The sequence below is a fragment of the Zingiber officinale genome, chromosome 10A (genome assembly GCF_018446385.1).
Source record: "Zingiber officinale cultivar Zhangliang chromosome 10A, Zo_v1.1, whole genome shotgun sequence".
Taxonomy (NCBI): domain Eukaryota; kingdom Viridiplantae; phylum Streptophyta; class Magnoliopsida; order Zingiberales; family Zingiberaceae; genus Zingiber; species Zingiber officinale.
Window position 1 is genome coordinate 22879236 of NC_056004.1, and position 72089 is coordinate 22951324.

At 34.8% G+C, this 72089-nt stretch overlaps 2 protein-coding genes across 3 annotated transcripts in view; both read right to left on the reverse strand.

The window, feature by feature from the left end:
• Window positions 1–20638: 20638 nt before the first annotated feature.
• LOC122026515 (phosphatidylinositol 3-kinase, root isoform-like) lies at window positions 20639–45379 on the reverse strand. The gene is made up of 18 exons (XM_042585254.1): window positions 45370–45379; window positions 42563–42659; window positions 42312–42408; window positions 40949–41107; window positions 40645–40854; window positions 39696–39874; window positions 36492–36639; window positions 35819–35914; window positions 35027–35162; window positions 30158–30279; window positions 28412–28606; window positions 28152–28322; window positions 27023–27160; window positions 25721–25875; window positions 25214–25357; window positions 21709–21856; window positions 21420–21621; window positions 20639–20829 (listed from the first exon to the last, which is right to left on the reverse strand). Exons 1-17 carry the CDS (start codon window positions 45377–45379, stop codon window positions 21484–21486), a joined length of 2343 nt encoding a protein of 780 aa, XP_042441188.1. The 3' UTR covers window positions 20639–20829; window positions 21420–21483.
• Window positions 45380–50710: 5331 nt separating this feature from the next.
• The window catches only part of LOC122026960 (phosphatidylinositol 3-kinase, root isoform-like), a 28174-nt gene continuing 6795 nt past the window's right edge, over window positions 50711–72089 (reverse strand). The window contains exons 5-19 of one of the 2 annotated variants that reach the window (XM_042585730.1): window positions 71014–71172; window positions 70710–70919; window positions 69761–69939; window positions 66559–66706; window positions 65886–65981; window positions 65094–65229; window positions 60226–60347; window positions 58477–58671; window positions 58217–58387; window positions 57088–57225; window positions 55786–55940; window positions 55279–55422; window positions 51781–51928; window positions 51492–51693; window positions 50711–50872 (exon numbers count right to left, since the gene is read on the reverse strand). In XM_042585730.1, coding sequence (XP_042441664.1) covers window positions 51556–51693; window positions 51781–51928; window positions 55279–55422; window positions 55786–55940; window positions 57088–57225; window positions 58217–58387; window positions 58477–58671; window positions 60226–60347; window positions 65094–65229; window positions 65886–65981; window positions 66559–66706; window positions 69761–69939; window positions 70710–70919; window positions 71014–71172 — 2139 coding nt within the window. In that variant the 3' untranslated portion in view covers window positions 50711–50872; window positions 51492–51555. Of the gene's footprint in view, window positions 50902–51491; window positions 51694–51780; window positions 51929–55278; window positions 55423–55785; window positions 55941–57087; window positions 57226–58216; window positions 58388–58476; window positions 58672–60225; window positions 60348–65093; window positions 65230–65885; window positions 65982–66558; window positions 66707–69760; window positions 69940–70709; window positions 70920–71013; window positions 71173–72089 lie in introns of both variants that reach the window. The other variant, XM_042585729.1, reaches the window with a different exon arrangement.

Below are 72089 nucleotides of genomic sequence, written 5' to 3' on the forward strand. Positions count from 1 at the left end.
CGAATTCTAGCTAGCTTAAGTTGATTCTTTAAAATTTAGCACCAATAAAAAAAAATTATAATATACAGAGGTAATTTGATAAGGGCATTCATATTTATGGATATTGTCCACCATTGTATAAAAAGTATGAGGTCCATATCATATATTAAAATGAATATGAGAAATATATATATATATATATATATATATATATATATATATATATATATAATTTTATTTATTAGCTTTTAATTTTAAAATTTTAAATTTTTAACTTTTAATTTTTAATTATTTTTAATAAAAGGAATGGTCCTCTCGTATTCTCTCACATGGTGCGTGCAGACGTGCGTGGTGACAAATTTTTTTTTTTAATATATAATGAACTCTTCGAACGCGTTCAAAGAGTTAACGCATTTACTACCGTTCAATGCCATGTCGGACTTAAATGTTATAACATCAATATTGAACAATTCGGTCATGACCTATCCTTGCAGTACCTGATTTCCTACCTTTTGGCTGTGCAAGCGTCGATGTTGATAGTATGATTACTAGCACTAGACAAGGAGGAAACAGAAGGTGGGGCGAGGAGAGCATAGGTGTGTCGGTGCTGATAGGAGGTGGAAATGGAGTGAGCAAAGGGTGATAGTTGTTATAAAATCTAAGTCGCATAGATTATAAGAACCGTATAAGAATTTGTATATAGGAAATATAAAAATATATGAACATAAATCTTCATTTCATCAAGAATATGATATAATATAAGAAAATATAATAGACAAAGAATCTGATTGAAGAGTCACGTCTTTGTCTTTAGCATCGTCGGCTTGATTCCTATGAAAAAAAGAAGCGGAAGCAAATGAGGAGGATCTTCCAAGGGACTTAGAGGATAACGACGCTGAAAATTTTTTTGTCAATGGAAACAAGTAACTAGGTCAAGATTCTTCCCTAAACCCTTGGAGACCTCCCCTTATATAGGCAACCAATCTGTTATCAGATCATAGATAATAACGAATCGAACTCAAGGGTTCTACACATTCAACTCACATCCAATTACCCAAAATCTACTAAACATAAGTTAAATCACTTTAAAGGGTTCGGATTGTATTCACATGTACAACTTACAAATAAGTCCACCTAATAAAGATAATTATATCCCACAAGAGGGACAACTAAAAGGAGGGTTTGAGATGCATTCTTAACCCTCCTTATTGCCCTCCATTGTTGAGAACCAATTACGTGATGTTCAATAGAATTGGTAGTGTACAGATGTTTCCATAGTTGGCACAGTTGATATTTACATAAATATTTATTCAAATAGATCTTAGGATTCATTTTCAATAAGTGTAAAATATTTCATTAGGTGCCTAATTTCTCCTATGCGAAAAATCATTATGTTAGGACAAAATATCTTCCGTGATTTACTTATTTATTTTTTACCATGGGTCAGTGATACTGAGCCGTTTGAAATAAGCGAAATCATATTTTGCTCAAATAACAAATAAGCAGAATATATATCAACGTTTCCTTCTAGGGATGTAGCTTCATAACTTTACGATTCAAGTTGGAGTGCTAGACATGCTTGAGGGTGTGGTTAATTATTGCCATGAGTGGCCTAGGCTTAACTTATAATTGTTAAAAGGGATGATCGATCACTTGGAGTAGATGAATTAATTCCTAGGTGATATGGGGAGTATAAGAAGCCTCCACGTATATTAAGAAGGTTAATAGTCACGTTGAAATAGGGTGAAGTCAAGATCGATCAACAGAGAACCACCTCTACTCGAACAATGATGATCTCGAGACTAGAAGCTCCCCCATTTTGCTCGGCTGACCCAAGACGAGAAGCCTTGCCGACTCGACGCCTCTAGCTCAGTCATCTCAGCCCTGCCTAATCGACACCTCTCGCTCTCTCTACTCTATCGTTCCGACTCTCTCACACACCTCTGGCCTAGTCGTCTCGGCCATGTCGAGCCGACACCTCCTACTTTCTTGGCTCCATCGATCCGACGCTCCCACACACATCCGGCCTAGTCATCTCTGCCTTGGCAAGCCAACACCTCCTGTTCTCTCGACTCCGTCGATCCGATGCTCGGGCACACATTTGGCCTAGACATCTCAGCCCAGCAAATCTAACACCTCCCGTTCAATCCTCCAACCCAACTGTCTTGACTTGGTCAATAGCATATAGGATAGCACATGGGTTGACATAGCATGTAGGATAGCACATGGGTTGACATAGCATGTAGGATAGCTTGATTACCATAGCGTGGGACAACATGATCTAGCACAATCCTTCACACTACATAATGTGGATGACATGACCCCTAGAGGCGACAATGTGATACTTTTCCTACCGAGATATTGCGTCCCATCAATGAGGAGAGGGATATCATTTCCTTATGTAGAAGTGATATATAAAATGAGTCGGCTCTCATGAGTAAAGGTACGTGTGCACACACACACATAAATCTCCACTTAATTGTATTTCTTGTCTACTATTCTTCTTCTCAATCCTCCCCTGCTGAAGATCTGACTTGGGCATCGGAATAGCTGAGTCAGGGCCACCCTCTCTCTGGCCTCCATTCTAATCCTTTATTGAGCTTTGTAGGCAGTAGGACAACCCTACCTTTCCCCTACCGTCGACGACTTTATCAATCCGGAAGACAATTCACCGATGGTTCGCCCTTCAACGGTCTCAATAAGGACACTATGAAATCAATCTCCTCTTGTTAAAAAAAAACTCTTTTAACTCATAATAAATTAATTTATTGATTTTTTTTTCCAAATTGGTACGTGTTTATTTTTAGATACCAATAATTATAAAAAAAAATTCTAATAATTATCTTTTATTCGAAAAAATAGAATAATTTATATATTCTAATTAAATAACTTCTTCTAGGGATAATAAATGATAATAATTAATTATAAATTGAGAGAGTAATTTGATTTTTTTTAGATATTATCATTATATTGTATGGTTATGTAAAATAATCTTGTCCTCGAAGTCCATTCATTCTTATGTTTTATTATTTATTGTATACGAATTGACAATGGGGAAGCTAAAAATTATAATTTAGCCGAACTGAAAAATTTTTAACGGGAAAAAAAAATCTCCGGGTTGATTAGGAAATTTGATTTGAATTTAAGGGTAAAAACAAAATCCCCAAGTTGATAACGAAATTTGATTTGAATTCAAGGGCAAAAACAATCCCAAGTTGATAACGAAATTTGATTTGAATTTAAGGGTAAAAAAAAATACTCAAACTAATAATGAAATTTAATTTGTTATTAAGGATGAACCGTTATATAATCGTGTACACATTGTGAGTACCATATGTATTTTTTAAAATTTTTTTAAATTTCGATAACTTTAATACTATAACCCAATACCTAAACTCTAAAAACTAAATCCTAAATTCTAAATCATAAGCTCTAAAAAATAAATAAAAAATAAAATATACTTGGAGCTCACAAGGTGTGCATCATTGGATGTGTAGGCTATATATATATATATATATATATATATATATATAAAGTCCAGGCATGTTGAAATATGACTCTTCCCTTACTAATTGAAACCTCTTTTTAATAAAATTATAATAGACAAGTACCATTTATGATTTTTTTTGATTGGATCGAGAAAGCACTCGAGGGGGTGAATAGTGCCCTTCATGCGCATTCAAAATTCGTTAGAAAAACCAAATTCGTTGCAGTGGAAATTAAATAAAAGTAACGATGACGTTTTTAGTTCTACTTGGTTCGTAGCTCGTTGCTACTACTCTAATGTCCACAGTCAATTTGATTACTTTAGTTGGACAATCACTATCAATTCGCTTCTTTTATAAAAGATCGGGTTTGGTAACAATCTTACTAACTCTTAACTTAAAGCGTACAAAGAAACTGAAAGAATAACAACTTGCGTTATCAAAGGCTAGGATTGTTTGAGCTCATAGCGGCGTCACAGTATTGTTGTGTCGTTGCAGCTTGAACATTGTAGCATTTTGCAGTTGGAGAAGTGTAGTAGAGCGTCTTAATCAGTTGTCCAAAGTCTCTATTTGTGACCTTTTATAGCCCTATCTGGGCACCTGGATTGGCATAAGGCGCCGCCAGGCTCCAGCAACCTCTATCCGATCCTACATCGATGTTGATTCGGTTAATACAAGCACCTGGATCCCTTCTAGGCGCCTAACCAGCTAATGCGGTAACACCTGATTGAACCTCTATTCGACCTCTTCCTTTGAAGCTTTATCCATTCCTGGGCGCCTGAATCCCTCCTAGGCGCCTGGAAGCTGACAGGCGCCAACCAACCAAGGTGTGCCACCTTATCTAGTCGCGAACTGAGCTTCAAACTGTTCAGGCGAAGCGCCAGGGCCTCCGGGTACCCGAAGTCCCCTTTTTCGGTCAGCTCCTTTTTACTTTCTACATCATAGTGTTAGCACAAATATAATAATAATTATGATTGATAACTCTCCGAGCTTTCCGATCTCAACTTCAATTCTTCCATGAAATCTTAGGTTGAACCAACGCCTACTGCTCTCTTTCCGATAGCACGTCCTCACCACTCCACTTAGGAAAGTTTACCTAGTGTCAAGCCTTTGTCCACTCAACATATTTGGACTTTTGCTCCAATATTGACCCTTGGGACTTTCCGCTAGATCTCCGATCCTCGACCCTTCTAAATGTTGGGACCTTGACGTCCGCTAGAGGGGGGGGTGAATAGCGTCTCACCCAAAACTTTACTTCCTATAATGTTAGTGCACAGCGGAATACAAAAGCAAACTAACAAATACGAAAGTTAACCTAAAACAAGAACGAAGAAGACAACAAACCAAACACAAACCCTAACACAAGGCGTGTACGTGGTTCGGAGATAACTTGCTCCTACTCCACGGCGTGTCCGTAAGGTGGACGATCTCTCAATCCGTCGGTGGATTAGTCCCCGGCAAACTCCGGCTAGCTCAACCTCCTTGTGGGTGGAGAAACCTCACCACAACTCCAACCAAGACCTCTTGGCACACAAAGATCTCTTGAGCACTTTGGTGACTACTAATTAGGCTTTAACCAAGTCTAATTTCGTCACCTTGGCCGGCCATACCAAGCTCCTTCTTATAGAGCTTGAAACAAATCAGAACTTGATTTGCCCGTTACCAGTCGACTGGTCAATGCACCAGTCGACTGGTGCCAACGGCTATCTCAACGGCTCTCTGCTACAGTGCATCAGTCGACTGCTACAATCATCAGTCGACTGCTACAGTACTGCTACAGTAACGCTGCAGTGCTACTACATTAACGCTACAGTAAACCCTAATTTTAGGATTTTGCCTCGAGTACATTCACTCAGCACTCGTTCTCTCCCGACCAACCTAGACCTAGCCTTCTAGCCTCCTCCATCAGCCTCGCGTCCCTCGGATGTCTCCCCATCCTTCACGTCTTGCCTTCTGGAGCTTCCTTCGGCCTTGTCCATATTGTCGGGTCTTCCTTTGCCAAGAGGCTCCTCACCTCCGGGGCTTCATCCATTGCCAAGTCACACTTGGACTTACGTTGCCAAGACTACATGCTTGGACTTACACCGCCAAGACTCATTCTTGGACTTTCCTCCTTTGCCAAGATCACACTTGGACTTTTCTTGTTGTACTTGTATCCTGCACACTCACAATGCATATCAAATACAATAATAAACCTAACTTAAACCTTTGCCCAAACATCAAAACCTAGGGCACCTAGATTGCTCCAACACTAAACTCCCACTCCAGGGCTTCCTGCCCAATGTCCTCAATCTGTTAAAACTTTCTACCTAGTCCTACCGACCAGGACTTCCTTGCCTAGTTTCATAGACCAGGACTGCTTTACTTAGCCTCAACTAGGGCTTCCCTACACATTTGATAAGCACATCAAAACCTCAAACATGTTTAACTTTTAACTCTCTGTCAACATTAAAACTTAGGTTTGATCGTATAGTGCATCTCACACTAATATTTTTTTTCTTTAAGTTTGGATGAATACAACAACTACTACTACTAAGTCTTATCCCATTAAGTGGGATTGACTATATAGATCATTTTACGTCATTAGGTTCTATCCCCTATTATATCATCATCTATATTTAAATAAATTTTATCTTATTTTATTATTGCTAACTAAAATTTCTTTATCTTCCACTTCCTCGTTTAATGTATGTATTTGTCATAATTTCACATCACCTAACTTAACCATTTATTGGTCATTTAAGTACATGTCCATACTATCTTAAATGTGTCTATCGAGGTTTTCCCTCAATAAATACAACTCTGACTTTCTCTCTAATACTCTTATTTCTTATTTTCTCCATCCCCTTAATATTCTCATCTCTACATCTCTCATCTTCTGCTCATATGCTTAAGTCATAGCCCAACAATCAATACCATATAATATAGTAGATTTAACCATCATTTTGTAGAACTTTTCTTTAAGTTTTAGAGGTACTTTACAATCACATAAAATATTCAACTATCCTACTTGTATTCTATATAAGACGTCTCTCTCAATCCCTCAATTATTTTGCAAAAATGATCATAAATACTTAAAGCTCTCAGTCTCAGATAACTCATCATTTCCTATCTTAACAATTATCTTATTATATCTAATATTGTTAAACTTAAATTCTATATATTTTAACTTTACTTTATTAAGCCTAAAACCTTTCACTTCTAGTATTTTTCATCAAGATTCTAGTTTAGCATTTACTCCTTCATGTGTCTTATCTAACAAAATAATATCATATGCAAACATCATACACTATAGTACTGTATCTTGAATGTATTAAGTGAGTTTGTCTATAATTAGTATAAACATATAGGGATTTAGAGTTGATTCTTAATGTAATCCAATTTTTATTGGAAATTGTTTAATTATTCGCCAAAAGTTTGTTGGTCCCTTGCGACCGAAAAAAGGGAGTGAATTGCCCTGCACAATAAAAATAATGAATACCTTTCTCAAACAATCGGGCTTAACATAATTACATGCTTAATTAAAAAAGAATAATATAATTACAATAAGTACAAGACAAACAGATTTTTACTTGGTTGGCAATCAGAGAATTGCTACTCCAAGAAAAATAAGTTCACTATGAAGATCTCCTTCTTGAACAAAACGTTGGAGGTAGAGAAGCCTCATACACAAAAATATAGCTCATAAATGAAAAGTAGGAAGAAGTTCGAAGTACAAAGTGTGTTGTTCGAAAAGGAGAAGACCAGGGCTCTATTTATAGCCCACTGGTCGAAATTGACCGTTTGCTGACGTGGCATAGTCCGGACGCCTAGACCATCTCCGGGGCGCCCCTAGCGTGGTAAATATTATCCTCTCACAAATGGCTACGCAACGTCAAAAGGATAAAATTTTATCCTACTCCGAGCGCCATGACCCACTCCTAGCACCCAGACCATCTCAGACGCTAATCGGACACTAGGCAAAAATAGTCCCGAAGCCTAGAGTAGCTCCAAGCGCCCAGACACCAGCCAACTCAAAGTTGAATTTTTATCCGAGAAATTCACTCCAACTTCGCTCACTTGGATGATCTCGACCATCCGAAATAGGGATCACCCGAACCCATTTTTTTGTCTTCTCGAGCAATCTTTTGCTCCAGCTTATCGTCCCTCGGAAATGTCGTGTGCTTTCTTCTCGCCCTTCGACGTACTCTTCCGCAACACCTCGTCCCTCAGACCCACTGAGCCCGTCGACTCCTTTCAATGTCATCCTTCTCGTTAGCTGCATCTCGCTCGACTTCTTGTGCTTCTAAGTTCCTGCATACTTAGACATAAGGATCAAACCACAACATGACCTAATTTGACTTGGTTGATCACATCAAAACTACCACGGATATTTACAATCTCTCTCTCTTTTATATGAGCAACCTAAGTTAAGTTAAAGTAAAATAAAAAATAAATAGCAGTCAAATTGCAAGTATACAATTTGCAATTAATAACATGTAATGCAGAAAAATGTACCCTCCCCTATACTTATGCTATGTTTACTCCGAAGGGTGCATAGAGAAAGGAAAGGATTCTTTGCGGAAGCGGGGTCCTTTGTGCGAAAGAAGAGAAAGGATAGGGAAGAGAAATTAATCCTGGTAGAAAAGGAGGGAAAAGAGAGAAACTCATGGAGGAAAAAACAAAAAACAACGTTAGTGCAGTACCTCAATTCCTTTCATGAGTTATTGTGCAAAGCCTCCTTTGCGAGCAGCCAACAACCACAAGTGGTCACTTTTCCTCCCTCTTTTAGAACTCATAGCCCTGCCCAAGCAGTCTCCTATGGCTACTTTTCCTTGTCGCACTTCATCCTTCTCTGGTGACGGTGATGAAATGAATCCTGCCAGAAAAGGACGAGTGAAAAGAGAGAAACTCATGGAAGAAAAAAAGAAAAAAAAATAGCGTTAGCACAGGACCTCCCTGCCCTTCGCGAGCTGCCGTGCAAGGCCTTCCTTCACGAGCGGGCGGCAACAACAAGCAGCTGCTTTCCCTCCCTCTTTTAAAACTCATAGCTCTGCCTAAGTAGTCTCTCGTGGCTGGTTTTCCTTTTCCCTCTTCATCCTCCTCCTCCGGCGACGATGATGCTTTTCCCGCTGTTAGAGAGGCAAGAAATGGCATTCCCTTCTTTCTTTTCCCTCTTCGTCCTCCTCCTTTGTCGATCATTTCTGATACCTCAAAGATGGCAGCGGTGGTGCTGTTAGGATGTATACTAAAAGCCTAGCTTTTGGTATAAACAATTTATCTAGAAATAAGAATCACATTGGTCAAATGTCTACATTTATGATAAATGTAGTTGTTCAATTAATTTATATTGTAGATAACATGGTGTGTGGTGTCACACACAGAGGATCATGTTATCAGTACCTTATAAATTATAAACAGTAGCTCACGATCAATATGGAAAGAAACAAATCATTGGAAGATCGTAGTGTAATTAGGTATTAGTTTATCTTAACTATATAATTACACTAGTACACTTAGAGTGTATTGAGTAGGACCATTAAAGGTTGTTTCTTTTATACTGACTTTATAAAGGAACAAAAGACCACAGTTATTATGGAAGTGTGTGCTCTTAATCCTAATATAATAACAAGCACATATATTTGATATTTATTTCTTTAATTTATCAATGGGTGAGATTTAGTTCGATAAATCAATAAGCCCGATAAGTTGGGAAATGATATCACTTATAGTGTGTGTTGTTGATTATAGAAGGAAACTGTGTCCTAGTAATCTAGGTTGAGAATGTCCCCAAGAGGAGCTCATAAGGATTGTCATGTTAAACCCTGCAGGTGGACCTAGTCCAACATGACAATAAAGTTGAGTGGTACTACTCTTGGAGCTAGATATTAATTAAATGAGTTGTCAGTAACTCACTTAATTAGTGGACATTCGTAATCTTAAACACAGGGAGACTAACACACTCATGATAAGAAGGAGCCCATAATGTAATTTGGGATTGGTGCGGTAGTGCGGTAATAACTCTCTAGTGGAATGAGTTATTATCGATGAACTTGAGTTGTGTGTTCGGGGAGAGCACGGGATACTCAAGCTCATCGGAAGGCCAAAACCAATTTCTCCTCTAGGTCCCTGTTGTAGCCTCAATAAAGCCTCAAGTCCATCCAAAGAAAAGTCTATCTTGGTGTCCAAGAAGGGGCCGGTTCATTGCTTGGTGACCAAGCAATGGCCGGCCACATATTCTCTAGAAGTGGTCGGCCCTTGCCTTGGGCAAGAGGGTCGGCCGCAATATTTAAATTAGGAAGGGTGTTTTTGAATTTTTAAATTTCCTCAGATATTTACAATTTGTAAAAAGAGAGATTTTAAAAATTTATAAAATTTTCCTAATTTAAATTAGGCCACAAAGTTTTAAAAGAGAGTTGTAAAATTTATAAAACTTTCTTTTAAAAAGAAATATTATTAGAGATGTTTTAAATTTTAAAACTTGGTTTTAAATTTTAAAACTTTCCTTTTAATATCCACATTAGAAAAAAAGAGAGAGTTTGTAAAATTTTATTAGAAGTTTTCTTCTTTTAAAATTTTATAAAAAAAAGTTTTCTTTCTTTCCCCTTTAATAAGTGGCCGGCCACCTTGCTTGGTGCCCAAGCAAGGGGTCGGTCAAATAATTAAACATCAACAAATAGTTGTTTAATTAATAAATCAATCTAGGATTGATTAATTAAAAGGAAAGAAAAAGGAAAAATTAAAAGGAAATAAGAATGAGTCTAATTTTTATAAAACTCTTTCCATAATTTTCTGTTGGGAAACTAATATAAAAGGGGGGGAAGGGGAGGCCTTAAAAAACATAACAATTGATATTGTGTTGTTGGAGATCATCAAGTGGCCGGCCCCTCTCCCTCTCTTCCCTTTGCTCTCTTTTGCTCCTTTGTGGTGGTGGTGGTGGCCGAATTCTAGAGAAGGAGGAGAAGCTTTCCGGGTGGTGTTCGTCTTGGAGGATCTTCGCCCACACGACGTCTAAGAGGAGGCGAGGGATACAGCAGAAGATCTCGAGGTTTTTAACATACAAGGAAGAGGTATAACTAGTATTTAATTTTCGCATCATACTAGTTAATTTTTTCTTTGTATAAATACCAAATACAAGAGGCATTCGATTCTTGTTTTTCGAATTTAATTTCGATGTTGTGTTCTCTTTCTTTTTCTCTTATGATTTGATTGTTCCTTTTGGTTAACCTAGAGTTATATAAGGAAATTAAATATTAACTTTCCTTAAAAGGTTTTGTCTAGTCGGTGGTGGTTGCTCCCATATCCAAGAAGGCCAAGTGCCTCGTCATGTAGTACTGGAAGCCAATTTTGGAAACTAATATTTAATTGAATTTATAACCTAGGTGATTTGGATCAAACGTGTTAAGTTCCGCAGGAGATCCAAATCTAAACCTAAAAGAACATATAAGTTAAACTTGGAATCAAACGTGTTAAGTTCCGCAGAAGATAAAAGTTTAACTTAAAAGAACACATGGTAGCTAGGAAAGGTTCAGATCACGTACAAAATTTTTGTACAGTGGAGCCATTGGGTTTTCCGAGTAGCAACCAACAATTGGTATCAGAGCTAAGGTTTTGCCTCTGTGTATTTGGTATTAGTTTAATTATGCACATGTCATACATAATTTAGCCAGGTTAATAGTAGGATGTGCTAACTTTGTAGATGCAGGATCCAACTATTATGGCTTATAGTTATTTGTGTGTGATTGGACCCTTGGACATGTCAAGGGCATTTATTATGTGTACATGATTGTATTATAAAATACAGCAGGAGCTGTATTTAGTTTAATTAGGATTTTATTTTTTTTTTATCTAGATACATGTACATTCCTTTTATGGAATATAGGATCGATGGATGTAAATTTTATTTTATGTTCGATCTAGTTTACATGTACATTCCTTCGAGGAATATAGGATCGAAAAATGTAAAATTCTATTTATGTCGCGGATCGAATCTTGCAAGGCGTGGAACCTTTTGAGAATCAGAGGCGCAGCAGAACAAGGCGCAAGATGGATGTGACAACTAGACCCGGTCGCGGTGGCCAAGGATGGCAGCAGCTAGGGTTGGCGACACACGGAGGATAGCAATAGATAAAAGTCATAATAGTTGAAAATTAAATTTTCTATTTATTGCTTTTTATGATGTGTTGTGTGTGCTTGTTAGTATGCATGTTAAGTAGGCTAGCATAGTCAAAATTCCTCACTTTAAATAACTAAGTGGGAGAGGGATTTATTTTTAAATAAATTCCACGGTCTCCATTACTGGTTTATAAGTGATGCAACAAGCTTGCGCATTGGCTCTGAGTGCCTTCCTCCATATCAGATGAGCTTGTTTGCGGATCACTAGATTAAACTTTCATTTTGGATGACTATAGGAAGTTAATTAAGAGCGTGTGATCTTCCCCAACGGAAGGGACACAATCTTATTAATGGACTTAGTGTCAAGTAATGGTATACACTTAGGCACGTCTAATAGTATCCTCCCCATCGGAGTCACTGCTATTATTTGTGTGACCGAAGAAAACCAACTATTAATTTGTCAAATAAATAGGTTGACAAGATAATAAAATTAAAAACTCCTCTTACAAATGTTTGATTTTGTATACGTCCACACTATCGTGGCATACGAAATTCACGGTGTTTGAGGTAATTTTATTTTGTCATAAAGATTTATTGACAAGATAATTAATGGGTAAAACCCTCCTCTTACAAATGTTTAAATTTTGTATACGTCCACACTATCGTGGCATGCAAAATTCACGGTGTTTGAGGTGTTGGTGAATTTAAATAATATTGTTTGAGGAATCAATGTTATTTTAAATTCAAAAAGTTTTTGACCAAATATTTGATCAAATACAGATCAACTATTAATTTTATTCGTCATAAAGTAAAGTTGATAAGATAATAAAATTAATAGATAAAATCTCCTTTTTGATTTTGTATACGTCCACACTATCGTGACATACAAAATTCATGGGGATTTTAAAGAATTGATCTTGACCAAATATTTTTGTGATTCTTAGAATTTAAAATGTTTGTCAATTCCCTAGTTGTTATACTATAGAAAAGACTTAGTAGTCTCAATTGTAATGATTGGAAATAGGACTTGGACATTAAGGTAGACTGTCTTCTTAGAACTAAGAACAATATAGGTGTATTTAATTCATTAGTTGAAACATGTTTAGTGGTGTTATCTACTAGAACTTGGAGTGTAGATACAGATGTCATTAATCATGTCCGCAATTCATTGCAGGGTTCCAGGAAACCCGACAACTAAATGAAAATAAAATCACCGTCCACATGGGAACTGCTGTAAAAGTGGCAGCTGTTGTAGTGGGAGATGTTTATCCTATGATAAGAATAAAATATGGATTTTAAATAATTGTCTTTACATACCAAGTTTAGAAAGAACTAGTTTTCAATTTCTACTAATAAGTAATGAACTCCTCTTACTCAAAAAAATTAAGATCAAATTAGTTTCAAATAGAAATTATACAAAACAATTTATTTAGATAATTCTAAGCAAAAAAAAATGAATATTAAATTAATTTAAAAGTAAGACATGTATAAAAATTTAATCTAAGCGTGATTTTGAAATCTAATATAGGTTCCTATCTACTGGATTAATTAGAAAATAAAAATAAAAATTTGGTGATAATTTTTTGATTTAGCCCTTAAGATATCTAAAATATCAATTAAGTCTGTGATAATTTCTAAAATGTGAAGTAATAAAATTCGAATATGCAGAATTCTTTAAATTTTTTATTTGTTCTTTTAATTTTTCATTTTCTATTTTAATTTTATCGAAATTTTCTAGTAGATAAGATTTTGCTAAAGTTCCTTTTAGCTCTTTATTTTCCACTACTAATTTTTTATTATTCTCTAATTGACAGGAATTTTTTTATAATATTTTAATAAATTTAAATAATTGGTCAGGAGGTAGAGACTGTACCTAACTTACCTTGTCGATCTCATTATCTGAAACTCCCCCTGTAGTGTTGCTTCCTTCTAACATTGCTCCTTTTTCATCGATGCTCTCGATACTCATCTCGGATGTGCTTGCTTCATCATCTTCTTCGTAACTTGCCATCAACGCAAGTCCGGCATAGGCTTCAATCTCCGATTCTGATGACATTTCATCCCATGTTACTTTTAGGTTCTTGTGTTTTTTCTGAGTCAGTCTTTTGTTCTTGTCTTTGTCCTTGTTCTTCAATTTTGAGCAACTAGTTGCCTGTGACATGGCCTTCTTCATTGAAATGATAGCACTTCACTTTCCTTTTTCTTCTTTTAGCCTACACTTGATTGAACTTATTAGCTTTAAAAAATCTTTTAAACTTTCTTACCATGAATGTCGTTTCGTCATCATTGAGAAATATTTCAGAATCTAGTTCGTCCATTTTCGCCTTTAATGAAATTTTTTTCTTCAACTCCTTTAGATCTGCACATTTAGAGTCATGAATTTCAAATGTAGAAAATAGTTCTTCTAAATTACTTACCTCTAAGTCTCTATAGATGTAATATGCATCTACTAGAGTTGATCATTCAGGTGTTCTAGGAAAAGCATTAAGCACATACCTTAGCGAATCTCGGTTGGTTACCTTTTCTCCAAGATTCGTGAGTTCGGTGATCAGCTCCTTTAGCTTAACGTGCAGATGAGGAACTATTTCACCTTCCTTTAGTCGTAGATTCGTCAGTTGATTCTAAAGAAGATCTCTTTTTACAAACTTGGCTTAGGAGGATCCTTCGTGAAGCTCCAAGAATTTTTTTCCAAAGGTCTTTTGCAGACTTGTAGACTCCGATTATATTTACCTCTTATGGTGGCAGTGCACTTAGCAGATGGAATTCTATTTTCCCTTTGGCCACAAACTTAGCTTGTTCCTTCTTTGTCCAGCTTTCTTCTTTCTTTAACTCACCGTTACTATCGGTAGGTACTGTAAAGCCATTTTTTAAGATAAGAAATATATCAAAATTAGTTTTGAAATAAAGCTCCATTTTCTTCTTCCAGTATATGAAGTCTCTATCAAATTTTCGTGAGTGGATGTTTGTTCTGGTCATCGTCTTTTGTGCTTCGGTTGGCAGTTAGTCTTTCTGAAGCGGTTGAACTCTGATACCAATTGTTGGTCCGTTGTGGCTGACAAGAGGGGGTGAATTGCCCTGCACAATAAAAATAACGAATACCTTTCTCAAACAATCAGGCTTAACATAATTACACACTTAATTAAAAAAAGAATAATATAATTAAAATAAGTACAAGACAAACAGATGTTTACTTGGTTGGCAATCAGAGAATTGCTACTCCAAGGAAGATAAGCTCACTATGAAGATCTCCTTCTCAAACAAAATGTCGGAGGCAAAGAAGCCTCATACACTAAAATGAAGCTCGTAAATGAAAAATAGGAAGGAGTTCAAAGTACAAAATGTGTTGTTCGAAAAGGAGAAGATCAGGGCTTTATTTATAGCCCACTGGTCAAAATTGACCGTTTGCTGACATGGCACAGTCCGAGTGCCCCGACCCTCTCTAGGCGCCCCCAGCAAGGCAAATCTTATTTTCTCACAAATGGCTACGCAATGGCAAAAGAATAAAATTTTATTTTGCTCCGGGTGCCCGGACTGTCATAGACACTAATCCACAGCGTCGAGGCTGCGAGCTGCCCTAGCTGGGTAAAAATGGTCCGAGTGCCCGGACACTAGTCAACTCAAAGTTGACTTTTTGTCCAAGAATTCCGCTCCAGATTTGCTCACTTTAGTGATCTCGATCATCTAGAATAGAGCTCACCTGAACCCATTTTCAGGTCTTCTCGAGCAATATTTTGCTCCGGCTTCTCGTCCCTTGGAAACGTCGCGTGCTTCCTTCTCATCCGCAAGCATACTCTTCCATAGCACCTCGTCCCTCGGACGCACTGAGCCTGTCGACTCCTTCCCATGCCATCCTTTTCGTTAGCTGTGTCTCTCACTCGACTTCTTGTGCTCCTAAGTTCCTGCACACTTAGACACAATGATCAAACCACAACAGAACCTAACTTGACTTGGTTGATCACATTAAAACTACCACGGGGTACTTACAAAGTCTTTACTCTAGTGATTACATCATCATATATATCCTTAATTAGTTCAATATATAGTATGCTAACACCTCTTTTTTCTAGAATTCTTCATATAATTTCTCTTGGGATTCTATCATAAAATTTTTCTAAGTCAATGAATATCATGTGTAGATCATGTTTTTACTTTCGATACTTTTTAATTAGTTACCTGAGAAGATGTATTACTTCTATTTTTAACCTTCCAAGTATGAATTCAAATTAATTTTTTGTCACCATGATCTCCTTAATCATTTTTGTATTACTCTTTTTCAAAGTTTCATAGTATGACTCCCTTATTCTTATATAAGGGAACTAGAGTATTTACCCGCCATTGATCATGTATTTTTTTTATCATTTTCAATATCATGTTAAATAATTTTATAAGTCATTCAATACTTTGTTTCTCTAGGCACTTTCATACCTCTATCGGAATATCTTCTAATCTAATGATTTTTTCATTGTGCATCTCATTTAAAGCTTATTTTACTTTTGAAATTTGAATTCTACGATAAAATTTAAATTTCTATACATATTTCACCTACTTAAATTACCTAAGTTAAATTGGTTATATAAACCTTCATTAAAAAGTTGATGAAAATATTCTTTCCACCGCTCATTTATTTCTCCATCGTTTACTAGTATCCAATTGTGTTCATCTTTAATATATGTTATTTGGATAAGATCTCTTGTTTTCCAATATATCACTTTAGTTATTCTATAAATGTCTTTTTCTCCTTTTTTTTTATCCAGTTTTTTATATAACCATTCAAAAGTTTCAATCTTTGCTTCATTACTACGTTCTTAGCATCTTGTTGGCTATTGTATATTTTTTTTTAAGTTTTTCTAATTTTTACAAATATATAATTTCCTATAAACTATTTATTTTTTCTTCATTTTCTTTTGTACTTTATTATTCCACCACTAAGATTTCTTACTTGGTGGTACATGCCCCTTTGACTCACCGAGTACATTATTTTTAACTTTGATATCATCTTATCTCATATCATATTAGACTCACCATATATTTTACTTAATACTTGTAATCTTATCTTCTCCTTAAATATATTTTATTTTTCATCATTTAACTTCCAGCACTTAATTGTAAGAGTTGTATATATTTTTCTTCTATTGATTCTATGTTTGAGGCGTATTTCCAACACTACTAACTTATGTTAGGTAGTTAAGCTTTCTCAAAGGATGACTTTGTAATTTTTACAAATCTTTCTAACTCTCTTTCTAATTATGATAAAGTCAATTTGTGATTTATTAATCTCACTTTTGAACATGATCAAGTGTGTTTCTCTTTTCTTAAAAATATATTAACTAAGATAAAGTCATATGTTATCATAAAATCTAATATAGTTTTCCCTTCTTCATTTCTTCTTCCAAACTCTTAACCCCATGGATGGATATGATTAAAAAAAATTATAGGGGAGTGTATTGTTGGGTCATCTTCATTAAAAGTTCATAAACATGCTAGTACTTAAGTTTGTAAGAGCAATTTTTACATTGTGTCTTCTTTCGCATAGCATTATATGATGATGTCGGCAATCAAGACAGAGCTAAATAGGTGGTGTCGGGATCTGAGACTGAGCCAGATGGTGTTGACGACTGAGACCGAGATATAGGCATTATCGGCAACTAAGGCCGAAGCATGTAGATGATACCAGGATCTAAGACTGAACCGAAAGCGGTATTCGAAGATGTCTAGATTTGAAGCCAAGACTAGGTGCATCAAGGCTGGGTAAGATAGGAATTGGAGGATGTTTGAGTCAAAAGTCGAGACATGAGCGTTGTTGGTGACTAAGATCAAAATGCGTGTCAGGATCAAGAGTTGAGATAGAAGTCATTGTAGTTGACTTACACTTAACCAAACTTGAATCTCAATGAGTTTACTGAGCCAGTTTAATCAAATCCGAGTCTCAATTGAAAAGAGTCTAAATTTTTTTTAGGTCATTCTTGACTTTGACTAGCAAATCATCATATCTTTTGCCCTACGGAACATGTGGGTTTACATAAAACTACCACATCAATAGTGATGCTCCAAGTTACTTGATGTTATTGATGAGGACAAAGTATTATTATTTGGTTGTTTTGGATGATGAACGTAGAGATTGTTATAAATGGTAGAGACTCAAAAAAACATTTAAATATAGTAACTTCAATGTTGTGTAAATATTTTTTTTAACATTATCAAGGTTTAGATTCTTATATAGATTGTCACTACAACTATTATTTATTCCTTTATTCTATCTCTTTTACTAGTATTTTTTTTCCAATTATAAACTTCTTTCTATCATCACAAAGCATCTCAAGTTTTTACTGTATACAGAAACTCCTTGTATTTCCATCCTCGATTTGCATATGTGAGAAGGAGATCGATTCGTGCTAGAGGAACTAGTTATGAATCAAGTTGGCATGCACACACGTTATAAGCTTGTTTCTGGGTTCAAGTTGGACTCGCCAAAGGATTCCTTGACATGTTCAATATAAGAAAACTGAAAGCTTAATTATTCAACTCAGCCCATTTTGATTTATTATGTTCGGTTCTTTAATTGTTTAACGTGTTTTTCTATGATGTCTGTTAATAGTCTTCGATTTTGTGCATCTGTCGCATCTGTCAATTATATGGGCGAATGCACTTGAAGAACATTTTATGGAGTAAGACCAAGGCAATTCCCTGGTGGTCTTGGAGGAATATGAGGAACGGGGACAAGTTCACTGATTTGGCGTATAATGGGGCCCTGGAAATATTAGAAGGTCAATAATTAAGGTGAGATGATAGTCAAAAGTCAAGGAAAAATGACAGTTAAGATCAGGAAGTTCCTAGCTTGGTCCAAAATGGAGAGCAACAATCAAGGCCAGGAAATTCCTTTGGTACGTGGCTCTCCCACCTTATAAGAACGGCTCTCAATATATTCCCAGTCGGCTTCTTAGCTGGTCGGACCCAGGGCTCAATCCTCTCATTTCTCCTGAGCACGGTCCCAATCTACTCCTGGTCGGCTTCTTAGCTGGTCAGATCCCGAGCTTAGTCTCCTTATTTCTCCTAGGCATGTCCCAATCTACTCTCGGTCTATTTCTTAGCTAGTCAGACTCAGGGCTCAGTCCCTTCATTTCTCTTAAGTACCATCCCAGTCTACTCCCGATCGACTTCTTAGTTGGTCGGACCCCAGGACTTAGTTCCCACTTCTCATGAGCATGGTTCCAGTATACTCCCGGACGACCCCAGAGCTACTCGGACTATTGTCAGGAGACAAACACTGTCATCGCAAGTCCTTATCAGAGAACTACTTGTCAAATAATAATGACTATTCGTCAGTGAATATTCTAATACTCTGCCATATGCATAATGTGAAACCTTCCTCTACCTAATGAGAGTCCATCGTACTTCATCTACCACCCGACATACCCTAACACCTGGCATTCATTGATTTCTCGTAATTACGAAGGTTACGAGAGACGGTATAAAAAGGGAGGTACTCTCCGTTAGCCAAGTATACACTTACACCCATCTACTATAGTACTACTGTTCATCTTCTTTCCTTTTCATTTTATGCTGCTCCTAACTTGAGCGTCGGAGAGCCTCCGCTAGAGACCTCGTCCTTGGTTCTCGCTCTAACACTCACGTGTGCTTGGTATGTGTATGTGTGTAGGCCCATGGGTACCCTCTCCGGTCGTCTCCCTCTACTCCGAGGGAAGGTGAAAAACCTGCAACGGTTCTACAAAACCTAGATCTCAGTCCTCTCTCTGTCAACGTTTTTGCCCTCGTCGCCAACTCCCGTCTAACTCAGCTTCCGCACAGGATCATTCACCACAATCAACAACCCGTCTGGGACATTTTATGGAGTAAGACCAACAAAACATAATTGAAGATCCTATCTTATATTTATGATGAATCGAGATTAATAAATGGCGCAAGATAGAGCTTATTCCTAGTTGAGTTGATGATAATTGTTAGAATTAACAAGACTTTTGAAGATTATTTTTGGTAGACTTACTAACATAGGAATTAAGTCTAGTAAAAAGTTGGTCTTAAAATTAGACATCAGTGAATGTTAATTTGATTGATACCAAAGGTAGAAGTTAGCCTGTACCAAAGGTTATAAGAAGCTTGAGTTCGATCAATGCTCAAAGTTAGCCTCGTACATTGGGCACTAAGGTAAAAGAGTTTGGAAATGAAGTTGTGCACTCCGTTTTTATAAGTCAAGAGAAATGAAATCATATGTTCATAATTGAAAGTAGCAGATCTTAATTTCTTTTATAGAAACTTTGAGATACGAAGTAAATTTGATTTATTTTTAATAATTTAGCTAAAGAAATTACTTTTATATATAAACATGTAAAAGTTGAATTAATTTACTAGTGTTAAAATTGTGGCTGAAAGCTTGCAAGCAGCTGGCTGCGAGCTTATGGTTTGGCTCTAAATACATTCAACCATACCCATTTACAGTATATCTATCAAAAATTTTAATATACCATATTTTATTCTAAACTATATAAAATTTAACTATACTAAAAATTCAGTATATTAAATATTCAATATATCAAAATTCTAACTTTATAAATTTTAATATACCACCCGAAGCTGAAACATCACAAGCCTAAATTTTGATATACCACCCCTAGCTGCAACATCACAAGCCACCACGAGGATTATAGAGCCAAGTGGCTGCCAAATTGCAGCTGTGTTTTTCACGGTTACAGTTTTTTCTGGCAAGAAAGGATTCAATTCGATTTTCTAATTATCGATGCGATAGATAAAAGAATATTTTTGATCGATCAAATTTAAATGTGTTCACATTTCAGACCAATCAATCGATATGTATGTTATTTGGTAAAAAAAAATCAATTTAGATATGCATTTTAAATATTTTCTTTTAAAACAAACTGAGTCTAATATGAACCCATTATCAAAATCTTGGACTTTGTCATCAGGGACTCTCATAGGAGAAATTAGCGCAGCATTAGGAGATACACAACGGCATTGTGCACGGATGTTTGTGTGTACATCCACACCAAGCAATACAAAATTAATACATCTTTTACTCAGAAATAAATACTAAAACAAGATTCCCATAAAGAAATGTTTTAGATTGAAAACAGAAGATGCAAACTGTACAAAACGAATTCTAACTAATGATCGCTAATACTATAATCATATCGTTAATTTACAAGATAGTTATTCCAAGCATTAAAGAGAACCTACCTAAATACAGCAGGCGAATTCCGGAACCAGAGCTGAGAAAACAGTGAAACCCTTCAACTTGCTGAATACAAATTGACAACTTATTAATGTGTAAATAGAATAAGTCATTTGTCAGACACCAGAAATAGCATGATTCATATCTTACCGAGAATCTACCATTCAACTAGAATCATTAAACTCATGGTTCATTTATGGTGTGCTCGGTTACAAAACTAATTTAAGGAATGAAATTGACAAGGAATAAATAGGAATACCTATTCTTTAATTTTGGTCATGGAGTGAAATAAACATCATACCCAATTAGAAAATAGTCATTCAGCGAGCAAGGAAAAACAAATAATACGATGCACAAAGAAACACAAGGGCTTTCCAACAGGAAATACGGAGCAGAATATAGGGGAGTATAAGTGTACAAGAATGAATCTATAAGTATAATTATTGCAGATTGGATGGGAACTATGGAGTAGAATTGAAGGCTTATATGTGTACAAGAAAGAATCTATAAGCATAATTCTTGCAGATCGCATGGGAATTATGAAGTAGACTTGAAGGTTTATAAGTGTACAGGAATGAGTCGATATGCATAATTCTTTCAGATTGCAAACTCAAGAATGACTAGAATTAACATGGGGGGTAGGGGGTGGGGGATACCTGGCAGCAAGGTTAACTTTGATACAGGCCCACAAAAGCTGGGAAAACCCACCATGGAGAATAATTAACGCCAGTATTGGGCCCATCGATGGATGGTTTCAACCATTTGAGGGAACAGGGCACTAACACTCTCAGTAATGAGATCCTGGAAGAAGTGTATGGCATCTTCATCATCCAGATCCAAACGGAACTTTTCTTGAACCTAAACACAGATGATCAGATAGTGAACTTGTATATTATTTGATATTCTTATCTGAAATACAAACCATGAAATGAACCATAAGCGCACCTTCAGAATGCCTTTTTCAGGATCAGAAGCAATGTCAGGGATGTTAGAACCAGCTATCAGATGAAAAAGGTTCAATATAAGGTTGCTGGATTTCCGCAAAATGTTGTAGGCTTCACAACAATAAGATTTAAATCTTGTGTAATATTGGCTGCAATGGAAGAACAAACTAAATTATGACATCTATAATGGTTTTTTAAAGGTCTAGCATCTAAACTTAGAGGTCAATCCAACATGCACATGCAAACATTAAACAATAGACAATTTCCAAGAGAAACATTAAAAAGATTTTGAAGATTAACCTTCATCATATATCAGTGAATTTATATAGCTCACAGAAGATTAACCTCGATCATAAGGACTCGGAGTAGACAACTGGTAAGTATGCCTCAACAATTTTCATTTACATATTCTATTGAAGATCTCAAAGCTACTCTTCAGCCTACTTGATATAAGATAGCGAGGTTACAAGGTTATTCTATTCAAGATCACAACACTACTCTTCAGCCTATTTATCGATATAAGATAGATAGGTTAGAAAGACAAAAACCTTCTCCCATAATACCCATCCAGCATTAAAGTTGTCCTTTCTTCCTCAATTTAACCTTCATAAGGGTTCTATTTGTAGTAAATACAAACCATAATGTTTTTCGGTAAGATAGGTCACATTGCCATTAGATCCAGAAATCTAATCATAATTAAACATCCTAACATAAAGGCAACTGATACTTCAACTGTCATGGATATTCGATAAACATTAGGTTGCATCTTAACAAATTTCCTTTTGAGGATGATTAGATGTATAGACAAAATTTCCAAATATGCAATCTTAAAACTATTGTATTACTGACCATAAAACATGCCCATCAGTTGACACATCAGATTTAGAAAGATGAATGTAGAGATGGTAAAGCTACACCCTAAGGACAAACTACTATGAAATCTGGATCCCATATAACTTACACTTTAATTAACAACACCTCTGAATGATATTTTCTCTTAACTAAGTGGTGCAACATTAGATTCCAACCACAAATCTAGTGTGTCTACCAGTGTTCAAAATTTCGTTCTGTGACGGATGGAAGGGGCGAAACTTACTGTTCCGCCAGCACACCGAAACCGGCACCGGACAAGCGATGATTTCGCAGTGCGTCATCGGGAGTGTCACGCGACAGAAGGAATTGCATGCTCGTCGTTCCAAATGCCTCGCACGCCTAGGAAGCCTCGTACGCATAGGACGCCTCGTAGGCAAAGTCGCGAGACTCCTCCGGCGGTGACGGAGGAGGCGCGGGACTCATCTACCGGCTTAAAAAAAATTAAAAATAATAAATCAGATTAATAATCTGATTTTTTTTATTTTTTTTACTGTAAATATATTTTAAATTTTAAAAATAATAATAAAATTTATTAATTAATATTTTAAAAATTAATTTTACTAATTTAAATTTTATTTAAAAATTCTCAAAAAAAATAAAAAAGTCTAATATATGATATTAATAATCTGATTTTTTAAATTATTTTATATTTTTTCACTGTAAATATATTTAAAATTTAAAAAAAAATTATAAATTAATATTTTGAAAATTAATTTTACTGATTTAAATTTTATTTAGAAATTCTAAAAAAATAAAAACAATTCTAATAAATCAAATTAAAATCAATATATAACTTATTTTTAAATTATACACAATCAACATATTTATCTAATAATTACTATATATAAATAAAAAAATACTAAAATCATATCGGCATGGCACGATACGATACCGAAACTATATCGTTCCAGTCTATGACTGACATCTCGGCACGAGACGAGATTTTAAACTTTGGTGTCTATTCTATTACATTTTTGAACCCTAGGAAAGGATATATCACTAGAAAAATTATTTAAATATCTACTAATTATGCTAAATATAATTTTCTCAAGTCATGTTAGTATCTAAGAGTAAATAAGTGTAACTATAAAAATGATAAAATGAGAGGAAAAGAATGTTAAGATGATATGGCTCTTCCAAAAAACACAGAAGTTAAAATGGATCAGAATTGAAGGTGTGAAAAATAGAGGGAAATAGAAAAAACTATGTTTTAATGTAATAAGTGATCTAAAAGATCTAAATATTACTAAAAATATAACCTTAAATATAGTTCAATTCCAGAATAAGACACATGTAGCAAACCCCAAATAGTTAAACGCCTAACTTGTTATTTGTTTGTTTGCAATTTCCACTCATCTTTCTTTATCCTCACTCTTCCAAGTCATCTTCATATCTCATTTTCTTTAAGGATGTCTATACCATTTTAACCTATTTTCTCTCTTGTGAATATTCCTAATTTATTTTTTTACTATTAATTTCACACATCCATCTAAGTATTCTCAACATTTATACACAAACTTTTTACATGTATTATTTCCTAAGTACCCCAAACACTACCATGTAAAACACGACTAGCTATACCATAGTATTACATTAATCTAAGAAAAGAATTAAAGACAAAATATATGATCTTTTTGTCCAAACTTTATAATGAAAATATCCTTCTCCCAAAAACTACATGTATTTTTCAATTAAAAACAATTGGTCCTAATAAATTCCAAGTATGAAAGTTCAAAATCAAATTAAGTACTACGGTTTGAAGGGATTCAAAGAATCCATTCTTTTTACTAGGAACAAAGAATCGTTATGTCTTGGCAAATCAATAGCTAGCTTGTTTTTAGGCCACCCAATACTAGCATTATAAACCAAGAACTGCAATTTCATGCAGTGACGTGCTGAAGTTTTGAAGGGTTAGTTACAGATTGATTGTTATGAAATTGAATAAATTAGGACACAGTTTGTTAAAGTAAAAAAATCAGAATAGACAAGATATTTTTAGCCATTAATCTGTTTTAAAAAATTGTGGTGAGCTGTTAGTTGAAAGGCCATTTAGCACACTGGAACTTTAATCTAGCAATGTGCACATAATTCAAGTATGAGATAATGATACGTGTTGTTGCCTAGTATTGCATTGAATAGTTGTGTGCCATTTGGCATTGCAGCCGTTAGTAAGGCCTGTGACTCAACCATCTACTTCTAAGGAAGCATGTTAAGGTAATTTTCTAGCAAAACCAATATTCAACAAGAAACAAAGAAGCTATCAGTCTGCTATTACTGTCTCTAATGTCATGATTTGCCAAACATTTCACGAATCAATAGAAAGATTAATCATATTTATGTTGATTTAGCAAAGCTATCATCAGATTCTATACAAGTGGTTACTATCTTTTGCTCCGTAAATGTTTGTAGTACATAATTTGGTCAAACAAGAATTCTAATAAATGACCCAAGCCAGTGAAATGGTGATTCAAATGCCAAAAAAACCTAAGAGTGACAAGATAACCATGGAAAATTACAGAAACATAGAATCATATGCATCATTTCAAAGCTGGACATTTTGTTGTGTCTATATTACATTTGCAGGCATTTCACAAATATAAAGAATACATACTATCTTAGATGTCTCAATATACCTTTCAGCTCCACCCATGGCCTCAACCATTTCCTTGCAGAGTTTCATGGGTGGTGGAAATGGCTTGGGATCTCTACCTAATATATAGCCAAAGTCAACATGAAAGAGGCGACCATCATCTCGGAGGAGGAGGTTGTCCAAATGCCTGAAAGTCACATTAGAAAAATGAAAAGTAGGAAAATTGAAAAGTATACAATAAAAATCAGTATATTTACATTCTTCTAGAAATCAAAGAAAGAATTGATCAAATAGTTGAAACAAAGTGCTAAGGTCATGTAAAATGTTTAGCCATAAGGTTGATCCTCATTTCAACTCAAAGAAAGCACGAGACACATTGAGGGATGTTCATCCTATTCTATTGAGCTTGTAGCAAAATATATAGCAGGAAAATTACTCAAACGAAACATGTGGGCAACAAAGTCACTATATTATGCAGTCAAATGCAAATTTCTCATAATATGCATTTTGAAATAATTAATTACAACAAAGAAAAAAGAAGTAGACAGACCTGTCTCCTATCCCCAGTATGTATGTAATAACTGAGTAGCCAGCGCAACTCTTGATAAATGTTTCAAGACATTGAGCTGTTATGCCAAATGGTCCATCTTCATCAGGGTGAAACCGTTGTAAATAACTCACAATACTACGGTCTTCTGATAGAATCTAAGATGATACTATAATATCAGTATTTTCATAATATGTAAAGATACAATGAACCATCAACAAGAAACAATTACTATATTCTTAAGGGCTAAACATTTTCAAGTATAAAACCTGCTCCTTGAGAAACAAATAAAAGCATAATCTAAGCAATGCTTACTCAGTTAAAGGACAAGTGTTAAGTGTAAACTTAATCCTCTCCGCATCACTACAACTCTAAACTCAGTCCGTACTGGTCCAAGTAAAATATCTCTCATATTTGGTTATAAAGTAATTGAAGAAGCAATGTTGATTCATGTACATTAAGCAGTTACTGAATGTACTCTAATTTGGTAATATACTAACTAATCAAGGTTCTAGATACTAGATAACTAAATGATCCTAACTGATTCATTAACTTATAAATTTGCTTTAGTTGATTGTTTCTTCTAACCCAACTTAATGATAGTCTTTATACATGACCTAGTGTAATAATATAAAAGTGTAAAACAAGTCTAAAAAACAAATTATGTTGGCTAGAGAAAGATCATAAAAGATCACGGATAACCCCTCTTTTGAGATATTAATTTTTCATGTTCTCTATTATTTATCTTTAACTATTAATGCAAACAAAATTAAAAAATCACCCTTCAACTACCTACACAGCTCACTATATTTAGATTATTTTCTAGTATTAACAACATTAAATGAAGCTCAGGACCTCATAAGATGTATCATTACCTTATTTCATGTATTTTCTTCTGAAATATAAAGATTCCGTTAATTGTAGCCATGTGTTATCCGGCTAATATTGATGTATCAACCAATTATAATCTATAATAATTATTTTGATCATGACACATTTGAAGACGGGGACAATTATCGAGTTATTCCAACTATAGGTAACCCTCTCTACTTATATGTATATTATTTTATTATTATTTCACACGAAACCCTTGTGAATTTATAAGATCTCAATCAGCTTCTCAAGGCCTTGTACTTTACACAAGACATTATGACACAAAATTTCCAATCATGTGAGTGGAACACAAAACTAATATGTTCAAGAAAACAAGTACTGATCATAGCATGAAAACATGCCAGCAAAATAGTAGTGCACATTTATTTATTCACAAGTGACTAATTCAGTATTGTCAGAACATCAAGATACCTGTGCAAGAGAGCTGGATGGGACAAATTCTAGCATCCCTTCATCTTGCCCAGTTGCAAGAACTCTATATGGAGTTAACTGCAAGTCCAGATTCTCCAATTTTAGCAATCGATCCATTAGAGACACCATTTGGATAACCTGTGTTTAACACAACCCATCAAACTCTTTAAGCCATTAGAGATACACTAAGCTGGCACCATGAACATACACGAAGCAAAAACAGGAAACAAATGAATATAATTTTTCAATAACAAATATTCACCATTGAGAATAATATATTTACACGTTTACTGTGTTCCTTGAACCTTTTTTCCTAGCCCTACCTGTTTGTCTTGGACACCAGACATCAGGATTGACTCTCATAGTCACATTAACCACATGTAAAAAAATTTTAGAAAATGAATTCCCATACATCTAAATTCATATCCATGTGAAAACTCGTCACAAGTGAGTCCAATTAGCGTAGCTTATTTAACAGTTTTATGATTTAGAAGATGTTTCGAATCTTCAATTTACTAACCAGCAACCAAGAACGAACATCAGATGAAACCTCCTAGTTACATTGATCACATGTAAGAGTTGTTAGAATATGAAATGATGCACACCAAAATGGATATGCACGTTTGAATGATTTGGGCAATTCATTCAGAAAAACCTCCTAGTTCAGAAGAACTCTTGTCTGAATGAGTCCAATAATTAACATAGCCTATTGAACAATTCAATGATTTGGGCAAAGTCTATCCCACATCTTCCATTTACCAACAATATGATCTCTAAAAAGAAAAACTTATGTTTACATAACTGAGCAGACTGGGCTCAATTATTCCATAAGAGAGATTTGTAGAACAGAAATTATTGCTTAGAATGTCAAAACTTTATTGTGACTAAAGGTTGAAATTCTCACATGATTTACTTTAGCAAAATAGGAAAGAGGGCATGATCAGAAAATTTTGTATCCAAATCTAGTGGATACATGATATAACTATCTTTTGTTATATGTTTGCTAGGTTATTGCATCTAAAACAACATGCATCGGATTGCCAAAGGAGGATAAGAATAATGTCATAGAAAACTAATCAATAAGAGATACAAAATTCAAATTTAATAGAACCAAAAAAAGGAAACCAACCAGCTGATCTTGACGAAGATCATCCCCCTTTTTAAAGATCACCTTGCAAGTTTCACCACTAAGGGTACTAAATGTAAGACGTAGAGGATGCAGTGCACTTTTGAAAATAGACGACTCTGCTGGGACAATTCCAGTTATCAATGTCCCAGGAGCCAGAGGTGATCGAATGGGCTAACACAAGACAAATAAGAAAAGCATGTGTTAGACATAAAGACACCATAGATATGCAGCTAACCAAATTCAGCTAATGGTAATAATACCTCGTCAAAATAGGTAAGCTCACTAAGAATTCCAGTAAGAAGATGTCGTAACTTCTCTATTTTCTTTTGAGTTCCACCACGTACATTTCTAACGTCCTTTGTAATTGAACACAGCTGAGCTATTAGGTCTGTTTGGCGAACCAAACTCTGCCATAACTTGTATCCATTTTCTTCTCGACTTGTACCAACTTGCAACTGCTCACAACAAAAGAAAGTGTGAGCATTGAGATTCAGAAGCAAGAGAAGATAATTAAATTTTAAAAATTTCAAATCTTTCTTGAACTTTCCAAAACTAAATAAAATTCTAAGATGGATGATCCATCACTATGTAGTCCACAGATAACCAATGTTTGATCATTTCTTTTTTAAATTTTCAACAATAACCTAATAATCTCTCAGGTATCTTAGGTGATAATCCTAGAGGGAAAGTAAAAGTGACAACTAGAAGCAAATAACCCTGGTTTTAATCTTGTTCAGATAGAGGTACAGAATTTACTTTATAATTAATTAGCATAAACCCTAATAGAATTGTGCATGTTAAACACAAAAGGTCATGTACTTGTGTCGTTCCCAGCATAGATATTCTAGTATAGCTTCATGAGGTTCTGCACTCATTCCACAACAGATGCATAATCAAATTTAAGCATTACAAATGTACCTAGGAGTTGAGACCACCACTGTAGTTGTTGACCTGTATGATGCAATTAAAGCTCAAACAACGAGACGGAAAAAAATAAAGGCGAGATTTCTGATTATAACCTAATCGCATTCCGCTGCATCCATTTGTTCTTCTTAAAGATAAATGCCGTCAAAGAAGTGACAAGTCTCTGACACAAATCAGAACATTATCTACCCACCACCCTATAGGTAAAAAAAAGGGCAGCCCGGTGCACGAAGCTCCCGCCATGCGGGGTCCCAGGGAAGGATCCATTGTACGGAGTCTTACCCTGCTTTTTGCAAGAGGCTGTTTCCAGACCACCCTATAGGTAAAGAAATAACTAAATTAAAACTTCATAGAACTCTTCCACAATGTGTGACTATTTAACAACTAACCACTGGTGATTTAATCTGTGCAATATCTGGCATGTTGTTCCTCATTTGGCATGCATAACGTTACTATCTACCTGGACAAGGTTCTTGTCATCAAGTACCAAAGGGGAAAACATTTTAAAGCATACTTTTCTCTCTTTTAACAAAAGAAGCAGACCATCTAGAAATACATAGTTGCAAATCTGGAACCATATTAGGAACATGCCACCGGAAAAACTCAAGGTAGAGCAACAATCACAGATAAAGAATAGCTCAGTGCATGAAGCTCCTGCCAGTGCAGGTCCAGGAAAGGGTCAGACCATATTAGGTCTATTGTATACAACCTTACCTTGCATTGCAATAGACTGTTTCCGCGACTCAAACCCGTGACATCTAAGTCACATTGCAGATTCAACAATCAAATGACATGAGATTGACAGATGTTGCACGAGGCTGTTTCAACAATCACAGATGTTGAAAAAAATATACAGATTCATAGCCTTATACAAGATTGGGATGAAAAATCAATGACAATAATTCATTGCTCCCTGAATATGCAACTGGTGGCATTCCTTCTAGGGATACCAAATAATTATGTGATCTCAACCTACAGAATGACATAAGACAACCTATACGATCTAAAAATTGCAGTACATAAACAAAGAAGTAACTTCTGGCAATTAAGGAATAACAATGAAATGAAATTTAAAATCTGACCTTCATCATGTTGTCCTCCAGCATATCATAAGTACAGTAATAGCGCTTAGCATAGGCAGGATCATGAAGCTCAACTGCTACATACCAACGAAGGAAGCTAGCTAGCTCAATATTTGATAAAGCTGCAATGTTTTAAATGGAAAAGTTTTAAAAGTAAAGACAGAAAAAATCATAGTGAACTGAATAGTATGAAAATCTTGATAGATGAAATTTGAAACTTCAAGATAATATAACTACCATGAAAATGGGATCTGACCTAACAAAAAAAAAGTTGCATTATCATCAAGTCCATAGACAAGTAACAATATTCATTTACTAGCAACAGTTGCAGAAAAGAATGCCAATAGTCATTCAGCAAGCACAATAAATTGATGGCTGTTGAGCAAAGGGTATCTTAGTCAAGGTTTGAAATATCAATCTGTACTAAAGTTTTGATCTTTGACTGAAATGGTACCATTTTAGCAATGTGCCGAGCATTAGTATACTTCAATGTGTCAAGATCAACTCATGAGTTTTAAGCATATAATATTCTTTTACTGACTTTGTCTAGTTCCAAATACAAATCTATAGTATTAGAAAGTTAATTGAGATTAAAATTTTAAAGCACTAAGAGATAGAATATAACTAAGCATTAAAATGAGGGTCATGCATAAGATAATGATATTGATTTTTGTAGCATCCTAGTGAGATTGTACTTATAGTTTTTAATGTAGATTAAATAAAGCTTATAGGACATTTGGCACTGGAGCTAACTTATCCACGTTGATAAATATATCTCAGTTAACAACAATTGGAATTGGAGATGACATAAGTGTAATATATGGATAGTTTCTTTGACTCTGGCATGCCCTCCCTTTACTATTGTTGTACTTTCTCTCCCCATTCTTTTTTTTGGGTTTTTCGTCTCCTTGCCGTCAACAAAGAAAATTGAAAGATAAATGATGGAAAGAAATTCTTCCTTTCTCAGTAGACTCTAAGCGGTATCAATTAAGGTAAGTCCTGTAAGATGTAAACACAGGTGATACAATATCATTCAACTATCTGACATAATATCACTATCAGTCAATGATTAGAGCAATACATTTCTACTCTGCCTACTGTGCTGACAATACCCTTTGGCACTTGAAACCAAAGGTAAGAATAAGTAATAATAATGTAATCATGTCTAATGATTCCATGGATGTATTCTCATTGTTTAGAGAAGTTATAGGTAGTAAAGAAACATGGTTTCAAATTGAATTTCTCACAACTAACAAGAAATCAAACGCCAAGAATTGTAACAATATGTGCATCAGGAATCAGTAGGCATCTTAATGCTATTACTGAAAAATATCTCCTGGGAATGAAAGGACTGATTATCTAAAATTTTAATTCTATGCAGGTCGCCATTGGTTTTTCGATATATGTGCAGTCCTGAAGAAAAAGCTAAAAGACAATATTGGAGGACTACACAATGTTTTAGTGCGATGGACAAAAGTGTCATTCTCTATTCTTGGTGAGATGCAACAGAAAAATTTTGTTTGCCAAGCAGGGTTACAGAATTACTATACCTACACAATTATATGTTGTAACACGCAATTTACACTTTAAGGTAAATGTAGCTCAATATTAACACAGGATGGTAAGAAACAACAATAAAAAATAAAATAAAATAAAAATAAAAAACAGTAGCTTAACAAGGAGAATATATTCCATCTATATTATAGATATATATCTACATTCCCAAATCTATTATTTTGAATGCTGACTTCATTTGTCAATTGACCAATTCATCGTCAACACAAACAATTTGCCAGCAATTGATACATGTCAAGCACAATAAATACCAGAACCAATATGCCCAACCCCCTATTTAAAACTCCGACTAAAATGCCCCAACAGTCAAAAAAGCTAGTTTGAGGTATTTAAGTCAAGTGCTTGCTGCTTCTTTACTAAAAAAGTGGTTGTTATTTGTGTTGTTCTTTGGGATAAGGATCAGTTCACGTGAGTCTGTGCTTGCTCTCGACCACAAATTTGAGGTTGGTTAGGGCTTCAACATGAGCTTGGATTTGATGACAATAAGAATTCCAAGTTCTACATATGCAGCCATTGTTGATCAAGGATATAAACTTGACATGCACACATAGTCTAATCACATTGGGTATGTTATATTCTTCAATGAAGGATTTGATGAGAACTTCATTCTATCATCCCTTTTTATTTTATTTAACTGGCATCTTTGTGATACTATAATGTTAAGATATGTTAAAATTAAATCATCACTTCTCTAATCATGTTTTCAATTAATGGCTAGTAGCGATCCGTGATTTACCTCCTTTGTATTGGCCTAGGGACGGGTTGGCGGGGGCGCTGAGGCGAGCGCCTTCTGCCACATGCCACATGTTTTCAATTAATATAGGTGACAGACTTGCTACAATGGAACAAGGGGTCAATTCCAGATAGGCACATGCCCTCGGGGAAAAAAAACCTTCCCACCCCCTAGCCAACTTGGCAGTTGGCTATAAGCTGACCCCGTGATTTATCTCCCTTCACATAACCTGCAGATGGGCTGTGAGGAGCGCCTGGGGTGAGTGTAATCACCTTTTGCTACCATGTTTTTAATTAATAGAAGTTTGAGAAATAAATATGGATAAAACTTTACAAGGGTTCTAGACTAAATATTGATTTTATTCCACCTCAAGTATAAATCCAAATTGAAATATAAATCATATTTTGGAAGTTGTCTCGTTATTGATTTTACTTCACTTAAATTGCACTTATTCTTTTAAAAAGAAAAATAATTATTTTCAATTTAATATTATTTACCTTTTGATATTTTTTTATTCATATATTCAATCAAGTGTACGTGATCCGACCCTTCCCCGATACCCGCAATAGCAAGACCTTTATGCACCGGACTACCCGTTTATATTCAATCAAGTGTATTAAATGTGTACTCAATTGCACAACATGTAGACATACAAACTAGGGATGACAATGGATAGGATTTAGGTCGGATTTCAAATCCTCCGTACCCATCCCCATTTATTAAATCTATCCTCATACCCAACTCCATATCCATCGGGTATTTAACTTTCATCTCCAACCTCATACCCGTCGAAAGATCGGGTAATCATATCCTACCCATCATCCTATTACTACTTACAATTCTTTTTTAAAAAAAAATATTTCAATGAACCTATAAATATTTATTAAATTCTTAAATTCTTGTACTCCACGCCAACGTTTAAAATCTCAACTTGTGTCGAGGTTTCGATCCCAGACCGGAACGATACGGTTTCAGTATCATATCACGTTGTGCCGATACGATTTCGGCATTTTTTTATTTAAACTTGAAATAATCTTCTAATAATAATAATTCAACTATCTTAATTTAGAATGATCCAAGGTTTATAAGATTATAAGTATTGTATTAGAAATCATATACTTGACAGACCTTTATCAAAATTTCTTAAATAAAAGATATATAATATTTCCTAAGCAGATTAGTAGAGACATTCTAAGATAAAAATATATGTTTCATATGTCAGAAAATAAGAATTCTAAAAGTAAAAAAGCTAAATGTCTTAATATTCATGGATCTAAATTTTAAATTAATTCTATATTTTTTCTATAATAAGTATATAAATTAATTAAAAAATGCTACGTTATATATAATAATTATATTAATTAACTATTTATTTATTTAAATTAATTATTATTTTAAATAATATATATTTAAAATGATAAAAAAACAGAATATTAATTAAATAGTAAACCAGAAAAAAATATAAAATAATTAAAAAATATCAGAATATTAATCTTATTTATTAGAATTCTTTAAATTTTTCAATTTTTTAGAATTTTTAAATAAAATTTAAATTAGTAAAATTAATTTTCAAAATATTAATTAATAAAATTTATTATTTTTTAAAAAAATTTAAATATATTTATATTTTATTGGGATAATTTAATTAGGCTTTATAAAAGCCTCTTCGAAATATCACACTTAAGTTAGCAAATGTTTGAATTAATTAAATCAAAATATTTAATTTTTAATAGTAAAACCTTGAATTCCCGATCTTCTCTTGTCGCGGCGCCGAAGAGTCGCGGGATACGCCTCTGGCGCCACCAGAGGAGTCGCAGGACTCCTCCAGTGCCGCTAGAGGAGTCCTGCGACTCCTCCAGCCGCAATCACGATGGAATCGCGGCACGCCTTCCGTCGCGTGAAGACGAGCGCGTGCGATTGTCGCGTGCTCAATTCCTCTGTCGCGTGCACAAAATTGTTGCTAAATTGGTGTCGGTTTCAGTGTGCGGGTGGAACGGTAAATTTCGCCCGTTCCGCTCAGCACATAACAAAATTTTCAACCATGCTCCTCGCACTCCTTCGATCGGGTGAGGAGTTCTCTTGGAAAAAAAGATAAGATATGTGTTGATAATCGAGTAAAGAGACAAACTATGTTTTTTTTTTTCGAAGCGGAAAGTGGACTATATATATATATATATATATATATATATATATATATGTCAGGTAGGGTATTGGTAGGATTTTACCACATCCGCCTTCATACCCGAACCAAAAAATACTCATACTCGAATACTCGATTATTTAATCGAATCTAAAAATTCCCTCCTCCATTCGGGTCGGATATCGGATTCCCCTTCGGATTCAGAGAACCTATCATCCCTATACAAACTATATCCAGTAAATCTAATTGGGCAAATAATGAACATCTCTAGAAATTCCAATTTGATATTCAAAGGAAGCATAGTCCCAAAATCAAAAAATATAAAATATCCTAAACAAGGACTATTTAGCAAAAATGAAGGCAAAGCAAAACTGTTGATCCAATAATGACAATTAAAAGTTGAAATGAAGAAAAGACATACAACGTTGCACAAGAAATTGTGCCAAGCGAGACTTATCACTTCTCTCAAAGCGAAGAGCCTGGACCAACTGAAGTAAATAACATTTGAGTTCCTCATCATCAGCCCTCTCAAGGACACTAACTGCATAAGCGCGAACCTGTATGGATATTTTGCAAGAAAATTTATCTAAATTTATCATCAATTGAAGTGTCATATCACAAGGAAATGCATGAAATTACTCATTATTAAGTTTTTTTAAAGAAAAAACCCAGCTATTTCTTGTAGTTACTCTTTTCAGAGGCACAACATTGATTACTTGAAACAAAGGATAAACTCTAAACACAATAATAATAGGAAGATAGTCAGTTCTGTCACCAACATCAGTGCTGCGTATTTAATATTCCATTGAATCTTTACCAGTCACTTAGATAAAGTAAAGCTGGTTGCTTTCAGTTAACAACTAGTCCTATCATAAATCTGAACACAGAGGACATGTCACCACATAGGAATGCACTAGTTGGATAGTCATTTAAGCACACATCTCGAATAAGGCAACAATGTTATACATCCATAAGACCTTTTTCAGTTATAGGAGGCCCAGCAAGAAAGAAATAATGTCGAGACAAGGGACGCATACTGACTAGCAGATTTTTTAAGAACACATGTGATACCAAGGTTAAACTAATTATCATTAATTTAGACTTCTAGTCCCCCAAACTAATATGGGTTAGTTTTACATTGGCATTTCAACAGTGAGTTGGCAGTATATTGAACACATTGAACATGCAGAAAACCAACATCTTGAATACTCACTTCTTCACTTTCAAAAACAGGAGACAGAAGCTCCAATGCATCAGTAACATCAATGCTTTCCCACCTTCCCATCAAATCAATTGCTTGTTTTGCTTCCTGTTGAACATATTCACATCAAATGCCAGGCAAGTAAATAATCGTAGAATTTATATATCAGAAACATTTAAATGGTATCTTAGTGTAAAATATATAAACTGATATTGTTTGATAAGTGAGTAGATAAACAGGATTTTTAATTGTGCTTGGAAGGAAAAGTAGATTAATTTTCAAGGACAAGAACAGCCATAATTGCCAATACCACAAGATCCATACAAATAGGGGGAAAAAAAAGAGAAATGGGGCTTACAGCAGTAAAATTACATTTATTCCCTCTACAACCCCCCCTCCCAAAAAAAAAAAAAAATGAACCCATTACCTCCATCTTGGAAATAAAAAGGAATTGAATCTGATTTAGATTTCAGGGCTGGGGTTTTGCTTCATGAGAAACAACAAAATTCCAATGGTCCAAGGGAGATATCAGGTTTTAAAAAAAAAAAAGGCATAACTTCCAAAGTACTTCAAATTCTAGTTAAGGATAGCAATCAGATACTATAGTAATTACTATCAGATGTGTAAATGTGTAAGGATAGAATGCTCAAAATCTAGATGCTAGATCAATTCACAAGATAATAACCTGAATATCACTCCATTCAACACAACGTAGAAATTTAGTAAGAGCTCTCTTCTCCAACATCAAAGAGAAACGAAATTTCCATAACAATTGTCTTTCATCACCCGTCAGTGTGCGTGTTGGAGGATACTTCAAGATTCCCTGTATCAGCCTACACGCCAAATTGCACAATTATTAGTTAAAAAATGGTAGTATCAGGTTCAGCGAATAGAATGCTTTCATAGAGAAGTAGCAAGGCATTGTTGTCAACAAATGTTGCACATAAAACAATATATGTTCTTTTTTTGAATTGCTGGAAGACCAACAAATTGTTAAAGAAACTTTATTAACCAGAGTACATTCAGTGATGTGTATGTATGTGCACAGGAAGAAGGATAAAAGAAAGGCGACCATAAGTTATCTAAGGTTCTTAGCAACACGAATTGCATCCTCAAAGACTATATCATATCATTAGCAAGGTATTAATTTCGTTCCATGTTGGTATGGGTAAAACTTATTGTTTCACCTGCCACTCAGATCATGAAACTTACTCAATATTCAAGATGATGCAAGTGAATTGAGTTGAGGACCAATGATTGGCAATAGGGCTTCTATGAGAAGCTTTTGTGAATTGTGATGAGGTGACTTACAAGATGCAGAGCTTCTTCAGCAATAGTTTCCGGCCTCCTCAAACCAAAACCAGTTTGAGCCACAACAGGATGTGAGGGCTAAGCTTACACGATGGGATGACTCATGAGGTGAACACGAGGGTTTGTGCTAACTGCACCACTGTTCTACAACCCAAGCCATTACCTCCTGCTCTTCTTCTTATTCATCTGTTATGGCTCTACATAAGTTTGAACTTGATTCTACATCACATCTCCTTCCTCTTTTTCTTCAATGCCTTTGGCACGTGTGTCAACAAGCCCAGCACAGCACCAACACCAGGACCATCTCACTTCAACTAAGGTCGGAAACCCCAACTTGGAACAATATTTCAAACATTGATCACTGGTGCCATTTATAAATATGAATAATCTTTTTATGAAATTACCATCTTGATCTTTTTTTCTCAGGGATAATTAGTAATTGAGGGTGTATTACGGCTTCAGCCAAATGATCTAAAGCAGAAGCAGGATGTCTAAAGGGGGATTTACAGGAATTTGGTCTGATATGAGTTCAATTTGTGTTTATTTTGGCTGATTGAGGATAAGAGAAGGTGGGAATCATCTTGAATTCGCTTTTGGGCTTGAATCAGGCTTAAATTAGGTTTGGATTGGACATTTTAGAGTTATGAAATGGTAAAGTTGTTGCCGTGTGACCTAATGATGGTCACGGGTTCGAGTTGTAAAAATGTAGAGTCAGGTTACGTACAATAGACCCTTCCCCGAACCCATATTGGCAGGAGCTTCATGCCATGGGCTCCCCTTTTTTGTTGGACATTTTAGATCTGAACCAATGTTGAACTAGTTAAACTGGTCTGTCTCAGATTGGATAAATTTGCAAGTTAGGTTTGTACTATCGATCACTTTTTCCCAACTCTTGTACAACCCTCTCCCTCTCCACTCATGGTACCAATCCAAAGTCCAAACCCTCCACTTCTCTCACAATCTCACACATATATCTGCCATCGATAGTCAACTGAGCCTCGCTGCACGCAATGCACTCTCCACTAGCTTCATTGTCTCACAGCCCATCATCACTTGCTGTCTTTTGTTGCAACAGCCTGATGTCGTCACCTAGCAGCTGAGATCCTTTTTTTATTCTGCTGCTTAAGCAGAAGCCCTAGCCAATCCCCTTTTCAAGGTGCACCAAGCAGTGACCCTACTGCCCCCTTGCACCTCGTGCCTTTTTCTTTGATGTTTATCTTTGTTCATAATTGTTGTTGACTTTTTTCTATAATTTTCCTATATGTGAGATCTTATAATGTATGTTCATAGTTTCATATAGCTGTGTAGTGACAAGTGACAACATGGTGTTATATGTTATATCATGCTAGACTATTACTTGCATAACTATTCATGTAAGTTATTATGCAATATATATATATATATATATATGAAGTTTTATATGATTGCATGATATTAATAAATGTGGTCTAGCAAGCGGTAATGTAAAATGTTATTTTGGAATGAATAGTATTTATTCTTGCTAGTGTTGGTATACATTTATGATGGTAAGTAGTTAGACTGAGACACATTATAGTAGGTTAGGATATGATAGTTATGTGACAAAACCTAATACAACAATAGAAAATTTACTTATGGATGATGAGAGTTTATGGGTGAATTGCAAATGAGACATGATGCTCTATTGGCAAAAAATCACACATGCTTCGAGAAGGGTGTCCCTATTTCAAACATCCTCTCTTATCCTATCGGTAATATCTTCACCAATATCTTCATATTGAATAAAAGATGCAAGATATCAAAAACTTACTTAAAGCTTAAAAAAATTATATAATATGTTTAATTACTATGGTATATTTATGAAAAAAAAAACACATTCCGAAGCACTTTGAATCAAGAACTCATCAAATTAGAACATGGAAGTATTTTCAGATGATCGAGGATGATCTTTTGACTAATGGTTTCCATGACCTAGCTTAGAAAAGAGTGTTTTGTGATAATGGTACGTGAAAAAAAATGCATTTCCAATAAATTGAAAGTAACTCAGGCAGGAAGAGTGCATCCATCATAACAAAAGAAATAAAGATTAGTATGATAAATGCCATATAGTAATTGCAGTATTCTCGAGGAATCTACTGGGCAGAGGCAGACCCATGATAAAAGATTAAAAGTAATGAATTTGAATGCAACTGGCAACTGCCCCAGCTGTCAGCTGTGGTCACGACCCCCTAGAGCTGCTAATGAAGACAGGATGATGAGAAACTTAGAAGGCTAGAAACAATATAGAGTCCAATTATCTCCCTAATATGATACTGATTTCTATTATTCAAGTAGCAAACACAAATATTCCTTGGCAAACTACATGCTCCCTGGGACACAATGTCGGTATACTTAATCCAAAGTTCAATGTTCCAACCATCAGGTTCAAATTACCATGAAAATGCAATTGTTGACTAAACTTTGTGGGCCTATTTTTAATCAAGAAATCTAGAATGACTTAAAGAAAGTTAAGCTTTGTTAAATAATGGACAATGATAAACAATTAAACATAGAAAAAGCATGGAAAAGCAGAAAATTGCAGCTATAAGAATGAATTTACTTTCTCTCGTTAGAGCTTGGTTTGAGATCCCTATCTATAATCCCACGTGTCAAGCTTCTAGCAAGTTTTAATTGCTTGTGCTCAGAAGGATTTGTCCTTCCAACTTCAGGATCCCATACAGTAACAAGCTCATTTGTGGATGATACAGGGGATGGTGCAAAAAAGTTTGCCCCAGATTCCTGCACGTCAAGTATGAGAAATAAGATCAACATTATTGACAGAGTTATTCTTCGTTTTGAGTTGGTCATGACAGATAGAAAGATTTCACAATAAAACCAAATGCATACTAAAACATTGTACCGAAAGGATAATCTAATAGCAAATTTAAATCTTGTGTGGTCCAAGTGAAATTCCACAAAGATTGAAAAGGCAACAAAGTCAAGTTTCAGTTGTAGCCAGTAGCTTAGAGAAACACTATGCAACCAGCCTGAAGTTGCTCCTCACCGCCCAATATAATGGATTGAAAGATGTACAAACATAGATGAATTCTACACATTTGATCTCATAAATTATGTAATCTAAGCGTCTAAGTTATCCATGAGTCCATGACTAAGATCTCTAACGACAAAGCATGGAAAAAAAGTCAATGCTCCTCTCTATAAAACTCAGTTAATATCATTAACCATCACCAAAATAATTTGAGATTTTACTTTGGCAATCTTCCTGTTACATGAAAAATGGTTCTCGAGGTAATACTCATTTCCAAAATTACTGAAAAGGTAATTGTGTAATAATCAAATGATGATAACTTAGGACCTCAACTGTCACAGAATTACAGTTCTAGCAGCCAACCCTTTTTTAACCAATTAGCAATGACATAACAAAATCAATGAAAGTGTTTTATATGTGGCTACTATATATGTATGAGATTGGAAGCATGAAGAGTCCACATTTTAGCAAACAAAAAGATGCCGTGAAATCATGAAAGCCTTGTGAAGGTACAGCTAACCTGGAAAGCAACTCTGTGTTCAAAAGTGCAGAAGCTGACAACCACGCTAAGGTGAGAATTGTCACTATTAAGGTTTTCTCTGTCCTTAATTTTATCCATAGCTTTAAAAGTAAGACGATCCAGCCAATCAATTTGTTGTATTTGGCCCCTTTCATACTTGTTTACAAGCCTCTCCAGACGTTCTATCTCCCCACGCTCATGTTTAGCAACCTGCTAATTTGTAGGCATTTAAAAAGGTGGATGACTATTGATGCAAAGTCTATGTGAATAAAAAAAAATATCCAACTTATAACCTAATAATAACCTTTCCTGGTGTAGAAGTCGGAATTGCTCCATCTGCTTCTTTTCCAGGCCAAAGTCGAAGCTTTTGCCTCCCTGATTTTAGTTGTTTTTTATTATTAAACAGATAAATTGTTGCTCCACCAACTAAACCATTATCATTACCACATGAGACATCCCAAACCTACAGGGAAATTAAACACAGAAACATATCTTAAAACAACAAGGTACTGATGAATATGCACAGAAAGATAACGGAGGTACTATATATTGAAACAAAAACAGATCCACGAGATTCAAGAAAACAAAAGCAATTTATACAGATAAAACAAACATCTATAAATTGTTGTATGTTTAAACTTGGTATTCCTTGTTGTTGATCTGATATTCCAGATCCAACTAAATTACTAGGAAAGATTACTTCAACACTTGTGGGGAAAAAAGTATATGTGTCTACTACCATTGAAGAAGATTATAAGAATTGAAGCACAACCAGCTCTCTTAATTTTCTCAATAGATTCTTGTCATCTTATCTTATGAAGATATCTGTCAATGTTTTGTCATAATTTTGTGGGATATAAAAATAATAATATCTTCTCTGAGTGTACAGTACCATTCTGGTCTCAGTTCCCTAGGTATCTCATAAGCATAACAAACATGATTATAAGTTAAATGTTATAGCACAAATCATTACCCTACTTAAAAAATAAGTTGCAGATATCGTCCAAATATGAAATCTAAAAATGCTCTCTCACCAGCCCTACTTACTGCACCTCATCCATAGATGCACGACATAGATAATTATGATACATGTAACATCAGCAGAGGCCATAGAGACAGCAACAAATCTTTTCATACTTATTAACTGATATGTTAAGTTTAATAGCAACATATAGTGATTGTTATAAAGCCATATATATGTTAATTCTGAGCTAATAATAAACAGACAAGAACTAGGAGTTTTAGCATAATACTTCATAGAAAGGAATCTAATTCAGAAATTAGAATCATGTTCAAATGGAAATAAAGAACATAAATCACATCTATCAGCAAGACAATTAAACAAATTTTTACAAATTAGCATAGCGTTAGGCCATTTTATGTCAATCTATAAGAATCAAGGAGAAAAAAAAAATCATGGCTATTGCTAGAGTCAGAGTATGTGCAAACTTACAGTAAAACCAAGTATACTTCATAGAAAGGAATCAAATTCAGCAATTAGAATCATGTTCAAATGGAAATAAAGAGCATAAATTGCATTTATCAGCAAGACAATTACGCAATTTTTTACAAGGTAGTATATCTTAAAGCCATTTTATGTCAATGTATATGAAGCATGGAAAGAAGAAAAAGATCTATTGCTAGAGACGCAATATGTGTAGACTTACAGTAAAACCAAGCTGAGCCCGTGAAGTTAAGTCCCGGTACTTTGTGCTCAATGTGATGAGCTCATTCCAGCAATATGGATGTCCTGATGATTCTAGCCTGGGCATATGAAACTTTTTCACTTAGATAATATACAAATAAATAAAAGGTTAAAAAGGTATAAAAATAGAAGGAACTCAGAGCTCTATGTAGCTTTTATGGTTACAAATAGAGTTGAAATAAGCACATGCAGGGTGAAAAGAATAGAGAAAACCTTGTCCTTGTGGGCAGCCCAAAGGGGACACCATCAATATACAAGGTACACTCAACAAATAGTTCTGCATTTTTGTTCCCACTTGATGAATTGCTTTCTGAACAAGATTAAAAAAAACAATGGAATATAGTATCTAACAACACAATGATAGGAAAGAAAAATGTAGACAACAGTCAGTATTATAATTAGTATACAAAGTTCAAAAAGAAAAGCCCAAAATTTTGTGCTAATGTAGGCATTACATATATCTTATAATCTTGATATGGCTTTTTTACCATTCTAGTAAAAAAATCATTGTAAAATAAAATTTCCAAATACTTGTTCACAGGACTGACTCCGAACTAAAATCACTTACAATAACCCAAAATACAACTAAAACTAAATATAGCTATCTATTCTTTTTTTATTACTGATGTGGAGCTTGTTGGCATAGCTAATGAACACATAAAGTTACCCCTCTTTTGGAAATTGTGTTTTCCCTCGAGGACAAAGTTAAAGGTGAATGTGTGTTCTTGGAGGAGACGAAGGAGGTTGTGATCTAGAACTCAAGAGTTGCAAGCAATGACAATCTAGAGGAAGATGAAAGAACGAAGCTATACATTGGCTTGAGGCTACTCCACAAGAACTAAGTTTGAAGATTTCACTAGTTTGCCAAGGTTGTCAACCGTAACGCAATAGGTGTTGGAACTTCTGTCCCCTTCTACAGTTAGCCAATTAAGTGTTTTGATGAATTGGACAAGGGATTTAAGTTAGGTATGTTGTTATATCTAAAACTCCGCCCATGGCGACCAGTCATGGCCGGTCCCAAGCCCGGATAAAGGAAGAGGGTTGTGTTAGGTTGCTAGCCAGCGTCAAAACTATGGCAAATATTCAATAAATGGATTCATTAAACTATTGTACTAATGCTAGGTTGTTCTCCGGAAGGAACGCGTTACAGGGTCCGACTGTAACGTCTCGGCAAAGACCGTTACATCTCCAGAACTCGGGTGTAATGCTAAATATGCAAGAGTTCGCGTTACAGGGTCCGACTGTAACGTCTCAGCAAGGACCGTTACATTTCCATGAGAACTTGGGTATAGTGTTAAATAGATAAGAGTTCTTACATCATAGGTTGGATAAGAACAAATATGATAGGAAAACTAATAATCTAAGATTTGAAACATGGAACATAGGAACTCTCACTGGTAAATCAATGGAGGTAATAGATATGATGATTAGGAGAAGAATTAGTATTTTGTGTGTACAAGAGATGAAATGGACAGGCGAGAAGGCAAAGATGATAGAGAACTCGGGTTTTAAATTATGGTACACTAGGAAAGAGTAAGCAAGAAACGGAGTTGACAAGAGATACTACAGCTACCTAAGTTTCAGAGGAGAAGTTAAAAGTGGACAGACTATAAATTTTAAAATAATAAATGAAAGAACTATGAATATAATTAGCTGATACGCACTAAGGGTGTGAGGATTTAGATTTAAGTTACCAATTCCAGTCATGTGTGGTTGATATATATTTTTGTATGTAGAAATGCTTTAGATTATCACGTGTACAGGGGAGATATTGCCGGATTTTTCCTCTGACTGGGACTCCCCCGAGGCGTGACAATTCAGGTGTTCTAGGAAAAGCGTTAAGCGCATACCTTAGCTAATCTCAGTTGGTTACTTTTTCTCCAAAATTCGTGAGTTCGGTGACCAACTCCTTTAGCTTAACGTGCAGATGAGGAACCATTTCACCTTCCTTTAGTCGTAGATTCGTCAGTTGATTCCGAAGAAGATCTCTTCTTACAAACTTGGCTTCGGAGGATCCTTCGTGAAACTCTAAGAATTTTTTCCAAAGGTCTTTTGTAAACTTGTAGACTTTGATTCTATTTACCTCTTGTGGTGGCAGTGCACTTAGCATATGGAATTCTATTTTTCCATTGGCCACAAATTCAGCTTGTTCCTTCTTTGTTCAACTTTCTTCTTTCTTTAACTCACCGTTGCTGTAAGTAGGTACTACAAACCATTTTTTAAGATAAGAAATATATCAAAATTAGTTTTGAAATAAACCTCCATTTTCTTCTTCCAGTATACGAAGTCTCCATCAAATTTTGGCGAGTGGATGTTTGTTCTAGCCATCGTCTTTTGTTCTTCGGTTGGCAGTTAGTCTTTCTGAAAAGGTTGAGCTCTGATACCAATTGTTGGTCCCTTGCGGCCACCTGCACAATAAAAATAACGAATACCTTTCTCAAACAATCAGGCTTAACATAATTACGCCAGTGAGAATAATATAATTAAAATAAGTACAAGATAAATAGATTTTTACTTGGTTGGCAATCAGAGAATTGCTACTCCAAGGAAGATAAGCTCACTATGAAGATCTCCTTCTCGAACAAAATGTCGGAGGCGGAGAAGCCTCATACACTAAAATGAAGCTCGTAAATGAAAAGTAGGAAGAAGTTTGAAGTACATAGTGTGCTGTTCAAAAAGGAGAAGACTAAGGCTCTATTTATAGCCCACTAGTTGAAATTGACCGATTACTGATGTGGCACAGTCCGGGTGCCCCGACCCTCTCTGGGTGCCCCCAGCGAGACAAATCTTATCTTCTTGTAAACAGCTACGCAATGGCAAAATAATAAAATTTTATTTTGCTCCGGGTGTTCGGACTGTCGTAGACGCTAATCCACAGCGTCGAGGCTGCGAGGTGCCCTGGTTGGGTAAAAATGGTCCGGGTGCCCGGACACTAGTCAACTCAAAGTTGACTTTTTGTCCAAGAATTCCACTCCAGATTCGCTCGCCTAGTGATCTTGAACATCTAGAATAGAGCTCACCTGAACCCATTTCAGGTCTTCTCGAGCAATATTTTGCTCCGGCTTCTTGTCCCTTGGAAACGTCGTGTGCTTCCTTCTCGCCCGCAAGCATACTCTTCCACGACACCTCGTCTCTCGGACGCACCGATCCTGTCGACTCCTTCCCATGCCATCCTTTTCGTTAGCTGCATCTCTCACTCGACTTCTTGTGCTTCTAAGTTCCTGCACACTTAGACACAATGATCAAACCACTTGGTTGATCACATTGAAACTACCACAGGATACTTACAAAATCTTTACTTTAGTGATTACATCATCATATATATCCTTAATTAGTTCAATATATAGTATGCTAACATCTCTTTTTTTTAGAATTCTCCATATAATTTCTCTTGGAACTCTATCATAAAATTTTTCTAAGTCAATAAAAATCATGTGTAGATCATGTTTTTACTTTCGATACTTTTCAATTAGTTACCTGAGAAGATGTATAGCTTCTATTTTTAACCTTCCAAGTATGAATTCAAATTAATTTTTAGTCACCGTGATCTCCTTAATCATTTTTGTATTGCTCTTTTTCAAAGTTTCATAGTATGACTCCCTTATTCTTATATAAGGGAACTAGAGTATTTATCCGCCATTGATCATGTTTTTTTTTATCATTTTCAATATCATGTTAAATAATTTTATAAGTCATTCAATACTTTGTTTCTCTAGGCACTTTCATACCTCTATCGGAATATCTTCTAATCTAATGATTTTTCATTGTACATCTCATTTAAAGCTTATTTTACTTTTTAAATTTGAATTCTGATAATTAAATTTCTATACATATTTCCTCTACTTAAATTACCTAAATTAAATTGGTTATATAAACCTTCATTAAAAAGTTGATGACCTTCTTTCCACAGCTCTGTTTCTCCATCGTTTACTAATCAATTGTACATCTTTAATATATTATTTGGATAAGATCTACATGACTCCAATATATCACTTTAGTTATTCATAAATATATTTCTCCCTTTTTTTATCCGATTTTTTTATATAACCATTCAAAAGTTTCAATCTTTGCTTCATTACTACGTTCTTAGCATCTTGTTGGCTATTGTATATTTTTTTTTAAGTTTTTCTAATTTTTACAAATATATAATTTCCTATAAACTATTTATTTTTTCTTCATTTTCTTTTGTACTTTATTATTCCACCACTAAGATTTCTTACTTGGTGGTACATGCCCCTTTGACTCACCGAGTACATTATTTTTAACTTTGATATCATCTTATCTCATATCATATTAGACTCACCATATATTTTACTTAATACTTGTAATCTTATCTTCTCCTTAAATATATTTTATTTTTCATCATTTAACTTCCAGCACTTAATTGTAAGAGTTGTATATATTTTTCTTCTATTGATTCTATGTTTGAGGCGTATTTCCAACACTACTAACTTATGTTAGGTAGTTAAGCTTTCTCAAAGGATGACTTTGTAATTTTTACAAATCTTTCTAACTCTCTTTCTAATTATGATAAAGTCAATTTGTGATTTATTAATCTCACTTTTGAACATGATCAAGTGTGTTTCTCTTTTCTTAAAAATATATTAACTAAGATAAAGTCATATGTTATCATAAAATCTAATATAGTTTTCCCTTCTTCATTTCTTCTTCCAAACTCTTAACCCCATGGATGGATATGATTAAAAAAAATTATAGGGGAGTGTATTGTTGGGTCATCTTCATTAAAAGTTCATAAACATGCTAGTACTTAAGTTTGTAAGAGCAATTTTTACATTGTGTCTTCTTTCGCATAGCATTATATGATGATGTCGGCAATCAAGACAGAGCTAAATAGGTGGTGTCGGGATCTGAGACTGAGCCAGATGGTGTTGACGACTGAGACCGAGATATAGGCATTATCGGCAACTAAGGCCGAAGCATGTAGATGATACCAGGATCTAAGACTGAACCGAAAGCGGTATTCGAAGATGTCTAGATTTGAAGCCAAGACTAGGTGCATCAAGGCTGGGTAAGATAGGAATTGGAGGATGTTTGAGTCAAAAGTCGAGACATGAGCGTTGTTGGTGACTAAGATCAAAATGCGTGTCAGGATCAAGAGTTGAGATAGAAGTCATTGTAGTTGACTTACACTTAACCAAACTTGAATCTCAATGAGTTTACTGAGCCAGTTTAATCAAATCCGAGTCTCAATTGAAAAGAGTCTAAATTTTTTTTAGGTCATTCTTGACTTTGACTAGCAAATCATCATATCTTTTGCCCTACGGAACATGTGGGTTTACATAAAACTACCACATCAATAGTGATGCTCCAAGTTACTTGATGTTATTGATGAGGACAAAGTATTATTATTTGGTTGTTTTGGATGATGAACGTAGAGATTGTTATAAATGGTAGAGACTCAAAAAAACATTTAAATATAGTAACTTCAATGTTGTGTAAATATTTTTTTTAACATTATCAAGGTTTAGATTCTTATATAGATTGTCACTACAACTATTATTTATTCCTTTATTCTATCTCTTTTACTAGTATTTTTTTTCCAATTATAAACTTCTTTCTATCATCACAAAGCATCTCAAGTTTTTACTGTATACAGAAACTCCTTGTATTTCCATCCTCGATTTGCATATGTGAGAAGGAGATCGATTCGTGCTAGAGGAACTAGTTATGAATCAAGTTGGCATGCACACACGTTATAAGCTTGTTTCTGGGTTCAAGTTGGACTCGCCAAAGGATTCCTTGACATGTTCAATATAAGAAAACTGAAAGCTTAATTATTCAACTCAGCCCATTTTGATTTATTATGTTCGGTTCTTTAATTGTTTAACGTGTTTTTCTATGATGTCTGTTAATAGTCTTCGATTTTGTGCATCTGTCGCATCTGTCAATTATATGGGCGAATGCACTTGAAGAACATTTTATGGAGTAAGACCAAGGCAATTCCCTGGTGGTCTTGGAGGAATATGAGGAACGGGGACAAGTTCACTGATTTGGCGTATAATGGGGCCCTGGAAATATTAGAAGGTCAATAATTAAGGTGAGATGATAGTCAAAAGTCAAGGAAAAATGACAGTTAAGATCAGGAAGTTCCTAGCTTGGTCCAAAATGGAGAGCAACAATCAAGGCCAGGAAATTCCTTTGGTACGTGGCTCTCCCACCTTATAAGAACGGCTCTCAATATATTCCCAGTCGGCTTCTTAGCTGGTCGGACCCAGGGCTCAATCCTCTCATTTCTCCTGAGCACGGTCCCAATCTACTCCTGGTCGGCTTCTTAGCTGGTCAGATCCCGAGCTTAGTCTCCTTATTTCTCCTAGGCATGTCCCAATCTACTCTCGGTCTATTTCTTAGCTAGTCAGACTCAGGGCTCAGTCCCTTCATTTCTCTTAAGTACCATCCCAGTCTACTCCCGATCGACTTCTTAGTTGGTCGGACCCCAGGACTTAGTTCCCACTTCTCATGAGCATGGTTCCAGTATACTCCCGGACGACCCCAGAGCTACTCGGACTATTGTCAGGAGACAAACACTGTCATCGCAAGTCCTTATCAGAGAACTACTTGTCAAATAATAATGACTATTCGTCAGTGAATATTCTAATACTCTGCCATATGCATAATGTGAAACCTTCCTCTACCTAATGAGAGTCCATCGTACTTCATCTACCACCCGACATACCCTAACACCTGGCATTCATTGATTTCTCGTAATTACGAAGGTTACGAGAGACGGTATAAAAAGGGAGGTACTCTCCGTTAGCCAAGTATACACTTACACCCATCTACTATAGTACTACTGTTCATCTTCTTTCCTTTTCATTTTATGCTGCTCCTAACTTGAGCGTCGGAGAGCCTCCGCTAGAGACCTCGTCCTTGGTTCTCGCTCTAACACTCACGTGTGCTTGGTATGTGTATGTGTGTAGGCCCATGGGTACCCTCTCCGGTCGTCTCCCTCTACTCCGAGGGAAGGTGAAAAACCTGCAACGGTTCTACAAAACCTAGATCTCAGTCCTCTCTCTGTCAACGTTTTTGCCCTCGTCGCCAACTCCCGTCTAACTCAGCTTCCGCACAGGATCATTCACCACAATCAACAACCCGTCTGGGACATTTTATGGAGTAAGACCAACAAAACATAATTGAAGATCCTATCTTATATTTATGATGAATCGAGATTAATAAATGGCGCAAGATAGAGCTTATTCCTAGTTGAGTTGATGATAATTGTTAGAATTAACAAGACTTTTGAAGATTATTTTTGGTAGACTTACTAACATAGGAATTAAGTCTAGTAAAAAGTTGGTCTTAAAATTAGACATCAGTGAATGTTAATTTGATTGATACCAAAGGTAGAAGTTAGCCTGTACCAAAGGTTATAAGAAGCTTGAGTTCGATCAATGCTCAAAGTTAGCCTCGTACATTGGGCACTAAGGTAAAAGAGTTTGGAAATGAAGTTGTGCACTCCGTTTTTATAAGTCAAGAGAAATGAAATCATATGTTCATAATTGAAAGTAGCAGATCTTAATTTCTTTTATAGAAACTTTGAGATACGAAGTAAATTTGATTTATTTTTAATAATTTAGCTAAAGAAATTACTTTTATATATAAACATGTAAAAGTTGAATTAATTTACTAGTGTTAAAATTGTGGCTGAAAGCTTGCAAGCAGCTGGCTGCGAGCTTATGGTTTGGCTCTAAATACATTCAACCATACCCATTTACAGTATATCTATCAAAAATTTTAATATACCATATTTTATTCTAAACTATATAAAATTTAACTATACTAAAAATTCAGTATATTAAATATTCAATATATCAAAATTCTAACTTTATAAATTTTAATATACCACCCGAAGCTGAAACATCACAAGCCTAAATTTTGATATACCACCCCTAGCTGCAACATCACAAGCCACCACGAGGATTATAGAGCCAAGTGGCTGCCAAATTGCAGCTGTGTTTTTCACGGTTACAGTTTTTTCTGGCAAGAAAGGATTCAATTCGATTTTCTAATTATCGATGCGATAGATAAAAGAATATTTTTGATCGATCAAATTTAAATGTGTTCACATTTCAGACCAATCAATCGATATGTATGTTATTTGGTAAAAAAAAATCAATTTAGATATGCATTTTAAATATTTTCTTTTAAAACAAACTGAGTCTAATATGAACCCATTATCAAAATCTTGGACTTTGTCATCAGGGACTCTCATAGGAGAAATTAGCGCAGCATTAGGAGATACACAACGGCATTGTGCACGGATGTTTGTGTGTACATCCACACCAAGCAATACAAAATTAATACATCTTTTACTCAGAAATAAATACTAAAACAAGATTCCCATAAAGAAATGTTTTAGATTGAAAACAGAAGATGCAAACTGTACAAAACGAATTCTAACTAATGATCGCTAATACTATAATCATATCGTTAATTTACAAGATAGTTATTCCAAGCATTAAAGAGAACCTACCTAAATACAGCAGGCGAATTCCGGAACCAGAGCTGAGAAAACAGTGAAACCCTTCAACTTGCTGAATACAAATTGACAACTTATTAATGTGTAAATAGAATAAGTCATTTGTCAGACACCAGAAATAGCATGATTCATATCTTACCGAGAATCTACCATTCAACTAGAATCATTAAACTCATGGTTCATTTATGGTGTGCTCGGTTACAAAACTAATTTAAGGAATGAAATTGACAAGGAATAAATAGGAATACCTATTCTTTAATTTTGGTCATGGAGTGAAATAAACATCATACCCAATTAGAAAATAGTCATTCAGCGAGCAAGGAAAAACAAATAATACGATGCACAAAGAAACACAAGGGCTTTCCAACAGGAAATACGGAGCAGAATATAGGGGAGTATAAGTGTACAAGAATGAATCTATAAGTATAATTATTGCAGATTGGATGGGAACTATGGAGTAGAATTGAAGGCTTATATGTGTACAAGAAAGAATCTATAAGCATAATTCTTGCAGATCGCATGGGAATTATGAAGTAGACTTGAAGGTTTATAAGTGTACAGGAATGAGTCGATATGCATAATTCTTTCAGATTGCAAACTCAAGAATGACTAGAATTAACATGGGGGGTAGGGGGTGGGGGATACCTGGCAGCAAGGTTAACTTTGATACAGGCCCACAAAAGCTGGGAAAACCCACCATGGAGAATAATTAACGCCAGTATTGGGCCCATCGATGGATGGTTTCAACCATTTGAGGGAACAGGGCACTAACACTCTCAGTAATGAGATCCTGGAAGAAGTGTATGGCATCTTCATCATCCAGATCCAAACGGAACTTTTCTTGAACCTAAACACAGATGATCAGATAGTGAACTTGTATATTATTTGATATTCTTATCTGAAATACAAACCATGAAATGAACCATAAGCGCACCTTCAGAATGCCTTTTTCAGGATCAGAAGCAATGTCAGGGATGTTAGAACCAGCTATCAGATGAAAAAGGTTCAATATAAGGTTGCTGGATTTCCGCAAAATGTTGTAGGCTTCACAACAATAAGATTTAAATCTTGTGTAATATTGGCTGCAATGGAAGAACAAACTAAATTATGACATCTATAATGGTTTTTTAAAGGTCTAGCATCTAAACTTAGAGGTCAATCCAACATGCACATGCAAACATTAAACAATAGACAATTTCCAAGAGAAACATTAAAAAGATTTTGAAGATTAACCTTCATCATATATCAGTGAATTTATATAGCTCACAGAAGATTAACCTCGATCATAAGGACTCGGAGTAGACAACTGGTAAGTATGCCTCAACAATTTTCATTTACATATTCTATTGAAGATCTCAAAGCTACTCTTCAGCCTACTTGATATAAGATAGCGAGGTTACAAGGTTATTCTATTCAAGATCACAACACTACTCTTCAGCCTATTTATCGATATAAGATAGATAGGTTAGAAAGACAAAAACCTTCTCCCATAATACCCATCCAGCATTAAAGTTGTCCTTTCTTCCTCAATTTAACCTTCATAAGGGTTCTATTTGTAGTAAATACAAACCATAATGTTTTTCGGTAAGATAGGTCACATTGCCATTAGATCCAGAAATCTAATCATAATTAAACATCCTAACATAAAGGCAACTGATACTTCAACTGTCATGGATATTCGATAAACATTAGGTTGCATCTTAACAAATTTCCTTTTGAGGATGATTAGATGTATAGACAAAATTTCCAAATATGCAATCTTAAAACTATTGTATTACTGACCATAAAACATGCCCATCAGTTGACACATCAGATTTAGAAAGATGAATGTAGAGATGGTAAAGCTACACCCTAAGGACAAACTACTATGAAATCTGGATCCCATATAACTTACACTTTAATTAACAACACCTCTGAATGATATTTTCTCTTAACTAAGTGGTGCAACATTAGATTCCAACCACAAATCTAGTGTGTCTACCAGTGTTCAAAATTTCGTTCTGTGACGGATGGAAGGGGCGAAACTTACTGTTCCGCCAGCACACCGAAACCGGCACCGGACAAGCGATGATTTCGCAGTGCGTCATCGGGAGTGTCACGCGACAGAAGGAATTGCATGCTCGTCGTTCCAAATGCCTCGCACGCCTAGGAAGCCTCGTACGCATAGGACGCCTCGTAGGCAAAGTCGCGAGACTCCTCCGGCGGTGACGGAGGAGGCGCGGGACTCATCTACCGGCTTAAAAAAAATTAAAAATAATAAATCAGATTAATAATCTGATTTTTTTTATTTTTTTTACTGTAAATATATTTTAAATTTTAAAAATAATAATAAAATTTATTAATTAATATTTTAAAAATTAATTTTACTAATTTAAATTTTATTTAAAAATTCTCAAAAAAAATAAAAAAGTCTAATATATGATATTAATAATCTGATTTTTAAATTATTTTATATTTTTTCACTGTAAATATATTTAAAATTTAAAAAAAAATTATAAATTAATATTTTGAAAATTAATTTTACTGATTTAAATTTTATTTAGAAATTCTAAAAAAATAAAAACAATTCTAATAAATCAAATTAAAATCAATATATAACTTATTTTTAAATTATACACAATCAACATATTTATCTAATAATTACTATATATAAATAAAAATACTAAAATCATATCGGCATGGCACGATACGATACCGAAACTATATCGTTCCGGTCTATGGTGACATCTCGACACGAGACGAGATTTTAAACTTTGGTGTCTATTCTATTACATTTTTGAACCCTAGGAAAGGATATATCACTAGAAAAATTATTTAAATATCTACTAATTATGCTAAATATAATTTTCTCAAGTCATGTTAGTATCTAAGAGTAAATAAGTGTAACTATAAAAATGATAAAATGAGAGGAAAAGAATGTTAAGATGATATGGCTCTTCCAAAAACACAAGTTAAAATGGATCAGAATTGAAGGTGTGAAAAATAGAGGGAAATAGAAAAAACTATGTTTTAATGTAATAAGTGATCTAAAAGATCTAAATATTACTAAAAATATAACCTTAAATATAGTTCAATTCCAGAATAAGACACATGTAGCAAACCCCAAATAGTTAAACGCCTAACTTGTTATTTGTTTGTTTGCAATTTCCACTCATCTTTCTTTATCCTCACTCTTCCAAGTCATCTTCATATCTCATTTTCTTTAAGGATGTCTATACCATTTTAACCTATTTTCTCTCTTGTGAATATTCCTAATTTATTTTTTTACTATTAATTTCACACATCCATCTAAGTATTCTCAACATTTATACACAAACTTTTTACATGTATTATTTCCTAAGTACCCCAAACACTACCATGTAAAACACGACTAGCTATACCATAGTATTACATTAATCTAAGAAAAGAATTAAAGACAAAATATATGATCTTTTTGTCCAAACTTTATAATGAAAATATCCTTCTCCCAAAAACTACATGTATTTTTCAATTAAAAACAATTGGTCCTAATAAATTCCAAGTATGAAAGTTCAAAATCAAATTAAGTACTACGGTTTGAAGGGATTCAAAGAATCCATTCTTTTTACTAGGAACAAAGAATCGTTATGTCTTGGCAAATCAATAGCTAGCTTGTTTTTAGGCCACCCAATACTAGCATTATAAACCAAGAACTGCAATTTCATGCAGTGACGTGCTGAAGTTTTGAAGGGTTAGTTACAGATTGATTGTTATGAAATTGAATAAATTAGGACACAGTTTGTTAAAGTAAAAAAATCAGAATAGACAAGATATTTTTAGCCATTAATCTGTTTTAAAAAATTGTGGTGAGCTGTTAGTTGAAAGGCCATTTAGCACACTGGAACTTTAATCTAGCAATGTGCACATAATTCAAGTATGAGATAATGATACGTGTTGTTGCCTAGTATTGCATTGAATAGTTGTGTGCCATTTGGCATTGCAGCCGTTAGTAAGGCCTGTGACTCAACCATCTACTTCTAAGGAAGCATGTTAAGGTAATTTTCTAGCAAAACCAATATTCAACAAGAAACAAAGAAGCTATCAGTCTGCTATTACTGTCTCTAATGTCATGATTTGCCAAACATTTCACGAATCAATAGAAAGATTAATCATATTTATGTTGATTTAGCAAAGCTATCATCAGATTCTATACAAGTGGTTACTATCTTTTGCTCCGTAAATGTTTGTAGTACATAATTTGGTCAAACAAGAATTCTAATAAATGACCCAAGCCAGTGAAATGGTGATTCAAATGCCAAAAAAACCTAAGAGTGACAAGATAACCATGGAAAATTACAGAAACATAGAATCATATGCATCATTTCAAAGCTGGACATTTTGTTGTGTCTATATTACATTTGCAGGCATTTCACAAATATAAAGAATACATACTATCTTAGATGTCTCAATATACCTTTCAGCTCCACCCATGGCCTCAACCATTTCCTTGCAGAGTTTCATGGGTGGTGGAAATGGCTTGGGATCTCTACCTAATATATAGCCAAAGTCAACATGAAAGAGGCGACCATCATCTCGGAGGAGGAGGTTGTCCAAATGCCTGAAAGTCACATTAGAAAAATGAAAAGTAGGAAAATTGAAAAGTATACAATAAAAATCAGTATATTTACATTCTTCTAGAAATCAAAGAAAGAATTGATCAAATAGTTGAAACAAAGTGCTAAGGTCATGTAAAATGTTTAGCCATAAGGTTGATCCTCATTTCAACTCAAAGAAAGCACGAGACACATTGAGGGATGTTCATCCTATTCTATTGAGCTTGTAGCAAAATATATAGCAGGAAAATTACTCAAACGAAACATGTGGGCAACAAAGTCACTATATTATGCAGTCAAATGCAAATTTCTCATAATATGCATTTTGAAATAATTAATTACAACAAAGAAAAAAGAAGTAGACAGACCTGTCTCCTATCCCCAGTATGTATGTAATAACTGAGTAGCCAGCGCAACTCTTGATAAATGTTTCAAGACATTGAGCTGTTATGCCAAATGGTCCATCTTCATCAGGGTGAAACCGTTGTAAATAACTCACAATACTACGGTCTTCTGATAGAATCTAAGATGATACTATAATATCAGTATTTTCATAATATGTAAAGATACAATGAACCATCAACAAGAAACAATTACTATATTCTTAAGGGCTAAACATTTTCAAGTATAAAACCTGCTCCTTGAGAAACAAATAAAAGCATAATCTAAGCAATGCTTACTCAGTTAAAGGACAAGTGTTAAGTGTAAACTTAATCCTCTCCGCATCACTACAACTCTAAACTCAGTCCGTACTGGTCCAAGTAAAATATCTCTCATATTTGGTTATAAAGTAATTGAAGAAGCAATGTTGATTCATGTACATTAAGCAGTTACTGAATGTACTCTAATTTGGTAATATACTAACTAATCAAGGTTCTAGATACTAGATAACTAAATGATCCTAACTGATTCATTAACTTATAAATTTGCTTTAGTTGATTGTTTCTTCTAACCCAACTTAATGATAGTCTTTATACATGACCTAGTGTAATAATATAAAAGTGTAAAACAAGTCTAAAAAACAAATTATGTTGGCTAGAGAAAGATCATAAAAGATCACGGATAACCCCTCTTTTGAGATATTAATTTTTCATGTTCTCTATTATTTATCTTTAACTATTAATGCAAACAAAATTAAAAAATCACCCTTCAACTACCTACACAGCTCACTATATTTAGATTATTTTCTAGTATTAACAACATTAAATGAAGCTCAGGACCTCATAAGATGTATCATTACCTTATTTCATGTATTTTCTTCTGAAATATAAAGATTCCGTTAATTGTAGCCATGTGTTATCCGGCTAATATTGATGTATCAACCAATTATAATCTATAATAATTATTTTGATCATGACACATTTGAAGACGGGGACAATTATCGAGTTATTCCAACTATAGGTAACCCTCTCTACTTATATGTATATTATTTTATTATTATTTCACACGAAACCCTTGTGAATTTATAAGATCTCAATCAGCTTCTCAAGGCCTTGTACTTTACACAAGACATTATGACACAAAATTTCCAATCATGTGAGTGGAACACAAAACTAATATGTTCAAGAAAACAAGTACTGATCATAGCATGAAAACATGCCAGCAAAATAGTAGTGCACATTTATTTATTCACAAGTGACTAATTCAGTATTGTCAGAACATCAAGATACCTGTGCAAGAGAGCTGGATGGGACAAATTCTAGCATCCCTTCATCTTGCCCAGTTGCAAGAACTCTATATGGAGTTAACTGCAAGTCCAGATTCTCCAATTTTAGCAATCGATCCATTAGAGACACCATTTGGATAACCTGTGTTTAACACAACCCATCAAACTCTTTAAGCCATTAGAGATACACTAAGCTGGCACCATGAACATACACGAAGCAAAAACAGGAAACAAATGAATATAATTTTTCAATAACAAATATTCACCATTGAGAATAATATATTTACACGTTTACTGTGTTCCTTGAACCTTTTTTCCTAGCCCTACCTGTTTGTCTTGGACACCAGACATCAGGATTGACTCTCATAGTCACATTAACCACATGTAAAAAAATTTTAGAAAATGAATTCCCATACATCTAAATTCATATCCATGTGAAAACTCGTCACAAGTGAGTCCAATTAGCGTAGCTTATTTAACAGTTTTATGATTTAGAAGATGTTTCGAATCTTCAATTTACTAACCAGCAACCAAGAACGAACATCAGATGAAACCTCCTAGTTACATTGATCACATGTAAGAGTTGTTAGAATATGAAATGATGCACACCAAAATGGATATGCACGTTTGAATGATTTGGGCAATTCATTCAGAAAAACCTCCTAGTTCAGAAGAACTCTTGTCTGAATGAGTCCAATAATTAACATAGCCTATTGAACAATTCAATGATTTGGGCAAAGTCTATCCCACATCTTCCATTTACCAACAATATGATCTCTAAAAAGAAAAACTTATGTTTACATAACTGAGCAGACTGGGCTCAATTATTCCATAAGAGAGATTTGTAGAACAGAAATTATTGCTTAGAATGTCAAAACTTTATTGTGACTAAAGGTTGAAATTCTCACATGATTTACTTTAGCAAAATAGGAAAGAGGGCATGATCAGAAAATTTTGTATCCAAATCTAGTGGATACATGATATAACTATCTTTTGTTATATGTTTGCTAGGTTATTGCATCTAAAACAACATGCATCGGATTGCCAAAGGAGGATAAGAATAATGTCATAGAAAACTAATCAATAAGAGATACAAAATTCAAATTTAATAGAACCAAAAAAAGGAAACCAACCAGCTGATCTTGACGAAGATCATCCCCCTTTTTAAAGATCACCTTGCAAGTTTCACCACTAAGGGTACTAAATGTAAGACGTAGAGGATGCAGTGCACTTTTGAAAATAGACGACTCTGCTGGGACAATTCCAGTTATCAATGTCCCAGGAGCCAGAGGTGATCGAATGGGCTAACACAAGACAAATAAGAAAAGCATGTGTTAGACATAAAGACACCATAGATATGCAGCTAACCAAATTCAGCTAATGGTAATAATACCTCGTCAAAATAGGTAAGCTCACTAAGAATTCCAGTAAGAAGATGTCGTAACTTCTCTATTTTCTTTTGAGTTCCACCACGTACATTTCTAACGTCCTTTGTAATTGAACACAGCTGAGCTATTAGGTCTGTTTGGCGAACCAAACTCTGCCATAACTTGTATCCATTTTCTTCTCGACTTGTACCAACTTGCAACTGCTCACAACAAAAGAAAGTGTGAGCATTGAGATTCAGAAGCAAGAGAAGATAATTAAATTTTAAAAATTTCAAATCTTTCTTGAACTTTCCAAAACTAAATAAAATTCTAAGATGGATGATCCATCACTATGTAGTCCACAGATAACCAATGTTTGATCATTTCTTTTTTAAATTTTCAACAATAACCTAATAATCTCTCAGGTATCTTAGGTGATAATCCTAGAGGGAAAGTAAAAGTGACAACTAGAAGCAAATAACCCTGGTTTTAATCTTGTTCAGATAGAGGTACAGAATTTACTTTATAATTAATTAGCATAAACCCTAATAGAATTGTGCATGTTAAACACAAAAGGTCATGTACTTGTGTCGTTCCCAGCATAGATATTCTAGTATAGCTTCATGAGGTTCTGCACTCATTCCACAACAGATGCATAATCAAATTTAAGCATTACAAATGTACCTAGGAGTTGAGACCACCACTGTAGTTGTTGACCTGTATGATGCAATTAAAGCTCAAACAACGAGACGGAAAAAAATAAAGGCGAGATTTCTGATTATAACCTAATCGCATTCCGCTGCATCCATTTGTTCTTCTTAAAGATAAATGCCGTCAAAGAAGTGACAAGTCTCTGACACAAATCAGAACATTATCTACCCACCACCCTATAGGTAAAAAAAAAAAGGGCAGCCCGGTGCACGAAGCTCCCGCCATGCGGGGTCCCAGGGAAGGATCCATTGTACGGAGTCTTACCCTGCTTTTTGCAAGAGGCTGTTTCCAGACCACCCTATAGGTAAAGAAATAACTAAATTAAAACTTCATAGAACTCTTCCACAATGTGTGACTATTTAACAACTAACCACTGGTGATTTAATCTGTGCAATATCTGGCATGTTGTTCCTCATTTGGCATGCATAACGTTACTATCTACCTGGACAAGGTTCTTGTCATCAAGTACCAAAGGGGAAAACATTTTAAAGCATACTTTTCTCTCTTTTAACAAAAGAAGCAGACCATCTAGAAATACATAGTTGCAAATCTGGAACCATATTAGGAACATGCCACCGGAAAAACTCAAGGTAGAGCAACAATCACAGATAAAGAATAGCTCAGTGCATGAAGCTCCTGCCAGTGCAGGTCCAGGAAAGGGTCAGACCATATTAGGTCTATTGTATACAACCTTACCTTGCATTGCAATAGACTGTTTCCGCGACTCAAACCCGTGACATCTAAGTCACATTGCAGATTCAACAATCAAATGACATGAGATTGACAGATGTTGCACGAGGCTGTTTCAACAATCACAGATGTTGAAAAAAATATACAGATTCATAGCCTTATACAAGATTGGGATGAAAAATCAATGACAATAATTCATTGCTCCCTGAATATGCAACTGGTGGCATTCCTTCTAGGGATACCAAATAATTATGTGATCTCAACCTACAGAATGACATAAGACAACCTATACGATCTAAAAATTGCAGTACATAAACAAAGAAGTAACTTCTGGCAATTAAGGAATAACAATGAAATGAAATTTAAAATCTGACCTTCATCATGTTGTCCTCCAGCATATCATAAGTACAGTAATAGCGCTTAGCATAGGCAGGATCATGAAGCTCAACTGCTACATACCAACGAAGGAAGCTAGCTAGCTCAATATTTGATAAAGCTGCAATGTTTTAAATGGAAAAGTTTTAAAAGTAAAGACAGAAAAAATCATAGTGAACTGAATAGTATGAAAATCTTGATAGATGAAATTTGAAACTTCAAGATAATATAACTACCATGAAAATGGGATCTGACCTAACAAAAAAAAAGTTGCATTATCATCAAGTCCATAGACAAGTAACAATATTCATTTACTAGCAACAGTTGCAGAAAAGAATGCCAATAGTCATTCAGCAAGCACAATAAATTGATGGCTGTTGAGCAAAGGGTATCTTAGTCAAGGTTTGAAATATCAATCTGTACTAAAGTTTTGATCTTTGACTGAAATGGTACCATTTTAGCAATGTGCCGAGCATTAGTATACTTCAATGTGTCAAGATCAACTCATGAGTTTTAAGCATATAATATTCTTTTACTGACTTTGTCTAGTTCCAAATACAAATCTATAGTATTAGAAAGTTAATTGAGATTAAAATTTTAAAGCACTAAGAGATAGAATATAACTAAGCATTAAAATGAGGGTCATGCATAAGATAATGATATTGATTTTTGTAGCATCCTAGTGAGATTGTACTTATAGTTTTTAATGTAGATTAAATAAAGCTTATAGGACATTTGGCACTGGAGCTAACTTATCCACGTTGATAAATATATCTCAGTTAACAACAATTGGAATTGGAGATGACATAAGTGTAATATATGGATAGTTTCTTTGACTCTGGCATGCCCTCCCTTTACTATTGTTGTACTTTCTCTCCCCATTCTTTTTTTTGGGTTTTTCGTCTCCTTGCCGTCAACAAAGAAAATTGAAAGATAAATGATGGAAAGAAATTCTTCCTTTCTCAGTAGACTCTAAGCGGTATCAATTAAGGTAAGTCCTGTAAGATGTAAACACAGGTGATACAATATCATTCAACTATCTGACATAATATCACTATCAGTCAATGATTAGAGCAATACATTTCTACTCTGCCTACTGTGCTGACAATACCCTTTGGCACTTGAAACCAAAGGTAAGAATAAGTAATAATAATGTAATCATGTCTAATGATTCCATGGATGTATTCTCATTGTTTAGAGAAGTTATAGGTAGTAAAGAAACATGGTTTCAAATTGAATTTCTCACAACTAACAAGAAATCAAACGCCAAGAATTGTAACAATATGTGCATCAGGAATCAGTAGGCATCTTAATGCTATTACTGAAAAATATCTCCTGGGAATGAAAGGACTGATTATCTAAAATTTTAATTCTATGCAGGTCGCCATTGGTTTTTCGATATATGTGCAGTCCTGAAGAAAAAGCTAAAAGACAATATTGGAGGACTACACAATGTTTTAGTGCGATGGACAAAAGTGTCATTCTCTATTCTTGGTGAGATGCAACAGAAAAATTTTGTTTGCCAAGCAGGGTTACAGAATTACTATACCTACACAATTATATGTTGTAACACGCAATTTACACTTTAAGGTAAATGTAGCTCAATATTAACACAGGATGGTAAGAAACAACAATAAAAAATAAAATAAAATAAAAATAAAAAACAGTAGCTTAACAAGGAGAATATATTCCATCTATATTATAGATATATATCTACATTCCCAAATCTATTATTTTGAATGCTGACTTCATTTGTCAATTGACCAATTCATCGTCAACACAAACAATTTGCCAGCAATTGATACATGTCAAGCACAATAAATACCAGAACCAATATGCCCAACCCCCTATTTAAAACTCCGACTAAAATGCCCCAACAGTCAAAAAAGCTAGTTTGAGGTATTTAAGTCAAGTGCTTGCTGCTTCTTTACTAAAAAAGTGGTTGTTATTTGTGTTGTTCTTTGGGATAAGGATCAGTTCACGTGAGTCTGTGCTTGCTCTCGACCACAAATTTGAGGTTGGTTAGGGCTTCAACATGAGCTTGGATTTGATGACAATAAGAATTCCAAGTTCTACATATGCAGCCATTGTTGATCAAGGATATAAACTTGACATGCACACATAGTCTAATCACATTGGGTATGTTATATTCTTCAATGAAGGATTTGATGAGAACTTCATTCTATCATCCCTTTTTATTTTATTTAACTGGCATCTTTGTGATACTATAATGTTAAGATATGTTAAAATTAAATCATCACTTCTCTAATCATGTTTTCAATTAATGGCTAGTAGCGATCCGTGATTTACCTCCTTTGTATTGGCCTAGGGACGGGTTGGCGGGGGCGCTGAGGCGAGCGCCTTCTGCCACATGCCACATGTTTTCAATTAATATAGGTGACAGACTTGCTACAATGGAACAAGGGGTCAATTCCAGATAGGCACATGCCCTCGGGGAAAAAAAACCTTCCCACCCCCTAGCCAACTTGGCAGTTGGCTATAAGCTGACCCCGTGATTTATCTCCCTTCACATAACCTGCGGATGGGCTGTGAGGAGCGCCTGGGGTGAGCGTAATCACCTTTTGCTACCATGTTTTTAATTAATAGAAGTTTGAGAAATAAATATGGATAAAACTTTACAAGGGTTCTAGACTAAATATTGATTTTATTCCACCTCAAGTATAAATCCAAATTGAAATATAAATCATATTTTGGAAGTTGTCTCGTTATTGATTTTACTTCACTTAAATTGCACTTATTCTTTTAAAAAGAAAAATAATTATTTTCAATTTAATATTATTTACCTTTTGATATTTTTTTATTCATATATTCAATCAAGTGTACGTGATCCGACCCTTCCCCGATACCCGCAATAGCAAGACCTTTATGCACCGGACTACCCGTTTATATTCAATCAAGTGTATTAAATGTGTACTCAATTGCACAACATGTAGACATACAAACTAGGGATGACAATGGATAGGATTTAGGTCGGATTTCAAATCCTCCGTACCCATCCCCATTTATTAAATCTATCCTCATACCCAACTCCATATCCATCGGGTATTTAACTTTCATCTCCAACCTCATACCCGTCGAAAGATCGGGTAATCATATCCTACCCATCATCCTATTACTACTTACAATTCTTTTTTAAAAAAAAATATTTCAATGAACCTATAAATATTTATTAAATTCTTAAATTCTTGTACTCCACGCCAACGTTTAAAATCTCAACTTGTGTCGAGGTTTCGATCCCAGACCGGAACGATACGGTTTCAGTATCATATCACGTTGTGCCGATACGATTTCGGCATTTTTTTATTTAAACTTGAAATAATCTTCTAATAATAATAATTCAACTATCTTAATTTAGAATGATCCAAGGTTTATAAGATTATAAGTATTGTATTAGAAATCATATACTTGACAGACCTTTATCAAAATTTCTTAAATAAAAGATATATAATATTTCCTAAGCAGATTAGTAGAGACATTCTAAGATAAAAATATATGTTTCATATGTCGAAAATAAGAATTCTAAAAGTAAAAAAGCTAAATGTCTTAATATTCATGGCTCTAAATTTTAAATTAATTCTATATTTTTTCTATAATAAGTATATAAATTAATTAAAAAATGCTACGTTATATATAATAATTATATTAATTAACTATTTATTTATTTAAATTAATTATTATTTTAAATAATATATATTTAAAATGATAAAAAAACAGAATATTAATTAAATAGTAAACCAGAAAAAAATATAAAATAATTAAAAAATATCAGAATATTAATCTTATTTATTAGAATTCTTTAAATTTTTCAATTTTTTAGAATTTTTAAATAAAATTTAAATTAGTAAAATTAATTTTCAAAATATTAATTAATAAAATTTATTATTTTTTAAAAAAATTTAAATATATTTATATTTTATTGGGATAATTTAATTAGGCTTTATAAAAGCCTCTTCGAAATATCACACTTAAGTTAGCAAATGTTTGAATTAATTAAATCAAAATATTTAATTTTTAATAGTAAAACCTTGAATTCCCGATCTTCTCTTGTCGCGGCGCCGAAGAGTCGCGGGATACGCCTCTGGCGCCACCAGAGGAGTCGCAGGACTCCTCCAGTGCCGCTAGAGGAGTCCTGCGACTCCTCCAGCCGCAATCACGATGGAATCGCGGCACGCCTTCCGTCGCGTGAAGACGAGCGCGTGCGATTGTCGCGTGCTCAATTCCTCTGTCGCGTGCACAAAATTGTTGCTAAATTGGTGTCGGTTTCAGTGTGCGGGTGGAACGGTAAATTTCGCCCGTTCCGCTCAGCACATAACAAAATTTTCAACCATGCTCCTCGCACTCCTTCGATCGGGTGAGGAGTTCTCTTGGAAAAAAAGATAAGATATGTGTTGATAATCGAGTAAAGAGACAAACTATGTTTTTTTTTTTCGAAGCGGAAAGTGGACTATATATATATATATATATATATATATATATATATATGTCAGGTAGGGTATTGGTAGGATTTTACCACATCCGCCTTCATACCCGAACCAAAAAATACTCATACTCGAATACTCGATTATTTAATCGAATCTAAAAATTCCCTCCTCCATTCGGGTCGGATATCGGATTCCCCTTCGGATTCAGAGAACCTATCATCCCTATACAAACTATATCCAGTAAATCTAATTGGGCAAATAATGAACATCTCTAGAAATTCCAATTTGATATTCAAAGGAAGCATAGTCCCAAAATCAAAAAATATAAAATATCCTAAACAAGGACTATTTAGCAAAAATGAAGGCAAAGCAAAACTGTTGATCCAATAATGACAATTAAAAGTTGAAATGAAGAAAAGACATACAACGTTGCACAAGAAATTGTGCCAAGCGAGACTTATCACTTCTCTCAAAGCGAAGAGCCTGGACCAACTGAAGTAAATAACATTTGAGTTCCTCATCATCAGCCCTCTCAAGGACACTAACTGCATAAGCGCGAACCTGTATGGATATTTTGCAAGAAAATTTATCTAAATTTATCATCAATTGAAGTGTCATATCACAAGGAAATGCATGAAATTACTCATTATTAAGTTTTTTTAAAGAAAAAACCCAGCTATTTCTTGTAGTTACTCTTTTCAGAGGCACAACATTGATTACTTGAAACAAAGGATAAACTCTAAACACAATAATAATAGGAAGATAGTCAGTTCTGTCACCAACATCAGTGCTGCGTATTTAATATTCCATTGAATCTTTACCAGTCACTTAGATAAAGTAAAGCTGGTTGCTTTCAGTTAACAACTAGTCCTATCATAAATCTGAACACAGAGGACATGTCACCACATAGGAATGCACTAGTTGGATAGTCATTTAAGCACACATCTCGAATAAGGCAACAATGTTATACATCCATAAGACCTTTTTCAGTTATAGGAGGCCCAGCAAGAAAGAAATAATGTCGAGACAAGGGACGCATACTGACTAGCAGATTTTTTAAGAACACATGTGATACCAAGGTTAAACTAATTATCATTAATTTAGACTTCTAGTCCCCCAAACTAATATGGGTTAGTTTTACATTGGCATTTCAACAGTGAGTTGGCAGTATATTGAACACATTGAACATGCAGAAAACCAACATCTTGAATACTCACTTCTTCACTTTCAAAAACAGGAGACAGAAGCTCCAATGCATCAGTAACATCAATGCTTTCCCACCTTCCCATCAAATCAATTGCTTGTTTTGCTTCCTGTTGAACATATTCACATCAAATGCCAGGCAAGTAAATAATCGTAGAATTTATATATCAGAAACATTTAAATGGTATCTTAGTGTAAAATATATAAACTGATATTGTTTGATAAGTGAGTAGATAAACAGGATTTTTAATTGTGCTTGGAAGGAAAAGTAGATTAATTTTCAAGGACAAGAACAGCCATAATTGCCAATACCACAAGATCCATACAAATAGGGGGAAAAAAAAGAGAAATGGGGCTTACAGCAGTAAAATTACATTTATTCCCTCTACAACCCCCCCTCCCAAAAAAAAAAAAAAATGAACCCATTACCTCCATCTTGGAAATAAAAAGGAATTGAATCTGATTTAGATTTCAGGGCTGGGGTTTTGCTTCATGAGAAACAACAAAATTCCAATGGTCCAAGGGAGATATCAGGTTTTAAAAAAAAAAAAGGCATAACTTCCAAAGTACTTCAAATTCTAGTTAAGGATAGCAATCAGATACTATAGTAATTACTATCAGATGTGTAAATGTGTAAGGATAGAATGCTCAAAATCTAGATGCTAGATCAATTCACAAGATAATAACCTGAATATCACTCCATTCAACACAACGTAGAAATTTAGTAAGAGCTCTCTTCTCCAACATCAAAGAGAAACGAAATTTCCATAACAATTGTCTTTCATCACCCGTCAGTGTGCGTGTTGGAGGATACTTCAAGATTCCCTGTATCAGCCTACACGCCAAATTGCACAATTATTAGTTAAAAAATGGTAGTATCAGGTTCAGCGAATAGAATGCTTTCATAGAGAAGTAGCAAGGCATTGTTGTCAACAAATGTTGCACATAAAACAATATATGTTCTTTTTTTGAATTGCTGGAAGACCAACAAATTGTTAAAGAAACTTTATTAACCAGAGTACATTCAGTGATGTGTATGTATGTGCACAGGAAGAAGGATAAAAGAAAGGCGACCATAAGTTATCTAAGGTTCTTAGCAACACGAATTGCATCCTCAAAGACTATATCATATCATTAGCAAGGTATTAATTTCGTTCCATGTTGGTATGGGTAAAACTTATTGTTTCACCTGCCACTCAGATCATGAAACTTACTCAATATTCAAGATGATGCAAGTGAATTGAGTTGAGGACCAATGATTGGCAATAGGGCTTCTATGAGAAGCTTTTGTGAATTGTGATGAGGTGACTTACAAGATGCAGAGCTTCTTCAGCAATAGTTTCCGGCCTCCTCAAACCAAAACCAGTTTGAGCCACAACAGGATGTGAGGGCTAAGCTTACACGATGGGATGACTCATGAGGTGAACACGAGGGTTTGTGCTAACTGCACCACTGTTCTACAACCCAAGCCATTACCTCCTGCTCTTCTTCTTATTCATCTGTTATGGCTCTACATAAGTTTGAACTTGATTCTACATCACATCTCCTTCCTCTTTTTCTTCAATGCCTTTGGCACGTGTGTCAACAAGCCCAGCACAGCACCAACACCAGGACCATCTCACTTCAACTAAGGTCGGAAACCCCAACTTGGAACAATATTTCAAACATTGATCACTGGTGCCATTTATAAATATGAATAATCTTTTTATGAAATTACCATCTTGATCTTTTTTTCTCAGGGATAATTAGTAATTGAGGGTGTATTACGGCTTCAGCCAAATGATCTAAAGCAGAAGCAGGATGTCTAAAGGGGGATTTACAGGAATTTGGTCTGATATGAGTTCAATTTGTGTTTATTTTGGCTGATTGAGGATAAGAGAAGGTGGGAATCATCTTGAATTCGCTTTTGGGCTTGAATCAGGCTTAAATTAGGTTTGGATTGGACATTTTAGAGTTATGAAATGGTAAAGTTGTTGCCGTGTGACCTAATGATGGTCACGGGTTCGAGTTGTAAAAATGTAGAGTCAGGTTACGTACAATAGACCCTTCCCCGAACCCATATTGGCAGGAGCTTCATGCCATGGGCTCCCCTTTTTTGTTGGACATTTTAGATCTGAACCAATGTTGAACTAGTTAAACTGGTCTGTCTCAGATTGGATAAATTTGCAAGTTAGGTTTGTACTATCGATCACTTTTTCCCAACTCTTGTACAACCCTCTCCCTCTCCACTCATGGTACCAATCCAAAGTCCAAACCCTCCACTTCTCTCACAATCTCACACATATATCTGCCATCGATAGTCAACTGAGCCTCGCTGCACGCAATGCACTCTCCACTAGCTTCATTGTCTCACAGCCCATCATCACTTGCTGTCTTTTGTTGCAACAGCCTGATGTCGTCACCTAGCAGCTGAGATCCTTTTTTTATTCTGCTGCTTAAGCAGAAGCCCTAGCCAATCCCCTTTTCAAGGTGCACCAAGCAGTGACCCTACTGCCCCCTTGCACCTCGTGCCTTTTTCTTTGATGTTTATCTTTGTTCATAATTGTTGTTGACTTTTTTCTATAATTTTCCTATATGTGAGATCTTATAATGTATGTTCATAGTTTCATATAGCTGTGTAGTGACAAGTGACAACATGGTGTTATATGTTATATCATGCTAGACTATTACTTGCATAACTATTCATGTAAGTTATTATGCAATATATATATATATATATATGAAGTTTTATATGATTGCATGATATTAATAAATGTGGTCTAGCAAGCGGTAATGTAAAATGTTATTTTGGAATGAATAGTATTTATTCTTGCTAGTGTTGGTATACATTTATGATGGTAAGTAGTTAGACTGAGACACATTATAGTAGGTTAGGATATGATAGTTATGTGACAAAACCTAATACAACAATAGAAAATTTACTTATGGATGATGAGAGTTTATGGGTGAATTGCAAATGAGACATGATGCTCTATTGGCAAAAAATCACACATGCTTCGAGAAGGGTGTCCCTATTTCAAACATCCTCTCTTATCCTATCGGTAATATCTTCACCAATATCTTCATATTGAATAAAAGATGCAAGATATCAAAAACTTACTTAAAGCTTAAAAAAATTATATAATATGTTTAATTACTATGGTATATTTATGAAAAAAAAAACACATTCCGAAGCACTTTGAATCAAGAACTCATCAAATTAGAACATGGAAGTATTTTCAGATGATCGAGGATGATCTTTTGACTAATGGTTTCCATGACCTAGCTTAGAAAAGAGTGTTTTGTGATAATGGTACGTGAAAAAAAATGCATTTCCAATAAATTGAAAGTAACTCAGGCAGGAAGAGTGCATCCATCATAACAAAAGAAATAAAGATTAGTATGATAAATGCCATATAGTAATTGCAGTATTCTCGAGGAATCTACTGGGCAGAGGCAGACCCATGATAAAAGATTAAAAGTAATGAATTTGAATGCAACTGGCAACTGCCCCAGCTGTCAGCTGTGGTCACGACCCCCTAGAGCTGCTAATGAAGACAGGATGATGAGAAACTTAGAAGGCTAGAAACAATATAGAGTCCAATTATCTCCCTAATATGATACTGATTTCTATTATTCAAGTAGCAAACACAAATATTCCTTGGCAAACTACATGCTCCCTGGGACACAATGTCGGTATACTTAATCCAAAGTTCAATGTTCCAACCATCAGGTTCAAATTACCATGAAAATGCAATTGTTGACTAAACTTTGTGGGCCTATTTTTAATCAAGAAATCTAGAATGACTTAAAGAAAGTTAAGCTTTGTTAAATAATGGACAATGATAAACAATTAAACATAGAAAAAGCATGGAAAAGCAGAAAATTGCAGCTATAAGAATGAATTTACTTTCTCTCGTTAGAGCTTGGTTTGAGATCCCTATCTATAATCCCACGTGTCAAGCTTCTAGCAAGTTTTAATTGCTTGTGCTCAGAAGGATTTGTCCTTCCAACTTCAGGATCCCATACAGTAACAAGCTCATTTGTGGATGATACAGGGGATGGTGCAAAAAAGTTTGCCCCAGATTCCTGCACGTCAAGTATGAGAAATAAGATCAACATTATTGACAGAGTTATTCTTCGTTTTGAGTTGGTCATGACAGATAGAAAGATTTCACAATAAAACCAAATGCATACTAAAACATTGTACCGAAAGGATAATCTAATAGCAAATTTAAATCTTGTGTGGTCCAAGTGAAATTCCACAAAGATTGAAAAGGCAACAAAGTCAAGTTTCAGTTGTAGCCAGTAGCTTAGAGAAACACTATGCAACCAGCCTGAAGTTGCTCCTCACCGCCCAATATAATGGATTGAAAGATGTACAAACATAGATGAATTCTACACATTTGATCTCATAAATTATGTAATCTAAGCGTCTAAGTTATCCATGAGTCCATGACTAAGATCTCTAACGACAAAGCATGGAAAAAAAGTCAATGCTCCTCTCTATAAAACTCAGTTAATATCATTAACCATCACCAAAATAATTTGAGATTTTACTTTGGCAATCTTCCTGTTACATGAAAAATGGTTCTCGAGGTAATACTCATTTCCAAAATTACTGAAAAGGTAATTGTGTAATAATCAAATGATGATAACTTAGGACCTCAACTGTCACAGAATTACAGTTCTAGCAGCCAACCCTTTTTTAACCAATTAGCAATGACATAACAAAATCAATGAAAGTGTTTTATATGTGGCTACTATATATGTATGAGATTGGAAGCATGAAGAGTCCACATTTTAGCAAACAAAAAGATGCCATGAAATCATGAAAGCCTTGTGAAGGTACAGCTAACCTGGAAAGCAACTCTGTGTTCAAAAGTGCAGAAGCTGACAACCACGCTAAGGTGAGAATTGTCACTATTAAGGTTTTCTCTGTCCTTAATTTTATCCATAGCTTTAAAAGTAAGACGATCCAGCCAATCAATTTGTTGTATTTGGCCCCTTTCATACTTGTTTACAAGCCTCTCCAGACGTTCTATCTCCCCACGCTCATGTTTAGCAACCTGCTAATTTGTAGGCATTTAAAAAGGTGGATGACTATTGATGCAAAGTCTATGTGAATAAAAAAAAATATCCAACTTATAACCTAATAATAACCTTTCCTGGTGTAGAAGTCGGAATTGCTCCATCTGCTTCTTTTCCAGGCCAAAGTCGAAGCTTTTGCCTCCCTGATTTTAGTTGTTTTTTATTATTAAACAGATAAATTGTTGCTCCACCAACTAAACCATTATCATTACCACATGAGACATCCCAAACCTACAGGGAAATTAAACACAGAAACATATCTTAAAACAACAAGGTACTGATGAATATGCACAGAAAGATAACGGAGGTACTATATATTGAAACAAAAACAGATCCACGAGATTCAAGAAAACAAAAGCAATTTATACAGATAAAACAAACATCTATAAATTGTTGTATGTTTAAACTTGGTATTCCTTGTTGTTGATCTGATATTCCAGATCCAACTAAATTACTAGGAAAGATTACTTCAACACTTGTGGGGAAAAAAGTATATGTGTCTACTACCATTGAAGAAGATTATAAGAATTGAAGCACAACCAGCTCTCTTAATTTTCTCAATAGATTCTTGTCATCTTATCTTATGAAGATATCTGTCAATGTTTTGTCATAATTTTGTGGGATATAAAAATAATAATATCTTCTCTGAGTGTACAGTACCATTCTGGTCTCAGTTCCCTAGGTATCTCATAAGCATAACAAACATGATTATAAGTTAAATGTTATAGCACAAATCATTACCCTACTTAAAAAATAAGTTGCAGATATCGTCCAAATATGAAATCTAAAAATGCTCTCTCACCAGCCCTACTTACTGCACCTCATCCATAGATGCACGACATAGATAATTATGATACATGTAACATCAGCAGAGGCCATAGAGACAGCAACAAATCTTTTCATACTTATTAACTGATATGTTAAGTTTAATAGCAACATATAGTGATTGTTATAAAGCCATATATATGTTAATTCTGAGCTAATAATAAACAGACAAGAACTAGGAGTTTTAGCATAATACTTCATAGAAAGGAATCTAATTCAGAAATTAGAATCATGTTCAAATGGAAATAAAGAACATAAATCACATCTATCAGCAAGACAATTAAACAAATTTTTACAAATTAGCATAGCGTTAGGCCATTTTA

Excerpts from the sequence above, each read along its gene's own strand:
- LOC122026515 (XM_042585254.1), bottom strand. Across the intron at positions 42,409-42,562 it reads GGGCTGCCCACAAGGACAAG|GCTAGAATCATCAGGACATC; the intron begins GTTTTCTCTATT and ends TCATATGCCCAG. Across the intron at positions 35,915-36,491 it reads TTGAATGGAGTGATATTCAG|GAAGCAAAACAAGCAATTGA; the intron begins GTTATTATCTTG and ends TATGTTCAACAG.